At 41.8% G+C, this 70,308-nt stretch overlaps 7 protein-coding genes and 1 pseudogene across 26 annotated transcripts; all 8 read right to left on the reverse strand.

Moving 5' to 3' along the window:
- Window positions 1-22,001: 22,001 nt before the first annotated feature.
- LOC121970693 (putative disease resistance RPP13-like protein 1) lies at window positions 22,002-27,645 on the reverse strand. 5 transcript variants are annotated; one of them, XM_042521557.1, is made up of 2 exons: window positions 27,489-27,645; window positions 22,002-26,903 (listed from the first exon to the last, which is right to left on the reverse strand). In XM_042521557.1, exon 2 carries the CDS (start codon window positions 24,664-24,666, stop codon window positions 23,512-23,514), a length of 1,155 nt encoding a protein of 384 aa, XP_042377491.1. In that variant the 5' UTR covers window positions 24,667-26,903; window positions 27,489-27,645; the 3' UTR covers window positions 22,002-23,511. The 5 variants fall into 5 exon arrangements, with proteins under 5 accessions (XP_042377491.1, XP_042377492.1, XP_042377493.1 ...); XM_042521558.1 differs by having other exon boundaries at window positions 22,002-26,906; XM_042521559.1 differs by having other exon boundaries at window positions 22,002-27,356.
- Window positions 25,325-26,047, reverse strand: LOC121972663 (putative disease resistance protein RGA4). Its single transcript, XM_042524313.1, has one exon. The coding sequence runs from the start codon at window positions 26,045-26,047 to the stop codon at window positions 25,325-25,327; it is 723 nt and encodes a 240-aa protein (XP_042380247.1).
- A 4,842-nt stretch (window positions 27,646-32,487) lies between the features above and the next one.
- On the reverse strand, window positions 32,488-35,470 carry LOC121970694 (EEF1A lysine methyltransferase 4-like). The gene is made up of 7 exons (XM_042521562.1): window positions 35,326-35,470; window positions 35,151-35,247; window positions 34,924-35,062; window positions 34,728-34,810; window positions 33,206-33,340; window positions 33,004-33,114; window positions 32,488-32,854 (listed from the first exon to the last, which is right to left on the reverse strand). Exons 1-7 carry the CDS (start codon window positions 35,412-35,414, stop codon window positions 32,720-32,722), a joined length of 789 nt encoding a protein of 262 aa, XP_042377496.1. The 5' UTR covers window positions 35,415-35,470; the 3' UTR covers window positions 32,488-32,719.
- A 725-nt stretch (window positions 35,471-36,195) lies between these two features.
- On the reverse strand, window positions 36,196-39,000 carry LOC121972664 (growth-regulating factor 6-like). The gene is made up of 4 exons (XM_042524314.1): window positions 38,607-39,000; window positions 38,257-38,520; window positions 37,633-37,966; window positions 36,196-37,157 (listed from the first exon to the last, which is right to left on the reverse strand). The coding sequence occupies exons 1-4, from the start codon at window positions 38,998-39,000 to the stop codon at window positions 36,440-36,442; spliced, it is 1,710 nt and encodes a 569-aa protein (XP_042380248.1). The 3' UTR covers window positions 36,196-36,439.
- Window positions 38,863-44,348, reverse strand: LOC121970695 (pentatricopeptide repeat-containing protein At3g49710-like). 16 transcript variants are annotated; one of them, XM_042521578.1, is made up of 4 exons: window positions 42,000-44,348; window positions 41,844-41,902; window positions 41,618-41,676; window positions 38,863-39,541 (listed from the first exon to the last, which is right to left on the reverse strand). In XM_042521578.1, the coding sequence occupies exon 1, from the start codon at window positions 44,256-44,258 to the stop codon at window positions 42,090-42,092; it is 2,169 nt and encodes a 722-aa protein (XP_042377512.1). In that variant the 5' UTR covers window positions 44,259-44,348; the 3' UTR covers window positions 38,863-39,541; window positions 41,618-41,676; window positions 41,844-41,902; window positions 42,000-42,089. The 16 variants fall into 16 exon arrangements, with proteins under 16 accessions (XP_042377512.1, XP_042377507.1, XP_042377503.1 ...); XM_042521573.1 differs by having other exon boundaries at window positions 38,863-39,580; window positions 40,335-41,676; XM_042521569.1 differs by having other exon boundaries at window positions 38,863-39,580; window positions 40,335-41,676; window positions 41,844-41,911.
- Window positions 44,349-48,544: 4,196 nt separating this feature from the next.
- LOC121970697 (tubulin beta-1 chain) lies at window positions 48,545-50,425 on the reverse strand. The gene is made up of 3 exons (XM_042521580.1): window positions 49,989-50,425; window positions 49,473-49,742; window positions 48,545-49,389 (listed from the first exon to the last, which is right to left on the reverse strand). The coding sequence occupies exons 1-3, from the start codon at window positions 50,380-50,382 to the stop codon at window positions 48,710-48,712; spliced, it is 1,344 nt and encodes a 447-aa protein (XP_042377514.1). The 5' UTR covers window positions 50,383-50,425; the 3' UTR covers window positions 48,545-48,709.
- A 1,112-nt stretch (window positions 50,426-51,537) lies between these two features.
- LOC121970699 (probable protein S-acyltransferase 23) lies at window positions 51,538-66,347 on the reverse strand. Its single transcript, XM_042521581.1, has 13 exons — window positions 65,981-66,347; window positions 65,754-65,894; window positions 58,773-58,885; window positions 57,002-57,081; window positions 55,573-55,736; window positions 54,777-54,906; window positions 54,583-54,682; window positions 53,694-53,748; window positions 53,071-53,145; window positions 52,844-52,942; window positions 52,631-52,709; window positions 52,409-52,557; window positions 51,538-52,156 (listed from the first exon to the last, which is right to left on the reverse strand). Exons 1-13 carry the CDS (start codon window positions 66,233-66,235, stop codon window positions 51,953-51,955), a joined length of 1,644 nt encoding a protein of 547 aa, XP_042377515.1. The 5' UTR covers window positions 66,236-66,347; the 3' UTR covers window positions 51,538-51,952.
- Window positions 66,348-69,428: 3,081 nt separating this feature from the next.
- LOC121972666 overlaps window positions 69,429-70,308 on the reverse strand; it is a 2,470-nt pseudogene continuing 1,590 nt past the window's right edge.

The raw sequence follows: 70,308 nt of genomic DNA on the forward strand, positions 1-70,308 counted from the left end.
GAGTCCACCAAGGCTCCGAACTAAGTAAAACGGTTCTTGTTAGCATTGTGTTTTCATCTTTCCGCTGGGTACTTGCTTAAACGTTTTCGATCGATATTCACCCCCCTCTATCGATTTTCATAATCCAACAAGTGTTATCATAGTAGGTACCGCTCTGATTTGGTGCAACTACCAATCAAACAAGGGTGATTATTTTTTTAATTTTCTTTTTTATTTTAAATTTTACGTTATAAATCCAAACTGGTATCGTTACCTTTTTGGAAATCTTTTTCGTAGTAATTAAGCTGAATTGGTGCAACACCAATTCAGTTTTAGATTCTTTCTAATTTTATACCGCACTACTAATCTAAGACCAAGTCTTAGGATTCTTTGTTTCTTTATTTATTTGTGTGCAGGATAAAATGTCTCAAGTCGAAAGCTTCAGCACAGTTCGTCCCTTCCCCCCTATTCAATAGGGACGACTTCCCCTACTGGAAGAAGTGAATAGAGGTTTACTTAAAGACCGACTTCGACCAGTGGTTCAACGTCACCAGAGGTTACAAGGTGCCGGTCGACAACTCCGGAAATCCACTAGACCCGGAACAGTGGACTCCAGACATGAGAAAGAAATCCACGACTGACTACAAAGCTCTCAACATGCTGTAATACGGGCTGACAAAGGAAGAGCTGAACCGAGTGGGACCGCACCAAAATGCAAAAGAATTATGAGACAAGCTGATCGAACTACACGAAGGAACGAGCGATGCTAAGGTAACAAAGTGTGACCTTCTGTTAAATAAATTATTTAATATCAAAATACAGGAAGAAGAAACAACGAGTCAACTTCATGCAAGGATCAAAGACATCCTCAATAGACTCCACGTGATAGGCCACCAAATGGAAAATCGTGATTTAATCAGGTACGCATTAAATGCTTTTCCGTGAAATTCATTGTGGGCATCTATCGTGGATGCCTACAAAATTTTGAAAAATTTATCTAAATTGAAACTAGATAGGCTATTCTGTAAACTTGAATTACACGAGCAGACTAACGTCGGAACCGAGAAAGGTATTGCTTTATTTGCATGTTCCTCCAAGGAAAGGACAAAGACCAAGCCTGAACCTGAAGTTGAGTCCGATCAGGATTCTGAAGACAAAGAGTACCTGGTGAACCTGGTAGGGAAGATGTTCACCAGGAGGAAGACGAGCTTCAGTAAAAAGGACCTGCAGAAGATCAACTCCCCAACTAAACCAAGGAATGTGACTTGCTTCGGGTACAATAAAAAAAGTCACTACAAGAACGAGTGTCCGAGATTGAAGAGCGACAAGTCGAAGACATCCAAGAAGAAGGCTCTCAAAGTGACTTGGGACGACTCATCCTTAAAAGAATCGGAGGCCGAAGATCAGAAGCACCAAAGTCACCTCGCGTTGATGGCCAGTGAAGCAGAATCGGAGGACGAATTGGAAGATGGGTCCAAACCTGAATCGTGTTAGGGTAGAAATGTAGCTAGAGGGGGGGGTGAATAGCTCGTCGCGCTCATCGTAGCTTGCTTCTTGATGATGATATGCAGTGGAATATACAAGAAACAAAAATACAACGCTAACACAAGGATTTACTTGGTATCCACCTCAAGAAAAGGTGACTAATCCAAGGATCCACACACATGCGCACTCTCTACTATGAAAACACTCCTTTCCGGTAACTACCGAAGGCGGAGAAGCCTTGTACAAACCCACACAACAAATACAACTCATGCAAGAGGAAAATACAAGAGATACAAATAAAAACTTCTTTTTCTTGCTTACTTGTTGCCTCTTAAACCTTGGAAGTGTTGCTACACTTGTCCCCAAGAGCTTTCAAGATCTGGCTGTGAGAGTGGAGAAAAACTCTGAAATCGTCGTTGTGCTCGCGTGGAGAAGAAAGCCGAAGAAGCGCCGAAGGAATCGCACGCCAACGACTAAAACATGCGTTAACAGTCGAATCCCAATCAATTGGATTGCTCCCAATCGATTGGGGAGGCTTTAGATCGATCGGTCGATCGATTCAGAGTGCCTCTGTGCTCTATAGAAATCGCCTGGATCGATTTCTAGATTGATCCAGGGCTTATCGCAAAAAATCCCAGCTCCCAATCGATCGGCTGATCGATTGGAGGCTCCCAATCGATCAGTCGATCGATCGGGAGTCATTCTGTGCGATCGCGAACCTTCCCCAATCAATCACCTGATCGATTGGGGAGGCTTTTTCGCGAAACTCACCCAATCGATCAACTGATCGATTGGGCATGAGCAAATCGATCGGTTGATCGATTCAGCCCACATTTACTTGCCCAAACAAGTCCAAAGTCTCCTAAAACCAACATCTAGTCAACCATGACCTGTTTGTACATCATGCCTAGCATCTGGTCACCCTCGACCCGCTAGGACTTCCTTACCAAGTGTTCGGTCAATCCCTTTGACCCACTTGGACTTTTCTCCTCTTGCCAAGTGTCCGGTCAACCTTGACCCACCTGGATTTACCGATACTAGGTGTCCGGTCAGCCTTGACCCACCTGGATTTTTCCATGCCTGGTTTCACTCACCAGGACTTTAACTTCTGCCTACCTTCACTTAGGGATGTAAACGAGCCAAATAGAGCCGAACAGTATTAGGCTCGAGCTCGGCTCGTTTAAGTTATATTCGGGCTTGACCTCGGCTCGAGCTCGGCTCGAGCTCGAATCGAGCTTTTATCACAAGGCTCGAGCTCGGCTCGTTTTAGAATTATCAAGCTCGCGAACAGTTCGAGCTCTGCTCGTTATAAGCTCGATTATCAAAGTTAACTAGCCTAACTCGTTAAGTGAGCTCAGGCTTGTTTTCGGGCTCGTTTAGAGCTCGTTTTTTGCCTCATTTTAAAGCTCATTTTAAGGCTCGTTTTAGAGATCATTTTTTTGGCTCGTTTTAGAGCTCATTTTTTGGCTCGGTTTAAGGCTCATTTTTTGGCTAGATTTAAGGCTCATTTTTTTGGCTCGCGAGCTCACGAGCCGAATATCCTTAAGCTCGAGCTCGGCTAGATAAAACTGTCGAGCTCGAAATCGAGCTCGAGCTCGGCTCGATAAGATAAACGAACGAACTCGAACGAGCTTTTTATCGAATCGAGCTCCGAATAGCTCGCGAACCTTTTGTTCATTTACATCCCTAGCTTCACTCATTAGGACTTCCCATCTGCCTGGCTTCACTCGCCAGGACTTTCACCTAGCTTCACTCACTAGGATTTTCCATCTGCCTGGCTTTACTCGCCAGGACTTTCCTCTGCCTGGTTTTACTCACCAGGACTTTAACTTCTGCCTAGCTTCACTCGCCAGGACTTTCACCAAGCTTCACTCACTAGGATTTTCTATCTGCCTGGCTTTACTCGCCAAGACTTTCCTCTGCCTAGCTTCACTCACTAGGTCTTCCCAGTCAAGTATCCAGTCAGTCTCGACCTACTTGACTCTTCTTCACATGTAACTGGTCAACCTTGACCAAAGGAAAATTGTACCAACAATCTCCCCAAATGAACGATTTCATCTGCTATCTTCATGTATTATCAGTCTCCATATATCGTCAAACATCGAAATCCAAACATCAAGACTCAAGCTTGAATTATTTCAAGTTCGAATCATTTCAAGTTCAGTCAACCAGGTCAACCTTGACCTAGGGAATATTGCACCAACAAATCAAGCCACGAGTCCGTATTCGTTTCTGAAGGTCCCGGAGAGGTATATTTTAATTTGAATAAGAAATTTTTTAAAATTATTGCTTGTTTAAATAAGAAATTAACTGCAACTGAAAATGATAATAAATTGCTCCTTGAGGAAAACCAAAACCTCAAGGAACAAATCTCAAATACTAATCCAACTCAAGACCTAACACTTGAGGAGGAAAATCTAATACTAAAAATAGAAAATAATAAATTAAGAAGTATTTTAGAAAAATTTACAACAAGATCTAAAAATTTAGATCTTATTTTAAATAGTCAAAAAGTAGTCTACAATAAAACCGGGCTTGGCTACAAATCAAGTTTAAATAAAGCGTTTAAATCACTAATAAGCCAACATAAATAACAAAATAAAGTTTGGGTTCCGAAAGCATGCTTAACCACGCAAGTAGGAATTAACCAATATTACATATCTAAAGATAAAACATACTATATAAAATCCAATAAACCAAATCAAAAATCAAAACACAAACATAGACCAACAAAATTAAAATTGAAAAATTTTATATCCCATCAAAAATCAGATTATTATCAAGTTAATATAATTATAAAAGTAACAGACATAAACCTAGAATTAAAACTTAAAAATATAGACCAATAATTCAGGGGGGGCTCTAGAATAGCTGGCACCTCCAAAAATAATCTACCCGATAGGATAATCAAAACTAATCTATCCAACAAGGTAATTAGGATTAGAGTAAAGAGGGACAAAATTTAACTTGACATACAGTACTGGTAAAGTTTTGGATGATAGTAGGTTAGGGAAGCTTAGTCTATACATGTCTAGGAAGATATGACTTCGACCTGGTGCATTTGACTAAGTGGAACTAACTGAAACTACCCCTTACAAATCCTAACTAGTTAGACCAAGATTTTGTACTAAGTTCAGTGGATAGGACTATTTGGAAAATCTCGAAGGCATGATTACTCTAATGATATCCAAGTGACTCACCATAGCCCAGAAGTTTATCCAAAGAATATCTATTTGTTGAGCCCCAAGTTAAACCTGTAGGACCGTTGGGCCGGCTAGGAGAGGGTTGTTGGATAGTCCTATAAACACAAAAAGCAAACAACAACCTTCCTCGAACTCTTTACGCTAACACTTGTATATATAAAGTAAGCTGATAAATTAAAAGTATAAAGAAAAAGCGAGACACGAGGATTTACTTGGTTACAATCGATGTGGTTGTTAATCCAAGGAAGATTAAGCTCACTAAAAACTCCTTCAGGCGGAGAAGCCTCGTACAACGTTGAAGCGCAGAAACAGAAGCTTAACTACAACTAAAGCGTACAAGTGTTTGGAAATGAAATGCTCGTGATTGTTGAAAAGCTTCTGGACCAAGGCTATATTTATAGCCTTGGTCGGGGTGCCCCGAAGGATTTCGGGAGCCCTGGGGGGATAAACTTTATCCCCTAACGATCAGATCGAGTCAAAACTCGATCCTGGTCAAAGACTGGTCCGGGCGCCCCGGACCCCGAAAGTCAACTCTGGTTGACTTTTTCATCCGGGACCTCTGCTCTATTTCAGTCTCGCCTCGGTCCGCGTCTTCCACTCCAGATCCGCTTGCTTGGGTGATCTCTGTCATCCGGAATAGGGCTCACCCGAACCCAACTTCCGGTCTTCTCGAGCAGGCTTCCGCTCCGACTCCTCATCCCTCGGAGTCGTCGCATGATTCCTTCTCGTCCACCAACGTACTCATCCGTAGTCTTCGTCCCTCAGTCGCACCGAGCCTGTTGGCTCTCTCCCGTGCCGACCTTCTCGCTAGCTGCGTCTCTTGCTCCCCGATCAATCTTCCGCTCCGGCTTCTTGTCCCTCGGAACCAGCGCACGGTTCCTTCTCGTCCACCGGGGTACTCTTCCATGGCACCTCGTCCCTCGACGCACCGAGCCCGTCGGCTCTCTCCCCGCGTCGTCCTTCTCGTTAGTCGCGTCTTCCGCTCGAGTACTTGTGCTCCTAAGCTCCTGCACACTTAGACACAAGGTTAAAACAACACATGACCTAACTTAACTTGTTGATCACACCAAAACAACCTTGGGGTTCCAACAAAACCTAAATCTAACACAAAGTTAAACCAAACCCTAAAATTGAACGTAATTTCAACTCACAAAAATTATAGATTTCCCTGATTGAAAATATAGATCGGGTGAGATGACTAAGGACTTTAAATCGAATTGAATCGAACCAAATCGAATTAAAATCAAATTAAATTAAAAATTAAATTAAATTAAGTTAAATTAAAATTAAATTAAATTAAAAATTAAATTAAATTAAAATTAAATTGAATTGAATTAAAATTAAATTAAATTAAATTAAATTAAATTAAAATAAAATAAAAATAAAAATTAAGTTAAATTAAAATTAAATTAAAAGACAGCCACACCAAGATTGGTGTCGGGTAGCCTCACACGGTTGTGTTTAAAGACACGGCCACATCCTTGTTCCGCACGGCTGACTTCACACGGCCTTGACAATAGGCACGACCTAAGCTTGTTCTGCTCGGCCTAGGTCACATAGTCGTGTCAAATGACACGACCAGGGTGTGTGAGTATATTTTATTGAAACTTTACCTCTAATGCGCTTAGATTATATATGTTATTTTGCACTATTTAACGCACATCTACTTCTATTTCATATTTATGATCTATATGTTTTGCACCCTTTTCTATCATATTTCAGCATAATTACTACTTTGTGTCAAGAGATCTGCTCGATGTTCGTTTTCATTTTTAGGAGCAATTTGGAGCAGAAAAGGATTCAAAACACGCAAAAGAAAATCATTTGAAGAAAGACTAAGACCTAGCCACGCCCAAAGACATGGCCATGTCTCCCTCATAGATGTACTTTGGGATGAAAAGGATGCCTTTCGGAGCAAAATCAAATAAAGAATACACTTTGGAGCAACTCCGGAAGAGAAAACAAGCAATCATGTCCAGCGACGTTGTCGTGTTCCTTAGAGCATATTAGGGTCTAAACAAAATTAAAATGTGCTCAAATTTCACCCACATGATCATGACTTGATGAGGAACGCAACCATGGGGAGTGATCCTGTCTGAAATCTACGAAGATGAGCACGGGTTCTGATGAGAGATGATGGCCTCCAATGAAGATGAACTCCGATGATTTGAAGAAACTCCTCCACACTCCTGCACACAATGAGACGAGTCAACACAGCGTTAGTGACCTAAGACTGGAGTGGGGGTCCCTGGGTAGGCCCTCTGACGCTCAAGTCAGTTCTTCTCATAGATGGAAGAAGAAGAAGAAGAAGAAGAGGAGCAGTAACTGAAATGAAGAACAAAGTTTAGATGTCAGAACTTACGTACTTTGCCAATGGAGAAGATCTCCCTTTTTATACCGCCTCACATGACCTCCGTAGTCGTGAGGTGGTCCTCGGTTCGTTAAGGTTTGTTTGGAGATGAAGTCATCTTCTATACTTTGTGCAATAATCTTTTAAGGAATCTTTTCTGTACCCATTTTGTCGTTTATGATTTGTATTTATAATGGGGGCACATCACCATAATTGGAGAATTTCTAGAAGATATTTTTCGTCAAATATTCTATTAAGCATGTCTTGACCGGTTGTCTAAGCCAGTCATATATGCTGTTGAGAATGCTTTCTATTAAATATGTCTCAGTCGGTCGTTCAAGCCAGTCAATAATATGCTTAGCATTGTATATAAGGCTAAATGTCTTTATGCTCAGGCGGGCTTTGCCCGACCAAGCATATATGGGCGCGTGGGCATTCGCTCGGCCTGCGGTCGACCGGTAATATGTTAAGAGTTTCATATAAGGCTAAATGTCTTTATGCTTGGGCGGGCTTTATCCGACCGAGCATATATGAGCACGTGGACGCTTAGGGGTGTAATCGAGCCGAGCCGAGCCGAACTCTTGGATGTTTGAGTTTGGCTCGTTTATAATCGAGCCGAGCTCGAGCTTTATTTAGCGAATATATTCATGGCTCACGAGCTTATTCAAGCTTTTATCAAGCCTAAACGAGCTTAATAAATGTAAATTATAAATTTAAATATTCATTAAAAACTAAATTATATATTTTAAAAAAATTATAATATTTTTATTAAAATTTATAATTTTATTCTAATAAATAAATTTAATATATTTGTCTATGTTTTTCATAAGTAGAGTGTAAAATCTATAAATTCAATATCAAAACTATTATTTTTTTATTTAAAAATTGATTCATGAGCTTAACGAACATGTTCACGAGCTAACCAGCCGAATATTGTGAAGCTTGAGCTTGGTTTGTTTATCTTAACGAGCCTAATTAAATGAGCTCAAACGAGCTTTTATCGAATCGAGCTTCGAATAACTCACGAGCGGCTTGGCTCATTTACACCCCTATGGACTCTCGCTCGGCCTGCAATCGGTTAGTAATATGCTGAGAGTTTTATATAAGGCTAAATGCCTTTATGCTCGGGCGGGCTTTGCCCGGCCGAGCATATATGAGCGTGTGGGTACTTACTCGGCCTGCAATCGACCGGTAATATGCTGAGAGTTTTATATAAGGCTAATGCCTTTATGTTCGGGCGGGTTTTGCCTGGTCGAGCATATATGAGTGCGTGGGCACTTGCTCGGCCTGCGGTCAACCAGTAATATGCTGAGAATATTATATAAGGCTAAATGCCTCTATGCTCGAGCGGGCTTTGCCCGGCCGAGCATATATGAGCACGTGGGCACTCACTTGGCCTATGGTCGGCCGATAATATGTTGAGAATATTATATAAAACTTAATGCATCTATGCTTGGGTGGGCTTTGCCCAGCCGAGCATATACGATCGCGTGGGCACTCACTCGGCCTACGACCTCCGGTAATATGCTGAGAATATTATATAAGGCTGAATGCCTCTATGCTCGGGCGGACTTTGTCTGGCCGAGCATATATGAGCGCATGGGCACTCGCTCGGCCTACGGTCGACCGGTAATATATTGAGAATATTATATAATCGATCAGATTGTTTAAAGGGGTATTCTATACCCATAAAGTGTCATATTGTTGTTGATGTCAACTAAAGTTATACTTGTGTATTATATACAAATCGCATGTAACCCAAGTGGGAGATTGTTAGATAGTATCTCTTTTAGGTGGACTTATTTATAATTTGTACATGCGAATATATGTCATAGAATATCTATGTCAAACCTATTAAGTGATATAACTTATGCTTATTGAGGGTTTTGGTTATCAGATGTGGGAGTTGATTTGTAAAACCTTTTAGCATGGATCCATTATTATTGATGGGTTAATAACGGATACGGGTCCATAATATATATGAGTTTGGTCCATGTTGGATTAGGATAATTTGACCATTCTCTTTGCTCTCCATTGGTGAAGAGATTTCAGAATCGTCGCCCTAATTCCACCAGAAGACCAGTCTCCTTCATCTTCATCTTCATCTTCTTCCACAAGATTTTAGAATCAAGAGCATTACATGAAAAACAAGGGCAAATCTACTGCATTCATATTCTTTGTAATTTCATTTTTTATATTTATTTTATGCCATGACTATCCATAATAGAACTAGATTCTTGTTCTTGTTTTTTTTTTTTCCTATATGTGAGTTCTTGAATGCTTTTAGAATTCATGCGACTTAGAATTTACCAGATATAGCAATTCCATCATAGTCTATTGCCAGTTCCACCTCATAGTCACAAGCCAAACCATCCCTGTAGGAACGAAAATTCAGGACAAAAACTTTTATCATCCCAACTCAGTGCTTACGATTCCATATTATTCATTAACTTAAACCCCCTGAAGAATACATGCCCATTTGAACCCCTTTCCACTATTTATATTAGACTTAAATTTCTTATGGAATGAGATACAAGTAGGTTTGATTAGCTTCTGCATGTCGCTTTCAGCTAAGCACACTAGCATCAAAGCAAGAGTTTTACAACCTTCGCAAGGAGTGTGAAGAGATGTGATGATTAAGGAATTAACTTCTTCTACCAATGCGATTAAGGCTGCTGACTCTAAGGTGAATGTTGCCCTTTCATAGAGCTAGGCAAGTTATAGCGAAGTTACTTCTTTCTTGCAATAGAGAATAACGGAATTAGAAGAAATCATACGAAGGAAAAATGTGGTCAATCTCCAATTGAAAAAGGATATGGCTTTCTGGAGAAGCAGGTCCATGACGTTCATTCCCTTCGAAATTTACAAGCATTATACTTCCTCTTGACTTAGCTAATGAGATAACAAAAAACTGATGTAGGTTGTTGAACTTACGATGCTCCAAAGACGTTCTTCCACTACTTTGGATTCTGATTCCTCTAGTGCTTCATACTATGAAAGTTCACGACTTTCAGTCATGGCAACTAATATTTGTTTTGACATGAGTAGCACCTGCCCATCATCCTCTACCCTCTCCTATGGCCAGCAAAGGATACCCTTTGCGATTTCCAATTGGCAAGGAATAAGGATGAGTCCCAAACAGCATTGCAGTAGAACAGTAGACAGTATAGAACAACCTTTATCAGAGCATTCTATTTCCTTAACAGATAACCCTCGGTCGCAACGATCTATTAGTCCTCTTAAAGAGAACCGGAGGCTTCAGAGATCTGAACTAGCTATCGCATTTAAACAGAAGAAACTTGCAAAATCTAGTGAAGATTCAAAGAGCAACAGAAGTGCTGCTTGCCAGAAAGGAAATCTCATAGCTGCAAGGAGGAGGTGGAGTTGAATCATGCTGTCATTTTGGTTTCATACTTCCTTTCTGGCTTTGCTTAATTACTGAAGCATGGCTTTTCAATCTGCAATCTCTTGATGCCTTGATCAGCAATGTAATCTACTGATCTGCAACTTCAGACTATGACTTAAACTTCATTGAAGCAATTGTTTTTTTTAAGCCAAATTAATTTTAGTTTAGTTTGGCTGATGGTTAGGTGTAGCATGTATCTGTTCTTTACATTTAGTTAATAAGCATTTCCAGAATTGATGGATACTTAACTAGAGAATAAATTCTGTGCTTTGATTGAAAAGAAATTCTCAATTTATTTTCCTTCTTGCAGGAAAGGAAAAGTGTTCAGAAAAAGCATTTAAGGATACATTAATCTAAAATCTCTGTTTTAGAGGTGAAATGAAATGAATTTAAAAACTATAAGCCACAACTGATATTTCTGTTGAGTGGTTTGTGTCCTTGATATGTTGCTTTGATTCACTTTTTAATTTGTTCCATCATATTTGTGAGAATAAAATGGAAGAACTTTACCACTACTACTACTGAAGCTTCGCTGATTATATTCAACAATTGTGTAGATACGAGACACAAACAAAGAAGTAAATGGGAAAAATTCTATAGAAATTGTCACAGCAATTGAACAGCTTATGAATGCGAGTAAAGTACAAGTAATCAAGAAAAAAACATATAAATGTATCATCTCAATGAGCATCACAAGATGAATGTTAAACCACACAAACGTTGAACAAAATATAAAAACTTGTGAGATCAAATATATTTTGGAAATTCTTCTAGATTTGCTCGAATTATTACTGAGACAAACCAATTATCAACAAAAGGAGGGGGGAGAGCTTGAGAAAGCTGTAGATGCACTTTAGACATATAAACTTCACCAGAAGCTGCAATGCTTGTAGGTTCAGCGACAAGAGTGAAAGAAAAGTTTAATCGTCACCTAATTTTAATATCTGCTCAGTGTTGAATGTGGATCTGAAAGACACTCAAGAAGATCAACAAATTGAATGTTTTCGCTTAATCAACATTGATCCGGCGGTAAAAATCCGGAACCCCATAAGGAGTCAACGCTGAGGGGAGGTCAAAGGATCCAGTGGCTCGCCGGAGAAGGGCGAGCCGACCGGACTCAGAAGAAAGATAAATCTGATAGTAAAAGGCACCCTGGTAGGGACCAGGGGTCCGACGCTCAAATAAAGCAGTGCGTAATGACCGAGCGGAAGGAGGTGCCGCCCGGACGGCGCAAAGAATCAAGGCCGTCCGGACGACGTTCATCGCCCGCCCGGCGGGCCGGGCACCCCAGTCAGACGGTGGGTAAAAGACGGGGACATCTTCTGACAGCCGTCAAATCGTATGGCTGTGCCATACTTCTAGTCTGACAACGGGTGGTCCTGCCGTCCCATCAAAGAACATGCTCGGACTGTGGCAGCATGGTGTCAGGTAAGCTCTCTGACAAGTGCATACCGTGGTATGGGTTGCTGACACGTACGCACCTCGGTGGGCGTGCATCAGTTCCTTCTCCGTCCTATATAAAGAGGCTATTACTTCGCCAAAGGTACGCAAGATACAAATTTGGCAGCCACTTTCTCCACCACTTACCTGACTTGAGCGTCGGAGGACCGTCGCCGGGACACCCCTCCCGGCTCGGTTTTGTTGCAGGTTCGCCGGAGCACTCGAGGATCCAGCAGAGAGCGCCACGTGCCCAGCGTCCGCTGACTCTTGGTTCGGACAGGATCAAATTGGCGCCGTCTGTGGGAACGCTCCTGCATTCGAACAAGAACAATGGACGAGGCTGGACGACAACACACGGTGGCGCTTTCAACAGAAGAACTCGACGCTCTGGTCGAGATGAGGGCCGCCAAACTCATGGAGCAAAAACAAAAAGCATCCGCCGAGCGGGCGGAGCAACAAGCAACATCTGCGTCTGGTGGCCGAGCGGAAGCACCTCCAGCCACCGTCGCATTCCATCGGGCCTTATTTCGCACCCCTGAAGCCATACCAGCCCGAAGAGATAGAGGATCTTCCTCAGATGAAATGCCAAGGCGGGATGACAGGAAGGGGAAAGCTCCCCGAGCGGACTCCTCCCCCGAGCGGATCAATCGCCAATTTTCGGAGGCTATCCTACGAGACCCTCTGCCCAAGCACTACGTGCCTCCGACGATCGGCGAATACAATGGAACAACAGACCCGGATGATCATCTGGGTAAGTTCGATAATACAGCCACGCTCCATCAGTACACAGATGGAGTAAAGTGTAGAGTCTTCCTTACCACCCTCTCGGGATCGGCTCAACGGTGGTTTCGGAGGTTGCCGGACGGATCCATCACGAGCTTCAAGGAATTCCGAACGGCCTTCCTCCACCACTTCGCCAGTAGTCGGCGTTATCAAAAGACAAGTGTCAGCTTATTCGCCATCAAGCAAGAGCCGAGAGAATCGCTTCGAGGTTATATTCAGCGATTCAACCAAGTGGCGATGGATATCCCCACGGCCACATCGGAGACGATGATGAATGCCTTCACGCAAGGCCTTGTGGATGGGGACTTCTTCCGCTCATCCGAAAGCCGCCCCGAGATTATGATCACATGCTACATCGGGCCAACGAATATATAAATGTGGAAGAAGCGCAAGCCGCTCGGAAAAAGGAAACTCCAGCCGAGCGCGCACCTGTTCATGCCGAGCGGAAACAGCACGCCGCTCAGCAGCCACCCAGAGGACCGAGGGCCGAAGCAATTCGATCCCCTCACGCCAGATCGCACGTACAAGAAGTGGCTGCCGCTCGGCCCAAGCCAAAGAAGAGGTGGACCCCTATGTTCTGCACCTTCCACCAGACGGATACGCACAACACGAGGGATTGCCGAAGCCTTCCCTTTGTGTCCAATCCTGTTCCCAGGAAAGCCGAACGACGGTCGCCTCCCATCGACAGGAGACGTAGGACTCATGAAGCTGACCGGACCCGCACCGAGGGGCGACATCAGCAGACACCCGATCGGCACCGATCTCCGAGGCAGGAGAATCGCCGGGCGTCCAGAGAACGGTCACGACCGTCCGCTCGGGAGGAGGAAAATAGGAGCAATACTTCCCGGGGCGAGATCAACGTTATTGCTGGTGGGCCGACCGGAGGAGACTCCAACCGAGCCAGAAAGGCGGGCGTCCGGCAGCTGCAGATCCACGCGGTCGGCTGCAGCCAAGAGCGGGCAAGTGGACCGGAAATCACTTTCGGACCCGGGGACTTAGAAGGAGTAGAAGTGCCCCACGACGACGCGCTGCTCATTAAAGCGGTAATAGCAAATTACACCATTCACCGCATATTTGTTGACACAGGGAGCTCGGTCAACATCATATTCAAGAAGGCGTTCGATCAGCTGCAAATTGATCGAGCCGAGCTGCTGCCCATGACGACCCCGCTCTACGGGTTTACGGGCAACGAAGTTCAGCCGGTAGGACAAATCCGGGTGGCCACCTCGCTGGGAGAAGAGCCGCTCAGGAGGACCAGGACAATAAACTTCGTGGTGGTCGACTCTCCCTCATCCTACAACGTCATTTTGGGACGACCGGCGCTCGGCGAATTCCGAGCGGTTGTCTCAACCTTCCACCTGAAGATAAAGTTCCCCGTGGAGGACAAAGTAGGAGAAGTGCGGGGAGATCAGCTAGCAGCTCGGCGGTGCTATATAGAGATGATCCGAGCAGAAGCTTGTTCCGCTCGGAAGGCGCCCCGAATTGAGGTACACGCCATAACCGAGAAACCTCCTGCTTTAATTTATGATGAAAAGGAGGAAGTCCAGATCCATCCGACCCGATCGGAGGCCACGACTTTTATCGCCTCTGATCTGGGGAAAGAACAGAAGGAGAAGCTGATTCAATGCCTCCAACGAAATCATGATGTCTTCGTCTGGTCGACACATGAGTTACCTGGAATTTCGCCGAGCCTAGCGCAGCATGAATTGCATGTCCGACCGGACGCTCGGCCAGTGAAGCAGAGAAAAAGGGACTTCAGCGCCGAGCAGAATGCCATTATCCGGGCGGAGGTGGAAAAACTTCTGAAGGCCGGCCACATACGCGAGGTGCAGTTCCCGAGCTGGCTGGCCAACGTAGTCTTGGTCTCCAAGCCGGGCGGCAAGTGGAGGGTCTGCATCGACTTTCGAGATTTTTATCCTCTGCCCCGGATAGATCAGCTGGTGGACTCTACGGCCGGCTGCGAATTAATTTGCATGCTTGACGCCTACCAAGGATATCATCAAGTGCCGCTCGCCCGGGAAGATCAAGAAAAAGTAAGCTTCGTAACGGCCGACGGCACATATTGTTACAATGTGATGCCGTTCGGATTGAAGAATGTCGGGGCCACCTATCAACGCTTGATGAACAAGGTGTTCAAGGAGCAGATCGGGCGGAATCTGGAAGTTTATGTGGACGACATTCTTATCAAATCCGTCCGAGCGGCCGATCTTTTCAAGGATATGGAAGAAACCTTCCAAACGCTGCGCAAATATGGAGTCAAGCTAAATCCCCAAAAGTGCCTGTTCGGAGCCAAAGGAGGACGTTTCTTGGGGTACATAGTGACCGAGCGGGGAATCGAAGCAAATCCCAGCAAGGTTAAAGCACTGCAAGACATGCCGCCCCCAAGAAATACAAGAGAAGTGCAAAGGTTAACCGGTCGGATAACTGCTTTATCCAGATTCATCTCCAGAACCGCCGATCGGAGCTTGCCATTCTTCAAGATCCTGCGCAAGGCCACTAAGTTCCAGTGGGATGAAGAATGTGACCGAGCATTTGAAGAGTTGAAGACATATCTTAATTCTCTGCCAGTGTTAGCCAAGCCGGTCGGGGGTGAGTCACTTTATATGTATCTGTCGTCAACTGAGCATGCTGTAGGCTCAGCACTTGTGAGGGCGAACGGCGAAGAACAGCCGGTGTATTTTCTAAGCCACATTTTAAAAGATGCTGAATCTCGTTACACTGGGCTCGAGAAGTTGGCCTTTGCTTTGGTTCTAGCCGCTCGGCGCCTACGACCGTATTTCTTGGCTCACACCATTATTGTCCGGACGAACAGTCCACTCGGAAGAGTGCTGTTGAATCCAGAAGCGTCCGAACGGCTTATCAAGTGGACGACAGAATTAAGTGAATTTGACATCCAATAACAGCCCCGCTCGGCGATTAAAGCCCAATCCTTGGCTGATTTTGTGACCGAAGTGCAAAGGCCAGAGCCGGAAGCTATGTGGAGAATATATGTGGATGGATCCTCCACTCGGCTCGGAAGTGGGATCGGAATATTACTACTCTCACCTCAGGAAGAAAAGATGCATCTATCCGTCCGGCTAGATTACAAAGCTACTAACAATGAAGCAGAGTATGAGGCCCTCATAGCCGGATTGCAGGCAGCACGGCATGTGGGAGCAGGTCGGGTGACACTCTATTCTGATTCACAGTTGGTCGCTCAGCAACTTTCCGGCACCTTTGAAATCAACTGTGTTCGGCTCAAACTCTACGCTGAGGCCTTTGAAAAACTCAAAGCTACTTTCCGAGAGGTGCTTATTCAGAAGATCCCACGAACGGAGAACCAGGCGGCCGATGAGTTAGCCAAACTCGCGAGCTCAATAACGCCGGTCGCCATTCAGCAACCAATTGAAAAAACGCTGCTGGTGGCACATGTCGACCGGATGCAAGGCCTCGCGTTTCCAAGTGACTGGAGGACACCTATTATAGAATTCCTCCATTCGAGCACCACACCCTCCGATGAATATGCAGCCCGGCTCCTCAGAAGAAGAGCCGGTCGGTTTACACTCATCGGAGATCAGCTTTACAAGAAAGCTTTCTCGCGTCCTTTGCTGAAATGTGTAAGCTCGGAGGACTCAGCTTACATCCTCCAGGAAGTACATCAAGGATCATGCGGGGGTCATCCGGGCGGACGCTCATTGGCCAAGAAGATCCTCTTGGCCGGATATTTTTGGCCAACTTTACAAACAGATGCCGCTCGGACAGTATCTACATGCCTTTCATGCCAGAAGTATCACAACTTCTCCCACCGACCGGCAGAGGAAATGAAGGCATCAACCATCTCATGTCCGTTCGATCAATGGGGAATGGATATTGTGGGTCCATTTCCGATGGCGACCGGGCAGAGGAAATTTTTACTAGTGGCGGTAGACTATTTCTCCAAGTGGGTGGAGGTCGAGCCGCTGGCAAAGATCACTGAACAAATGGTTAAAAAATTCATCTGGCAACACATCATTTGTCGGTTCGGCATCCCTCGCCGACTCCGACAACGGACGGCAGTTCACAGGGAAGATGTTAGAGGATTGGTGCAAAAGCTACGGCATTGAGCAACATTTCACGTCCGTGGCCTATCCTCAGAGCAACGGTCAAGCTGAAGTCGCCAACCGGGAAATTCTTCGTATTCTGCGCGCTCGGCTCGACCATTTGGGAGGGAGTTGGCCGGATGAAGTGCCGAGCGTCTTGTGGGCCATCCGAACGACGCCAAAAGAAGGGACGGGAGTCACACCGTTCCATTTGGTATATGGCGGTGAGGCTGTCATACCGGTCGAAGTCGGCGTTGAGTCAGCCCGGATCCAGAGCTATGATGATGACAACGCCGAACGAAGAAACATGGAGCTGGACTTGGTAGAAGAGGAGAGGGCAAAGGCGTCCGTTCGGCTGATGGCATACCGTCAGCGGATGAAGCAAAACTACAACCGGCGCGTAATTCCCAGATCGTTCCAAGTCGGCGATCTTGTCTGGAAGAAAGTCAAGCCGGTCGGCGACGTCGGCAAGCTTGAAGCTCCATGGGCAGGCCCTTTCAAAATCATCGAAAAGCTCCGCTCGGGCGCGTATTATCTAGAGGACGAGGACGGACGGCAGCTAGATAGGCCGTGGAGCGCGAACCACCTCCAGCCTTACCGGGCGGGGTGAAAGGTGTATCACTGTAAATCACCCTGTGTATTTCATTTTTCGACTAAATACTTGAAATGCAGAGATGAAAAGCCAAAAGAGCGAATATAAGGCATTATCATCGAAGGCCCCCGAGCCGATCGGCCGGGAGGTTTATATCCGAGCCAGGAGCTCGAGCCCGAAGACCCCAGGCCGTTCGGCCGGGCTGCGTATAGAATATAAGCAGCGTTCGAAATCGAAGACCCCGAGCTGTTCGGCCGGGCTGCATACTAGTGTGGCAGGAAGGAAACCAAAGCCCTGCGCTGTTCAGGATGATAGAGGGAGGTTATTGCCTGAAGCGAAGGCCTGAGCCGGTCGGCCGGGTGTATGGTTTTCCGAGCCAAGTGCTCGACAACGAAGGCCCCGAGCCGCTCGGCCGGAGGTATACGGATCAAATTGGCGCCAAGCGCTCTAAAAACGGAAGCCCCGTACCATTCGGAAGGGGGTATATTATCCGAAGCCAAGATACTCGACGAAGTGGACCCTGAGCCGTTCGGCCAGGGGGTAATTATCCAAGCTAGACTTGAAAGGAAGGCCAAGGTCGGTCGACCGTAGAGCCGCGCCGATCGGCTATAAATATCCGCGCCGTCTAGCCCAGACGTTAAACCGTAGAGCCGCGCCGACCGGCTATAAAAACCGAGCGGAAAACCGACGAGCCCCGTCGTTAAAAATCGAGAGCCGCGCCGATCGGCTATAAATATCCGCGCCGACGAGCCCCGTCGTTAAAAATCGAGAGCCGCGCCGATCGGCTATAAATATCCGCGCCGTCGAGCTCCGACGATAAATATCGAGAGACGAGCCGGCGTCTATAAATAATCCGAGCGGACGAACCGACGAGCCCCGTCGTTAAAAATCGAGAGCCGCGCCGACCGGCTATAAATATCCGCGCCGTCGAGCTCCGACGATAAATATCGAGAGACGAGCCGACGTCTATAAATAATCCGAGCGGACGAACCGACGAGCCCCGTCGTTAAAAATCGAGAGCCGCACCGACCGGCTATAAATATCCGCGCCGTCGAGCTCCGACGATAAATATCGAGAGACACTTAAAGTTGGGACGAGGGAAAATTTCTTGCTAAAATAGAAAGGAGCAGAAGATTATCTAATATGCAAGCCAAAAAAGTCATTACATAGATAAGCGGGGCCGAACGGCGGGAATTCAAAAAAAGTTTACAGAAACGCTCCTCACACATCGAAATCAAAAAGAGCGTCAGGGATGGCGTCCATCACGCTCGCCAGATCCTCGGGGGGGATAGTCAGCTCGGCAGACAGGTGACCTTTGGTCTTCAGATAGCCCACCGCCGCCTTGATGGCCTCCTCGAACGTGAGGGATATCTTGTCGGTAAACTTCTCTCCGAAGCCTTCCGAGCGGAGGAACGCCTTCCTCACTTCGTCCGAGCGGGCCGACTCCCCCTCTTGATACTCCTTGAGCGCGGCATGGGCAGCGTCGCTAGCAGCTTGGAGATCCTTCAAGTCTCCATCGAATCTTTGGAGATCAGCCGAGCGGCTCTCTTTTTCGGTGGCCAGCAGAGCATCCAGGTCCTTGATGCGTTGCTCCAGCCCCCGGATCTCCACCTTCATGTGGTCCATATCGTTGATGGCCTGTTGCTTCCGAGTGATCGCCGTCTGGATCTCCTTGTCTCGCTGCTTAATCATTGTTTCAAGCCGAACGACCTTGCTCGCCATATCAGAGGCTCGTTTCCGTTCGGCTTCTAGCGATTTCTTGGCCTTCTCCAGAGCGGTCGTCGACTGCCTGGCGTCCCCCGCTGTTTTTTGCTTCTTCAGTTCCTCCTCCAGCTCGGCCAACCGATCGCTAATGGCGATCTGCTCCACCCAGTTCTGCTAGCAAACACAAACAGGGTAAAAACTTCAAATAAGAGAGAGAAGAGGGGGAAGGGCTATACCCCGGTGGCTGATTGAAGGTTGCTGTCGCCGAGCTGCCCGGGAGTCAACTTAGCTATCCGACTCCGAGCATCTATCCAAGCTTGTGCGAGAGGGCCCGTCAAGGTGATCATCTGCTCAGGAAACACCGGCCGATCGGCGGCGGCCATGTACGCCTCTGAAGGGAGGCGCAGAACGGTTTTAAGTAAGTTCTAGCCGCTCGGCCCGCTCTGAGATGGCCCGCCAGCAGAAGAGGTGGGTAGCTTGCCTAAACGCTTGAGACGCCGTCGAGTCCTCGAAGGGCTGGACGGCGGCACTTCCAAGCTGGCCCTCGGAGAATCCTGAGGGGTCGGGGTACTCTCGAGAGAGACTGTTCCGGACAGCACCGGCGCATCTGCACCCCGCTCAGGTTGTGGCTCATCAAGTGTAGAGGCAGGGGCGGATTCCGGTCGCCGGCGTTTCCGAGCGCGCAGCGGCACATCATCGGCCGAACGGCCCTCCACTTCAGCTTCACTCGCAGGTTCTATATTGCCCGTGGCCTCATCAGGAGGGGCAGGGGCGTCCGGGGCTTCTGGGACCGTTGGCGTCCCCTCACCTTCTTCGCCGGCCGGATCAGCCGGAGCAATGCCCCGTTCGGCGGCCTCCTGGCTCGTCACCGCCTCAATCCGAGCGGCCTTCAGTTTGAGCTTCTCGGTAGCTCTGGCCCGCCACATGACCTCAGCTGCAGAAGCAGAGAATAAATCAGTTAGAACAAAATAAAGGGGAAGATAGGGAAGCTTACTCATGCTACAAGGCAGATCGGCTGGTGTAGAAGACAAGCCGAATATATACATTACTCCTGGGAGAAGCATCTTGTCAATGTGGTAGCGCTGACCGACTAGCTGTTTGGCTGCATGGAGATAGTCTGCGTCACCTCTAAACTTGCCGAGCTCCGGTTGCGCAGGCATAGCCGTCTGCCACTTGGTACGAAAAGTGGGCCGCTCGGGAAAGCGTATATAGAAAAAATGCTCCTTCCAGTGTTTGTTGGAGCTCGGCATATTATCGAAAAGGACGAAGCCTATCCTAGATTGGAAAACAAAGGTGCCCCACTCGGCTTGCTTGGGATAGTAGAAGTAGTGGAAGATTTTTGGGGTTAAGGGAATGCCGTTCAATTTGAACAAAACTACCACTCCGCTCAGCAACCTAATAGAATTAGGAACTACTTGGCCGAGCGGAATGCGGAAATAGTTGCAAACTTCTAAGAAAAACTTGTGAGGAGGAAAACGTAGTCCGGCCAGGAATTGATCCCGGAAGAAGACAACAGTGCCGGGCGGAGGATCGTTAGGCCGATCGGAAGGCTTGGCTAACACTATTTCGTGGTCGGTCGGTAGGTCATATGCTCTAGTGAGGCGCATGGCGTCTTCCTTGTCGAACCGACTTTCCATGTTCGAGTACCAAAGACCCGGAGCACCGCCGGTTGACTGCGAGGTACTGGTCATGATCGAAAGGCCAGAATGCGGGATAGAAGAGGATGGTTCAAGCAAAGGAAGAAAACCGGCTGAAAAGGATGATTAACAGAAAGAAGAATGCGTCTGAAGCGAGAAAAAGGCTCTTACAGGCGAGGAAGATGACCGGAAGAAGCCGTGTGATCGTCGGAAAGTCTGAGAACAAAGTCGCCGGCGAGAGGGGGAATGACAGGAGTTTGGAAACGAAGAAGACGAAATGCGGCGGAAACGAAGTCAAGGGTCTTATATCGCCGCCCGGAAATGATCTCCACCGTCCGATCCAGGTCGTCGATATCGAGGTTGTCATCGGATCGTCCGTTTCAAACGGCGGCTGTCCCATCGGAAGTGACGCAACCGCCATACTCTGACAAATGCACGGTCGCCACGTGTCAGCCGGTTACTAGCCGCATTTAATGAGCTCCCCTTACCGTGCGAAGAGCACGTGATGGGTAGTGTGGGGGAACAACGGACATCGATTCCCAGAAAATACAAGGCATGGACAAAGTATCGCCGGACAGACAGATATTGCTGCACGGATGAGCATCTTTATGCCTGGCCGAGCGGCCTAAGGCAATGATCATTGTTCGACAGATCGGCAGTCCAGTCAGTCGGACTTTGCCTCCTTCGACTAGACTCGAGAGGAAGGCAAGTGATCCGGCGGTAAAAATCCGGAACCCCATAAGGAGTCAACGCTGAGGGGAGGTCAAAGGATCCAGTGGCTCGCCGGAAAAGGGCGAGCCGACCGGACTCAGAAGAAAGAGAAATCTGATAGTAAAAGGCACCCTGGTAGGGACCAGGGGTCCGACGCTCAAATAAAGCAGTGCGTAATGACCGAGCGGAAGGAGGTGCCGCCCGGACGGCGCAAAGAATCAAGGCCGTCCGGACGACGTTCATCGCCCGCCGGGCACCCCAGTCAGACGGTGGGTAAAAGACGGGGACATCTTCTGACAGCCGTCAAATCGTATGGCTGTGCCATACTTCTAGTCTGACAACGGGTGGTCCTGCCGTCCCATCAAAGAACATGCTCGGACTGTGGCAGCATGGTGTCAGGTAAGCTCTCTGACAAGTGCATACCGTGGTATGGGTTGCTGACACGTACGCACCTCGGTGGGCGTGCATCAGTTCCTTCTCCGTCCTATATAAAGAGGCTATTACTTCGCCAAAGGTACGCATGATACAAATTTGGCAGCCACTTTCTCCACCACTTACCTGACTTGAGCGTCGGAGGACCGTCGCCGGGGCACCCCTCCCGACTCGGTTTTGTTGCAGGTTCGCCGGAGCACTCGAGGATCCAGCAAAGAGCGCCACGTGCCCAGCGTCCGCTGACTCTTGATTCGGACAGAATCAAACATAAAAAGATGTATATTACCACTGGAATTGATAGTGCGTGTGTTCTTTTTAAAATGTATGGAAATGGAAACTTAAAGCACTGGCCAGGTCATGTGATTGGTAACTTGACCTTTTGATGAATGGCCAGGTCATGTGATTGGTAACTTGACCTTTTGATGAATGACTAAGTCCTGTGCTTGGTATTATATATATGTGATCATGTGGAACTCTAAAGCTTGTTGCTGACACATTTGCAATTGACTTAGCCTGAGGTGATACGTATAGAACACAGAAAAAGAAACATGAAGATTATTAAATAGCTCATAGAATAAAATGGACACAAGCAATTTGAGAAAACTTAGTCGATGGCATGTTAAGTGACAATGAGGTAATTCAATAAGAAAACACAAGATGCAGTATGAACAAAGTGATGATTAGGGTGCAGCGGTTAGGCGCTTCAGCGATTAGGCCTCCCAACGAATAACCAGATAGCTCAGATTTGAGTCTCAGCTGTGACGTATGTAAGGAATTTTTCCTCAAGTGAGAAGCGGACCTAAGAACGTTGGTTGTCTGGATGAGCCTCCGTGAGCTCTTCTTGATTTAACTTGGTAGTTGGTGAGACACTTTCATAGGGTCAGGCCAATTACCCGAGGATTAATTGGTTCTAGGAGCTAGATATCTAGTGCTAACTATAAAAAAAAAGTGATGATTCCTTATTAGCATTAACACACCTCGGCCTTGTCCTCTTCATCTGTTGTAATATCAATATAAGGGATGTGCTTGATGTTAGGCCAGTCCGAACCGATGTTCTTTTGGCAATGTTGCATAAGCTTTGCACTGCATCCAGAAATCATCAATTCCTCCAGTGAGGCAGGCATCCTGGGTAGTGACTTAAGTTCTGGAGCAAAATCTATTCCAAGAGACCTGAGTGATGAAAAGCTCTCCAAACTTGTTGGTAAAGATTGCAGATGAGGCATCTGTCCCAATTGTAAATATTCCAAAGACTCCCAACATTGCAACAACCACTCCTCTATCTCGGAAGGGAAACAAGTGAACTCGAGAAGCACTAAGGGATTGTCTATGTTAGTTTTGATAGAAAGGGTGTTTAGCCTTTCTGGAATAGGCAAAATGGGTAGATAGAAGATGTTGTCGATATCAATCTTTTCAAGTGAAGGTAATGTTCCCTTCTTTTTCTTTGTGGCACTTTGTTCTGTTGTTGTTGCAGGATGTTGAAGAATAGAAAATGTTGTCGCGAGTAATTTGGGGCAGCAATTAATAATCAATTTTCTGAGGGAGACAAGTGCCGTCAAGGACTCCAATTCACATAATTTGTCACAATCAGAAATCCACAATGTATGCAACGCTGTCAGATTATGCAAATACTCTATGTTCGGAAGAGACACCAAATGATGGCAATCTGATACTATCAACTCTTCGAGGGAGGTAAGGCCTTCAAGGCATAGACCCAATGACTCTTGCGAAATGTCAAGAGTTTATAAATTTTAGGTCTTCAAGGGAGGAGGGAAGGATGGTAGCAGCTTTATTACTTGCAGAGTGATCAAAAACTGAGGAAGACAATACCGCATGCTTCCTTATCTTGTCTTCTAAAAATTCCTGTGACTCAACCTCAGTAGAGAGGAATTTTGGGCAATCATAAATGTACAGAGATGTAAGAGACTTTATAATATATAAGCCTCCAGGTGAAGTCAAGGCTTCACCATTGAAAATACGCAAGCTTCGAAGTGCAATAAGATGTTCTAGCTCATTTGCTAAAGGAAGTGATTCCATGTTCGGTGAACAATATAAATACAATTCAGTGAGCAAAATGAGACCTCGTAGACAACTTGCCAAATATTTGTGTTCTTCAAGAATTCCAAGTTCTTTCAGTGATGACGGAAGGATATTATCATCCCCTTCACCAATTGATCCAATCTGTGCAATCCCTGGGCAGCCATCAATTCGAAGGCACTCGAGGGACATTAGCTGCTGAAATCCTCCAAATGTCCTAGAACCATTAGAACACTTGTAGGACAATGGAAGAGCTTCTAACCCCAAATCTCCCATCCAAAGATTCTCTATAGACAACGGAAGGCCAGGAATTTTCTGTAGTTTCGGACAGTTTTGAATTTGAAGACATTTGAGATGAGGGAACCATATATAGTCATCCGCACCATTCCATTCCTCCCAAAGGGGAAGGTCACGAAAATCAAGATTCTCTAAAACTGGAAATTGTATGTCAATACAATCGGAGAAGTGACAACCCAAACTTCTTATAGCTTTCATGTGACTCAACTTTAGAAACTTAAGGCAGGGCAACTTCCATAGAGGGGGCAGTTCTTCCCAACTTGTACAAGAATCTAGTTGAAGAAGCTCAAGCCGAGAAAGAGATGGAGTATCCATCCATGGTGCAAGCCTAGCACCTTCATACCATGTAATGATGAGTTCTCTAATTGTGGGAGGGGGTTGTAGAGCTGTCAAAACCTCCTGATGATCAATGTCAGGATTACTTACTCCATTCCAGAAGAGTTTCAATCTTGTGAGATGACGTTTCTTGACCAAGTTGACCATATTGGCCTCTTCAAGACTCCGCACATTGGAAAGTTGTTTAATAGATAATTGACGAAGATTATCCATGTTCATCAACTCATCAATTCTATATCCGGGTTTTGTGCCCACAGTGAAGCATAATTCCTAGAGGGATGTTAACTTTCCTATTTTAGCCACTGAGAGAAATGCATCAATATCCACTTTGTATACATGTCTTAAGTTGATCAACTTGTATGCATCTTTTGCCAGACTGGGATGGTATCCATCACCAATTAGTGTTTGTAAGAAGTAGAACTTACATTTTGATAGTGATGGTAGTAGCAAAAAGCCTGATATTTGTAGAAATCTTAGTTTTACGAAGTCACTGATGCTTTTGCTTTCCAAACACTGATCAGAACCTACTTTGGAATAATTAGAATGCATAATCAATACTCGAATTCTTCTTGATGATTTACACGCATCTCGAATAAAATTATCAAATTGTTGATGATCGCCATCATACTCTATCCAAAGGGTTCGCAAGTGCTGGAATTTGCACAACATTTTAGCTAATTCATGGAGTTGAGCGGGGTGGTTACTGGTAAAAGATATATGGCGGATGGCATTGTAATCCAACATGCAAGTTGGAGCGCCCATGTATAATTCTACAACATTCATAGCGTGAGACATAACAAGCAAGACCGTTCAGCATATCATGCATGGTGTAATAGTCTTGTCCTAAACCATAAGGTGCATTGCAAGTTTGACCAATCTAAATTGATCTCCAAATGTAGGTATGAATATCAAAGAAAGATTTATTGCACAACATATCAAAGCAGCAGTTAGCTATGTCCTCATCTGAGCCCTCCTCTAATCCATCCGAGTAAATTAGGCCTGCGGCCACCCACATGCACACTAGCTTTTGCTTATTGAATTTGTAATCTTGAGGAAATATGCCGCAGTAGGAAAAGCACCGCTTCAAACGTGGTGGAAGCATCATGTAACTGAGTGTTAGAGATGGAATGAAATCGTACTTTGAATCTTGTGGCATTTTCCATAATTCACTTCTTGAAATGCTCGTCCAGTGATCTACTTCTAGTCTACTGTTCAACACTCCTCCAATTGACTTTGCTAGAAGTGGTACACCTTTCAATTTCTCTACTATTTCTTCTCCAATTTCTTTAAGGAGTGGGAATCTATTTGGGTCTTGACCAACAAATGCATGCTCATAGAGGAGTGAACGACATTCATCATTTGATAAGCCCTGCAACATCATTGGCTCCATTGTGACTCCTCTCATTACTTTTGAGACCATCTTCGCAACTGATATCAATCTAGTTGTTAATATTATCCAACTACCCTTTTGGCCATATAGCAATGGAGCACATAGTTTCTCCCACTCTATCTGGTTATTGTCATCCCAAGCATCATCTAAGACAAGTAAAAATCTTTTGGAATGTAACTTCTCCTTGAGCTTCACTGGTAGTTGTTCCATTGGTCCAAATTCAGATCGGCTAGTTGAATACTCTAGAATTTTCTTCATAAGACTTGATGCATCAAAATCAGTTGAGATGCATACCCAGATTTTGATGTCGAAGTGTTCCTTCTTCACGTTTTCAAAATGATCAAAGACTTGTTGAGCGAGTGCAGTCTTCCCATACCACCCATGGCTACCAAAGGAAGGAAATGCACATTCTCACTGATTTGAATTTCAGATTCTTCCACTGATTCCCCCAACAAATACTGGATGATTGTCCCTTTTTCTTCCTCACGTCCTTTAAATGATAATACAGGTAAAGAAGAGGTGATCCTACTTTGGATAGAAGACAACGGTAGAATCTCCTGCTGCATTTGTCCAGTGCTGTTGCCATCCTTTTGCATCACCAGTGTCAGAAAATTCTGGACATCTGAAGCAGAGGTGTTCAAGTTCTTCACGCATGTCCTTAATCTCCCAAGAACATCATCAAATTTCAATAATCTTTTTGCAGCTTTAACAGAAGCATCAACCATTCTAGAAAGCCTATTTTTGTCACTGTTAGCTTTCTTCTTCCGTTCAAGATATTCCAGCTCATCCAGTACTTCCTCAGCCTCATCGATCCCATCCCTGAACTGCCAAAGCCACTCCATTAATGCTGGATTAGAAGACTCATACATAGTTAATCTACCTTCGGCAAAACCAACAACTGCTTGGATATGAGGAAGTGAGCGTTTGAGGTTTTGCAATTCTTCTTGCAAGTCGGTTTTCCAGTAGTACTGATCTCGCACATAAGTAGTGGCTGCATCAATTAGTTTATTGATGGCATAACTTGCACTTGCCTTCTCCAGTATTGGCGAGACTACGTCCATAGTTGCTGCTATTGATCAATAATTTTAGATAAATGATATACTGTTCATAATCATCTTTGGTTTATTAAAAGAAACACATAGTAGCTGGGATCTCAGAAACAAATCTGCAATAGAAACAATAAAGGGACAAAAGGGGAACATCTACTTGTTAACCGAAATTAAACGTGTTCAGACAACTTGCTCTGGTCACCAGGAACAAAAGGTAAATGAACAAACAAAGCTTCAGCTATCCATCAATGATTTAAGATAAACTAGATGCTATTCATGATCTTCAACTTCCTAAAAAACACATATAATAGACGAGATCTTAGGAAAAAAAGAAAATTAGTTACACAAACAGAAAAAGGATCAAATAGGAATATATCAGATCTACTTGTTGTTTACAATTAAACTTGTTCAAATAATAATATGTGTTCAGACAATAATAAATAGACTTGTTCAGACAACTTTCCTCTAATCTGTATGGAAAAAAGGTAAATTGATATCAATCATTAGACAACCGAGATAAAGAGAAAGATGCAGCAGAGAAACTAAAGAAAAATTTGACCAAAAAAAGAAAAGGTGGAGAAGAAGAAAGTTAGCATGATTACCTGCAGGTTGAACTTGTACAGAGCTCGATTGCTATCTTGTTAGATATGCAGAAGAACCAAGAAGACGACTGGACTTTCTGCGAACTTTCTTGTTAATTAATTGGATCTGCATTGCAATATTTTCTGCTTTATGATAGGAGTTGAATAGAGCTCAATGGTATCCAGCTAGATCCGCACAGAAACCATTAAGATATATGTAAATTATTACACTTTTAATTACTATTTAATAGAAATTAACCTAACTCTAGGTATTATTTATCATATCATACCTACATATTTACTATCAAACAGTTATTTAATTTATAACAAAATTTAATTTAATCTTAATTTATTTGTCATAATTATATAGTAATTAATTAATCTAACTTGTGCATTTCTTTGAGAGTCTGACATAGAATTTCATTAGTTGACAAGGGAAATGAGTGTTACCTAAAAAAAACTATTACTTTGAAATAGTACACTAAAGATGAAACTAACTAAATAGATTGTCGACTTAGTTCATTTTCAGCGGGGAATTGAAAACAAAAAAGAGGATTCATATGCTGAAATTATGAGGAGGACAAAGATTGATCAATTTTGATCATGGAAATATATACAATGTTAGAGAAAGATTAATTTTATCTCCCGAACTACGGTGCAGCGGAAGGGCGCCAGGTTATCACCTAAGTTAGTTCGATCCCCACCTATGGTGCATTTGTAAGAATTTTTTCTCCAAATGGAGCACGCAATCACGGGATGTTGGCGGCTCGCTGTGAGTGCTTCCCGATTTATCCTAGCGGACGATGGGAAACTTCCATGGGACCAAGCCGGTCACCCCAGGTTCAGTGTTACCTGGTTTATCATTTTTTTTATTTTGAGAAAGATCAATTTATGGTAATTTACCTCCCTTCATATAATCTAGGGAAGGGATGTGAGGAGCGTCTCAGGTGAGAGTAATCACTTTTTGTTACAATTACAATGAGAAAGATTAATTTATAACCCCCACGGGTTGGCATAGTTGTTACTTACATGTGTGGTTGCTCCAATAAGTCTTGGGATCAATTTTCAGCAGGTCAAAAATGTCTTGTTCGATGTCGGACCTCTCCTATGCAAAGGGCTACTGTGCTAGGGCAAAATGCTCCTGTGATTTACTTGTCTGTATCTAGCTAGGGGGTCAAAGATACTGGGTCTCTTGGGGTAAGCATTATCACCTTTTTGCTCCAAGAGAAGGATCAATTTATTATCCCCACCTTGTGCCGGTTGGTATCTACATGGATGTTTGCTTTAATACATCTTGAGGTTAATTTCCGACGGATGCAAAATATCTTGTTGGGTGTCTGATCTTCCCTATACAAAGGGATGCTATACTAGGGCAAAATGCCTTTCGTGATTTACCTATCTATATCTTACCGTGTGGTGGGTGATACTGGGTCGTTTAGGATAAACGATATCACCTTTTACTCCAAGAGAAAGGTGAATTTATACCCCCCCCCCCCCGGCCTATTTGAGTTGGTACCCAAGTGGTAGACTTGTATCAATAAGTAAGGGTTCGAGTCGTGACTGTGACAAATAACCACTCATTTAGGGAGTCACTTAATACTTGATTTACCTCCCTTCATCTCACCATGGAGCCAACGATGAGGGGGTACTTGGTGTGAACATTATCATATTTTGTATCAAACAAAAGGATTAATTTATATGCCCCCAGGGTAATGGTGCAATAGTAGGGTGCTTTCTCAGTTTTCTAGACATCTAAGGATTAAGTCATAGTCTCGACAAATTAACAGCTCTAGAGGAATTTCCCTTAATGGGTATTTGACCTAAAGCATTGGGTTGATAGGCTGGCCACTGCAAGCACTTCACGATTTGCACTACTAGCCGGTGGAAAACTTTCGTGGGGTCGGGTTGATCATCCCAGGATTAATCGACGTAAGCTAGATACCTAATGCCAATTAAAAATAAAATAAAATGATCAATTTATATTTCCTAGACATACAAGGATCAAGTCTTTGTTGGATCGTGGAAGTCGCTAGAGGATGGGTGAATAGCGATCAAAATTTGTAATCGAATTAGAGTAAGCAACGGAAAAATAAAAGCACAAAACACAATGCTAACAAGAACCAATTTTACTTGGTTCGGAGCCTTCATCGACTCCTACTCTAATATCCGCACTCATCGAGTACTTTCATTGGGCAATTCACTAGCAGTTCGAAACTATTTACAAATGAAAGTACAAGAACTCGTTTAAAAAGAAAATATACCGACAACAATTAAAAATAACTTGAGCCGCAAGTTGTCGGAGAAGCGTCATCGCGTCGCAGGAGCAGAGCGCAATAAAGCAGTCATAGGAAGCAATTGTTGTATTTCAGCTCTGGAGATAGGCTCCTTATATAGGAGTGCTCTAGGCGCCCGGATCTCTTCCGGGCGCCCGGACCGTGACGTAGGTCTAGCCAATCAACGCGCTCCATATCTGCGACAGGATAGAGTTTGCCTTCCGGGCGCTCAGATCCCTTCCGAGCGCCCAGACCACCATTTTCCAGAAGACTCATTTTCCTACAAGAAAATGTTAGTCCAAGGCAAAAAAAAAATTATACTACCCTGCAAAACAAAAATGTTAGTTTAATTACAGTCAAGAGTAGTTAGAGTAATTAAATTTTGTCTCCTCGAGACCAGAATCTAGTCATGATCTCAACTTAGACTTCAGAAATGGATCTAAGTTGGATCGACGCCTAAGTTCCCTAATCGGGAGCATGTCATCATCAAGTCACTCCCCTCCAGTGACTTGCCTTAACTTACCTGCCAAACATCCGTCAGCCGGTCAACCTGTCTGGACTTCGTGCCAGCTATCCGGTCGACCTAGCTGGGCTTCGTGCCAGATATCCGGTCAGCCCGTCGACCTGTCTGGGCTTCGTGCCAGCTATCCGGTTGGCCTGTCAACCTAGCTGGCCTTCGTGCCAGCTATCTAGTCAGCCTGTCAACCTAGCTAGACTTCGTGCTAGCTATCAGATCAGCCCGTCAACCTATCTGGACTTCATGCCAGCTATCCAGTCAGCCTGTTGACCTATCTGGACTTCATGCCAAACATCCGGTCAGCTCGTCGACCTGTGTGGACTTCTCCTGCACACTTAGTCAAAGTGTTAGATCACAACGAAACTAACTTAACCTACTTTGTCATTTATCAAAATCTGAGTTAAACCGTTAGTGCTAACCACACCAACAATCTTAGCTTCTACAAACTAATGGATGAATTTTTCTTAATTGACGGTTGACCTAAGAACCCCGAGCTGATGGGTCGCCCGCTGCGTGGACTTCTCGATTTAGCCTGTGGTCAATGGGAAACTTTTATGGGGTCAAGCCAGTCACCCTAGGATTAGTCAACATAAGATGGATACCGGGTGTCAACTAAAAAATAAAAAATAAAGAAAGAGAAGGACCAATTTATTGCCCCGAAGCAATGGTTCAGCAACATGACACCTTCTCAATTTCCCAGACATCTAAGGATCGAGTCCCAGCTTCGACAGATTAACGGATGAATTTTCCTTAATAAGTGGTTGACCTACAAACACAAGGTTGATTAGTTGCCCATTACGAACACTTCCAGATTTACCTAGTAGCTGGCAGAAAACTTTCGTAGGGTCAGGTTGACCACCTCTAGGATTACTTGGTATAGGCTGGATACCTAGCGCAAGCTGAATACCTAGCGACAACTAACAAAAGAGAAGGATCAATGCATTTGTTAAATTTTTTGTTTAATGGGCGGTTGACCTAAGAAGGGTTGATAAGTTGCCTGCTACGAGCATTTTCCGATATACCTTGATGACCGGTGAGAAATTTCCATGGGATCGAGCCAGGATTAGTCAACGTAAGTTATATACATGGTACCAACTAAAAAAAAATTACAATTCAGAGTGTGTGAGGTCGTCCTGGAGGGATTGAGAAAAATCACAGAGGGATCCGAATTCAGCCCTAGGGCTATGGTCCAATGAATTAGGCACTCCAAGTAGGTAATCAGACATCTAAAGTTTGAATCTTAGCTATGTCGCACTACATAAACTTTTCTCTCATGGGACGACAAATCTAAGAATGTTGGCCAATTAGATGGACATCGACGAGCGCTTTACAATTTATCTTGATGACCGATGGAAAATTTCTATGGAGTTCGAAAATCTTGACAATTAGATTACCAAAAAAAATCAAAATTCAAAAATCTATAGTAAATTTTTCCGAGCAATATAGTTAAATTTTTTTTCGTGGGATGAATAAATATTACAGAACAGTAATGTCAAGACTCAGCAAAGCAATATCATGAATCGTTATCGCCGATCTACCGAGTAATTGTGTTAAGATTTCGAGAATAATCTCATAAGAGTAACTGAAGTATTTATAAACATCATATATTAAATTACACTAGTAAATCATGATATATTTTTTTCAAAGTATTAAAAAATACACATATATTTGTATACCTTAGTACATACAATAAGCAACATAGACCTCCCACTAAATAAGCATTTCATCTAAAAGAAGAACCTCATATGATCCAGATACTTATGAAACACCTTAAATGTAAATCCTTGGTAAATAAATATGTCAATATGGAATCTGTCAATATAAAATGCTAACATGCTCAATCGATTTCACCATTTAAACTAGTTATTTTTAACCATAAAAACTATTTATTTAATCATCAAAAACTTGATAGTGATGTATTTAGACTTCGACAAGTTACTAATGTTTGTGAATATAACTCAGTGGCTTAATTATCAAAATCCTTGGGTTTAATATAATATTACCCATTTTCAATTCATAATTTATGTCCACTAAACTAATGGGATTTCCTTTTCATCTTCCTTCTTCTCTTTTTAAGTAATACTCCAGTGGTTAATGTATCACTGCACTAATCGACGACTGTTCAAGTAATAAGAAACCAAAATAGATCACTAATTAGGCATTATAATTTCAAATTGCATTCTATTGACCGAAACAAGTTACAACAAGAAATAGAATAGATATTCTTGCAAAAGCATGAAGGGAAAATCATACGGCAATATCTTAGAAGTGACAAATTTGCCTAATCATGACATCACAAGGACACAACCTCAATAGATAAGTTTATCGTTATGCCCTACAAAATTTGGGATTGCGATCAACATCGTCCGTTGCAATTATAAACCGATACGATTTTCCATTTCACAGCTTAGGGATGCAAGTTAGCAATCATTTAGAATAAACAAGTGATCAGAATTTGCTTTTTAGTTCTCAAGCTCATCACATAAGGTGGTCCGGAACATGTAATCCTCATCCTCCAGCTCTTCGTGTAATAAATTGATAGATGGAACATCCGACCTTTCATTTTTGCAATCATCACTTTTCAATATCCTCCTCCCCTGACAAATGCCAATGCATATGAGAAATTCATTTTGATTACTCACAACAAACACTAAGAATAAATGTCCTTTTGGTTAAAAAATAATATATGAAGAAAACTTCTAAGACAATCGTCAAATAAGGAACATCTGAAGAAGAAGAAAAAAACCTTCTTTAGGATGTAGAAGAAATAATGGAAACCTTCCCCAAAGGTCTTCCACTCTACTGACTGCAAGTTAAAGTGGCCAGCTCTTTCAAATAGTGGCTGCCGGAAATGTGGCTGCAAGTTAAAGTAGCAAAGTGAGAACTGAGAAATGGTAAAATAGAGAGTAGTAGTAGACTAAGTTAATGAATCGTATTCAGCTGATTACCTGTCCAAAAGAAATTGAAATAAAGACGCCTTCTGATTTTAGAACACTATGAACATCTTCAAGCATTTTCATCACCTTATTTATTGTTTCGGGATGGGGATTCCATGGATCACCGCTGTTCACAAACAATACATCCTTTAAAAAGGATGTTTAATGACAGAGAATTAAAAAATTTATTAAAGGACTAATGTCAACTCACAAAAACTAACTAATAAGATTAATGATACAAACTCATGAACATTCCTAGCAGTGATAAAAACAAAAGCTTGAATTATGAACCAAGATATAAGATTTAAAAAGTTTCAATGAGGAAGATAAAATATGCGGTCTGTCCATATCATCATAGTGAAAAATAAATAATTTTTGTTGTGACAATTAAAAGCAGATAATCCTTCCACCCAGTCCAATTCTAGAATACTTTAGTACAATTTCATATTTGATATAAAAAAAATTCAGTCCTTAAAGTTCACATATATCAAGACTAAATCTAAGTTCTTGGAGACATTAAAAACTAGGTAAGTACCTCAGTAACTTTTGAAAAAAAAAAAATCTATGGATGCAATTACATGGGCATCTTTTGCACATTCTTTCCATAAGTCAACCAAATCTAGTCCAGTGTAAAAGTATTTGAATAAAAATACTACTACAATATTTCCATAAAGTAAATTAAGAGAAGGAGAGGATAGACAGAAAAATCAGCATAAAGGAATTGATATGGGATGAGTAAATTTAGTTTGATTTGAAAACTATTTATCTGGAAAGATTAAAGTGTGGAAAAAACCAGATCTAGACTTACACATTTTAACATTCCCCCTCACTTGTAGCTGGGCGGACTAGAGTAGATTACACTTGCTGAATTCAAAGGTGGAACAACTCAACTTACCAGAGACATTTTTCAAAATATTGATAAAAAACATACAGAGCCAAGCCCTTTTGCTGGGATACAATCATGATTGATTGGTGACCACCTGCCCCAAAAGTATGTTGCTAGCAAAGAACCTAATCAAGACTTATATGTTAGTAATAGCTATATAGAAAAAGATATCCAGTGGATATTAAGTGGTTCATTGCTCTCCTTAACATGAGCTATCCAAGCAAAAGAATGCAAATCTCATCCCTCATTTCTCTTTCAACCACTTCCGCCAAAGAAGCATTGCCCATCATTCCTTATGAAGAACCAATAACAAGTGCATGTGTTTGGAATTTTTTGTGAAGGGTAAAAAAGAATACTTGGGTTAATTGAGGCTCATAGTCATTCAAACTAGCATTATTCGGTTAATTTAACAACTTGAATAAAATAAAATTTACTACATGCTAGGACATCTAACAAATACTGCAGACGCTAAAGAACAAGCATAAACTAATAGAAATAGTTCTTCAGTCGATTTCATGGACAGTAAGCATGTTAATATAATGAGGCATGAATATCAACAATCAAGCAGGGTGGTAGAAAAAGGAAAATGCAGTTACGATACTGATTGCAAAAGTGAATTATACGTCCAAAGAGCATTTCAGCCTTTACCATGGTGCCTTTCTCGATCACAATATCGAAGGACTCGCTGCCAAAGGGTAGGTCTAGCATGTCGGCCTGAACCACCTTGATGCCTAGCGGTGCAAGGGAAAAAAAAAAAAAAAAAAAAACCTTCATGTCAGACCGTCAAAGTTGGCATTTCGACAAGCAACGCAAGAGCAGCGGAAATCCTACTCAGACTCATCACCTTCAAGTCCCTTGTCTCGAAAGCGGCTCCGCATCCTTTCAACAGCGACAGGAGAGATGTCGACGCAGGTCATGTCGGCAACGCCATCCTTGCGAAGCTCCTCGCAGAGCCGCGAGTTGCCGCAACCGATCTCCAACACCTGGCAATACCAAAGAATACAAATTAAATGCTATAACTATGCACGCCTGCCGGACGCGTCAGTGAGAAAGCGAAGACGGTGAAGTTACCGAGTGGGATGGATTGAGGAAGGGGCGGAGGAGGTGTTGGAAGTGGGAGTAGTCTTTGAGCCATTCATAGTGCTCCTCGGCGGCGAACCTCTCGTCCCTATGTAGCCAGAACAGAGATTGAGGCAGGAAGCGAAGCGAGGGAAAAGAGAGGGAGAAGAGTAGCGAGCTGCCATACCAATAGTGGGGATCGAGATAGGAGGAAGCGTTGAGCGGGGCGACGTCCACGGGGCTACTGCCGCGACCATGATCGCGGGAATCGCCCATCGGTTGCGGTGAGCCCTTAGCAGGGAGTCGAGCTTCTGCTCCGTCGATTAGGCTCACGAGTCGGATTTGAAGAGGTAACGAGCCCAATTAAAAAGCAGCATGAATTATTGGGCCCTACTAGGCCACATCTAGTTGGTTCCATTGCTCAAGCAAGGTAGTTTATTAATGGGTGCAATTTCGAAAAAAAAAAGTAAAAAAATCCGTATTTTCACGCCGTTGCCGGGGATCGAACCCCGGTCACCCGCGTGACAGGCGGCAATACTCACCACTATACTACAACGACATTGGTCTATAATCAGTTGGATACTTATTCAAGTTTAATTAATACAATTTCGAAAAAGTGGAAGGGGGAAAAAAATAAGATAAATCCAAAAAACGCCGTTGCCGGGAATCGAACCCCGGTCACCCGCGTGACAGGCGGGAATACTCACCACTATACTACAACGACATTGGTGTTTTAGTTAACTCATAAAATTATTACATTTATTATTTTACGTTGTAGGCCAGCAACGACCTTCACCTCCGCCGCCACCCGCCGGGCACCGAATCTGCCCAACAGCGGGCGACAGGATTTCGATGCATGGTTCCTTTGGCTCTTGCTGATTAATTTAGTCGTGAACTATAAAAACATCCGTTTCTTCATATCTAGATGCAACCATTTTACCCAAAACAAGTTCGTCAGCTCTTCATAGTATCTTACTTGCTGATTTTGTTTGCACGGAGTTTCCATGAACATGATCATGTTTGGATATATTCTTCCCTGTTCAGCAATAATTTGAAGTTGAGGATTCACAAAGCAACACTTATCAAATTGAAGGTTCATACAATATAGATTTGATTCAAATCAAATTCAAGGTGCTCTCCGGTTTTGTAAAAAGCAAATTTTGGAGTCACCCATGAAGATCACAATGGAAAAACTGAATAGAGCAGGGAAAGCAAAACATGTAGACATGCAACCATATAGAGAAGGGAGTTCTCGAGCATTATCTATCTCAATGATGAATCCATGTTAATAGTTGCATATGCTAGTTAGTCTTCTTATTCTCGGTCCTCGGGCTACTCCCTGTGCTGCTGGTCAGCGAGCCAAATGAAGGTTTCTGCAGGATGCCGGTCGGAGAGGATTCCAACCGAGGGCTTGAGTCCCAGCCGCCAGTCAAGACGTTCATTGATGATAATGAACAGGTCTTGCTTTTAAGGGCCTCGCCGAGAGGTCCACCCATGGAGGCCCCCCAAGAGATTGGAATCCAACTTGCTTGTCTTTGGTTGGCTTCGCTCATCCTGCACAACTGTGAATCCAACCGAGCAAAATCATATTCACGTGACAGCTTAAGGGGTGAGAGTGTATTGTTGTTATGGTTAGGAGTAGTGGAGGATGAGAAGTCAGAGGAAGCCATCGATATCGACATGGAAAGTTGAGTTCTTTCGGATTGCATGTCTTCAATCTCACGCCAGGTAACAGTTGAATGATGGGGTCGGGTTTGGGGCCAGTTGTCAATGAAATGATGAAGAGGATTGGATTGTGGCTGTAGAACATCAAGCTTCGATGACGGTAAATGGTTGATATCCAATGAAGAACTACTTTCTGGATTGAAATGAGAACCAGCAGAAACAAGTTGAAACTCTCCACTTTGTTTGCTCGAGACGGGCATCGATGTCATGGCTTTCGAGCTCATAGAAGCTGATATAGAGAGATTCATGGCTTCATGTCCATCTTCTTTCACGTCTTCTTTGCTCAATGACTTCCTGCACTCAGCGATTAAAAGTCAAGTATATAAAAGGACTCTCTAGTATCTATCACAAGGAAAAGGAAATCAGTTCATCGCTAGAGAAATCTCAAGATCACTTGCAAAAGTGTAATGCACACAACTAAGTCTTGCCGCACTTTGATCGAATACTATATACATATGGCTAATTATCCATGGTAGTTCTAGACAACCTATTAACAATGGAAGAACTGATCCTACAACTAGAAAGCTCGAAGCATGCAAGTGAAAACTCGATGTCAGCCTACCAGCCCCACTTGTGATCGGTAAAAACTGTTAGGAAGAACAAGATATGTACATTCAGCAAGTTAGAAATTGCAAAACAACAGTATCATTGCTCTAAGACAACAAAAACTGAAGCAAAAATCAGATAAGATGCTGATGATTATGGCCAGGAACTAAAAAAAATGCAACCAATCGAAACAGGAATGAACGATGATTATCAGAAGTTATACGTCTTGAATGGCACAGGGGAAGGTTCACTTGTGGCCAAGTTGGTAGTAGTCTGTGATTGTGGAACTCTGAGGCCACTGGATGATTCACCACAAGAAACTGTTGAGGTTGACCGTGAAGGAGGCACAATAGGCATCACTTTCGCGGCGTGGCTAGATTGGCCTTCCACATGCTTTCTTGAACGATGGCGGCCCCGATTTATATGACGCTCACAGTACTTTTGATCGGCGACTGCATCCCTCGAGCACCGCCATTTCTTCCCATCAGTTCGACGGCATCTACCAGGCTCCGGATCACTATTTCCAGAATACCCCAGATAGAATGATCCCCAACCAACTACCAAAACACATGAATAAGTTAGATTGATCATATACTTTACCACTGCCATAGCCTAAGCTACCAAGACACATCAAATGGAAAACTAAAGCTTCATTAGTAGTTTATTTTGGGTAATCGATATAAACATGAAGAACATGAGTTCTCCAATTCACTCAAGATGAGCAGAGAGAACAGTCAATGAATGAGACACCAAAGTAGTGTTGCATTGCAGTTTAAGGCTAATCTTCTAACAAAGCTAAATAAAGAATGGATCTTTCTAATCATATCTAAAGAGATAAAAGCCTTACATGCATTTGAGCCAGAGGATCCAACTGAGAAGTGAGGGAGCCCTGAAATGCCAAGGCTTCTCTTGATAGGGTTGAGAAGATTGTGTGGTATTGGTACCTTTGCAGCAATGTATCTGTAAACCAAGGCCTGTTGCTCTAGTTCCAGCCACTGAGATGGAGTAAATGGCCCCTTCACCTCTGCCAAAACACCATTGCAACTCACATCATGACACCCAGAATACAACCCTGTAACAGAAGAAGAAGAAGAAGAAGAAGAAGAAGAAGAGGCAAATCAGATAGTGAAGAACAGCAACAGTAGAATATGAGGAGAAGAAGAATAGATCTGACTAAGAGGTGATGGCCCAAGTTACCCGGATTCCAAATATAGGGTTTTGGGGAAGGAGGGGAACGGTAGTAAGAAGGCAGTGCCCCATCACAGTTGAGCGCAAAGCTATCTTGATTGGAAGTTGCAGAGAAGCTCAGCATTTGCTCCCCATCAGAGAAGAGAGAGTCAAAGGTAGGTACCATTGCCTCAGAAGCCCTCTGAAAGGCACAACCAAGGAGCCCCTTTGGCTTGCAGCAGGGCTCAGTGGTACCACTGGAGGTGGTCAGAGAACGAGACAGAAGGCTGCCACCTTCTGAAGAACCAGTACCGCTAGCTACTGCTAGCCCATCCACCATGCTCACCGCACCTCCGAGCTCCATGCAAGGCTCATGAGATGCAAGGGAGAGGGAGGGAAGAAAAGCAGCAAGGGGAGCATTCATTCTTATGGAGCAAGAAAGGAAAAGCATAGAGCTCAGAAAACCAGGGTGGTTTTCTTTTCAAGGAGGGGCGTTGGTGGCTACAGTAAGTTATTGGATTTGGACATGCAGACAAAAGATTTGGTGGTCTGATAACAATATTTTGGATGCATGCACATCTTCCTCAACCATCAACCTGGTTTAGAAGCTGATGATCTGTGTGAGTAATGACCTCCATTGATGGAAGTGGCCAAGAAAAGTGTTCCTCTCGCTCAGTGAGATTGCCACCAAACAGTTGACATTAAAACGGCGCAGCAATTTGCCTTTTTGCCTGCACAACAAGCTTTCCAAGAAGCTAGACTCAGCTCAGCAGCAGCAGCTCAAAGAGAACAAAATTCAAGTCCAACTTTATGTTTCTGGTAGTAATTAATTCTTAAGGTTAAAAATTGCTTAACTGAACACAGATCTCCATGCAGCTTTGTGATGCTCAAGGAATCTGACCATAAATTATTAGTTCTTTTGCAGCCATTGCAATGCAACTTTGAATGAGAAGCCAAAGGCAGAGCTGATTTAAAACACCAAGTTGATGAAAAGAGCTCAGTTCCTGGTCAAATTAATCACGCGAGACTTTTTAATAAAATAAATTTTATAATAGAAAAAGCTTAGGTTGTCGAAGCACGTGGCCATGTATTTTTATGTAGTTTAATGAAAAGAAGTAGATGCCAAACCTTTGCATCCAATGATTCAATCCATGCATGTGGAAGCCATGGGCTACACCTTTTGAACAGATATATAAATAACAGTACTTATAGTTGTAAGGCAGCAATTCATTAACACTAACTATTGTATATATTAATATATTGAATAAGGTCAGTAGTAGTACTGGTGGTTGGCTTGTGGTTCATGATTAAAGAAACTTACATGCATACATAAGAAGGTGAGCCAAGAGGAATAAAATGGAAGATAACATAGCTCTCTCTATGTTATATATTCAATTAGTGTTGTCTCTTTGACTACTGTCCTATATATATATTATATATATATATATATATATATAGCTTAGCCAAGCTCTACTTCCATCATCCTCACCATTGCCTTTGCCCTTAAAAGGTTTCTCCTTTCGACGACATAAATGATAAAGTTGGCACTTGGAATGCAACAAAAGAGAAGTCTTGTGTGATTAGGTGGAACCCAATTAGATCTCACAAACCCCAATGAGTTTTATTATTATTAATGCATAAAACAACTTAAATGAATTGTCCTAGAGACCATTCCTCACATGCTAATGCACCTTATTCATTGTTAAATGATTAAGAAATAGCTGATTATTAAAAGACAGATAAGTTTTTTATTCTCACCTCTAGGATTGGTTTCAGTAACGTTCCCTCCCTCACAAGGCTGTTGCTGCTGCTTTCATTCAATTGCTGCCCAAAATTAAAAGACTTTCTTGCTCTTTACAATTTGTCTCTTGTAAGCTGTAACTGGAATTGCTTTTCTCTGAAACCAGTGTCTCAAGGACTTAAATAAGTATGCAATTAGGCAATGTTAGCATTGATATTAAAAAAATGCCTGAATTCCTTCTGCCCTTGTTGTTTAACTACTGAAATCTTCAGAACAATGCATGCCATTGTAGCATTGCTTTGTGCTCGCTATCACGTGTGATGAATGTTTATCACACAGGTGCAGGTGCAGGTGCAGGTAACAGAGTCTCCTTAGTCTGCACGATAACATCACTATCCAACACATTTTCTTACAATACTATATTATATGTATATCAAGCACATTCATTGGTTGTCCTCACTATATCTAAGGTAGAGGCTCGTACTGTGCAAAGAGCTACCTCCTCAGTCCTCTTGGTAGTTAGCACAGATTAAGCCATGGCGAAAGGCAGGACTTTCTCAATATCCTACTTCATGGATGTTGCCGAGTCAAGCTAACATTCACATGTTGGTATAACTGGTTGCCCTCAATGAAGGTTTTGAGAACCTTAAAAAAGCAAGGGAAGACAAAGCTACAAGCAGTCCTCAGAACACAGTGGAAGAGCTCAGCTTGGTTGTGTTATGGTAGTCAACTCCTTACTCGCCTAGCTTTTTTTCCTAGCCTTGTTACGTGCACTTAGTTGTGTTGATACTTGTGAATAGCACATCACTGCAACTGTGCCTAATGTTTCTTTGATAGTTAATCATCTAAAACCACAATAGATTTTGCGTTTTGGAAAATTAAACACCTAAAAGCCCACAAGTAAAGGCTATTTAAAACTGTAGATAGATTTGAACACAAAAAATTTAGAAAAGTGAATTGCAAGAGAATCCTATGTTGGACCTTCCAACACTATATAATCTCATAAACCATTGTTTGACTAATCAAGTTCTAAGAACAAGTATAGAAGAAAAACAGTGCATGACTAAAACTCCAAAAATATACCATGCATGTAATTTCAGTTAGCCTGCAATCAGTTGGTATTTACATGTTGACATGACTATTTGTTCAGCCTGTAAAGGGTATCTGATACAACAATTTCCATTTGCAATTGCAGAAAGTTAATTTATATATGGCAAACCACATAATTCGAGGTAAAAGAAACATGTGAATTGCAAATCAACATATATATGCTCAAACCAGTAGAAATTGTAATGCTTACCTTTGCTTGCACCCAATAGCAGGTCTCAATGAGGAGGATTTGCTCATGGAAAATGAATCCTAAAATGAACAGATCAGTATAACAATTATTCATTCACTTCTAATGCAACTAAATAAAACCACGATCCAGTTTACAAATATCAGGAGGATCAAGAATAAATATAATTCATTCTTTTTCTTAACTTTCTAGCCAGTAAATGAAGTCGAGATCTATGATCAAGATTCACCTCTTCTCTTGGCTGGTATACATATGTGATAAGCACGTTAACTGCTGACCATTTAACACCTGATGACCCTTAGTTGCAAAATTTAGAAGATCAAGGATTTCAATTTCCCTGCTAAGTGCAAATGTCATGCATTCTCCAGAAAAACAAGTTCCGAACCTGCTGACAGCAATTTCTTTAGATGATTGGATCAGTGTTGCGATAACTGAGTTCCAAGCGAAAAGTACACTAGTCAGCTTGAAGGTTATATCACCAGAAATCTCCACAGGAGCAACTTCCAGCGGTGAAACAATGAAACCTGTGTGCATCCCTCACAGTGATCTCCCTTCCAGTCATTGCAGAAACAACTTTGATTGTGTTATGGCAATCTCCACATATCCTAAGATTCTTCACCACCAGTAGAGGCACACCCTCTCCAGTACTGATCAACCCAAAGGCAACAGCGAGTTTCTCACTGTGATATCCGAGCCTCGTGTCACGTTCAGCAATGTTGTCCCTTATAGGCACCAATGACATATCTGGGACATACCCAGCCTGTTCCATTTTTTTCGAAATCTCCTCCAAGAACAAGTAAATTTCCTTAATCCTTGGATGTGATACATCCTCAGCAACAAATACATGGATTTGCTTCCCCAGTTCGATCCAACTGCATCCAGGTTTCTTCCTCACTCCCCTGCCTCTCATCAGTTTTCGTACTTTCGCAAACTCATCCCATCTACCCGTGCTGGCATAAATATTTGAGAGCATCACATAAGCAGCTGCATTAGAAGAATCCAGCTGGAGAAGCTTCTCTGCTGCCATTGCTCCAACCTCCAAGTTTCCGTGGGTCCTGCAAGCACTGAGCAAAGTAGCCCATCCTATCAAGCCTGGATCAAAGGGCATCGATTCAATTAGCTTCTTGGCATCCTCAAACTTCCCGGTGCGAGCCAGGAGATCAATCATGCATGAATAATGTTCTTCTCCGGGTTCAATATTATACTTTTGCCTCATAGAATCAAAATACTCCCATCCTTCATCGACCCTCCTAGTGTGAGCACACGCAGACAACACCGAGATGAATGTGATGCTTGTGGGCTCATTATCTGAATCAAGCATCACTTTGAACAGCTCCAATGCTTCCAAACCAAGTCCATGCTGAGCATAAGCCGCTATCATAGTATTGAATGAGACCGTGTTGCGTTGGTGCATCCTCTCAAAAAGCATACTCGCATCCTTGAGATTTCCACACTTCGCATACATGGAAACTAGTGCATTGTTAACAGAGATTTGGTTGCTTGGCAATTCAGTCTTAATGGTTAGTCCATGCATTTGCTTCCCCTGCGATGGGGATGACAAATTTGAGCACGCACTGATCGCACACACAAAGCTGCAATCATCCGGCTTAAAACCAGCCCGCTGCATACGGCGGAAGCATTCAAGGCCTTCCTCTGAGAACTCATCATTGAGCGAGTACCCTGAGATCATTGTGTTCCATACGACCAAATCAGGATTATGAACCTCCTCGAAGACCTTCCTCGCATCGACTATCCAGCCAACCTTCGAGTACAGGTCAATCAAGCCACTGCCCACATGAGAGTTTATTGCAAAACCGGACTTGATCATCTGCGCATGGAACTGTGCACCGCCAGCTGAATCCTTCACGGCAGTGAATGCTGTGAGCACGCTGGCGAGCGTGAACATGTCAACCTCGAAGCCTTTCCTCACCATTGTCTGAAACAAGTTGAGGGCTTTTAGTCCCTGACGGTGCTGCCCGAACGCAACGATCATGCAATTCCAAGAAACCGCATCCCTTTCGCAGAAAATCTCATCGAAAACCCGCTCGGCTTCGAACAAAAAGCCGCCTTTGCTGTAGCTGCTGATGAGGGCGTTGTTCACGGAGATATAGGAGCCTAGACCTGAGGCGATGGCGACGGAGTGGAACTGCTCGACTGCACCGACGACAGAGGAGATGACAGAGGAGAGGGTGAAGCCGTCGGCGTCGGAGCCAAGGTAGCGCATGCGAGAAAAGAGGCGGATGGCATCGCCGGCGTAGGCGCCACCGTTGGCGGCGGCGTAGGCGGAGAGGAGAGTGTTGTAGGAGACGAGGTCGGGGGAGGGGATGCGGAGGAAGAGGCGGCGGACAGCGTCAGGGTGGCAGAGGCGGGCGTAGGCCGCGAGCAGGGCGTTGTGGGAGAAAACGTTCGGTTGGGGTATTTCGTCGAACGACTGCTGGGCGAGAGGGAGGTGGCCGCAGTGCGAATAGAGGAGGATGAAATGGTTGGCAAGGTAGGTGGATGGAGGCACATGGGACTTGAGGAAGAGGGCGTGGAGAGCACGGCCGGCGACGAGGTCGCGGCGGGCGACACAGAGCTTTAGGAGGTCGCGGAAGCGGAGATCGGCAGCTCGGAGTTGGGATAGCTGGGCCAAGAGACGGTTCATTCCAAGCTTGCGCTTGATCGACAGATCGTTTTTGGACACGTAATCTCACTAACCCATCGGTATTAGTCAAATCATAGATATTGTTAACCAAAAACACCTGGCGGTCCATAGAGAGTAATTGAGTAAATCAAAACTAACTATTATATGAGAAGGTCCTTGATCTTTGCCGGAATATCCTTATTTAATTCGATAAATCTGTTATATGATAACTGACTATGTCCTGGAGCTTAAATCATAGATATTGTAAAAGATATTTTTCCAAATATTTAGATGGGATATTTCTTCGTATATCCTCCGGGATATTGATTTAAAACCACCGGCATATGATAATAAATTAAAAACATGAATTAAATTGAGAGCAGTCTCGAATTCAAATGTGACATATATTGAGAAGGATTTTGAAATTATTTAGAGTTTTCAAAAGAAAAATACCCTTAACTCCTCTCTATCTTTTATCAAGTAACATTTTGTCTCCTTATATTTTAAATATATCATTTAACTCTTTTTTTTTTTTACCAAAGTAAAATGTCAAATAAAATTATAAAAGATAATTTGATAATATATTGAATATATTGATAATTTACGTCCACTTATATTTCTTTATTAATATCATAACTAATTTTAGATAATTCAAGCTCATATTTTTTAATATTTATATTACTATTAATTTACTAATTAAAATCAATAAATTGTATAGAACCTCCAACAATATATAAAAATTAATACTTAATTATACAAATACAACTTTTTACTGCAACACGTACATAAGTTTGCAAAATACTCATTTCACGTAGAGAAGTTTCAAAATGATCCAATCACGTACTTATTTTTTATTTTACCCTTATCAGTTGACTGGTGTTATGGAGCAGTCAAATCGATTTGGTTCTGCATTGAAACGCTAAATTTTTAATCAAATCAATCGAACTGATTTGTTTTTTTATTTTTTAAATCAAAATCAATTTTAGATTAAATCAGTTAATAGACCAAATGATCTCGAATTGATATAAAACTAGTTTCTATATATTTGTCTATCTCTCTTGATTATATTCATACCCTCAAATATCAATTTGACGTTTTGTACATCAGCCGGTTTTAGGTCGAATTGATATGAAATCAGTTTTTATGTGTTTGTCTATCTCTCTTGATTATATTCATACCCTCAAATATAAATTTGACGTTTGGTACATCAGCCGATTTTGTCTAAAATCGACTGATTTACCAAATAATCTCATATTTATATGAAATTAGTTCCTATATGTCCTCTACCACTCCTGATTATATTCATGTCCTCAAATGTCAATTTGACTCAGTATATTGAGAGTAATGATATGTTGAAGGGAAATATGTTTAAAAATTTTAATTCAAGTTTAAAAAATTATTGCTCTCAATATATTATGTCAAATTGATATTTGAGGACATGAATATAATTAGGAGAGATAGACAAACATATAAAAACTTGTTTTATGTCAATCCAAGATCATTTGGTCTATCAACTGTTTTGTCCAAAATCGACTGATGAATCAAATGACCTCGGATTTATATGAAACAAGTTTTTATATATTCATCTACCTCTCCTAATTATATATATGCCCTCAAACTTCAATTTGACCTAATATATTGAGAGCAAGTTATTGAACACGAATATGTTTAAAAAATTTAATTCGTATTCAAAAAATCATTGTTCTCAATATATTGGGTCAAATAGAAATTTGAGAGCATGGATATAATCCAGAGAACTGACCAAATATATAGGATCTAGTTTCATGTCAATCCGTAGTCGTTTGATCCATCATCCGATTTTGAACACGAATTAAATTTTTTAAGTATTTTTTATTTCAAAAAATCACTGCTCTCAATATATTGTGTTAAATTGATATTTGAGGCATGCATATAATAAGGAGAACTAGTCAAACACATAGAATTTAGTTTCATGTCAATCCGAGGTTATTTGATCCATCAGCCGATTTTGCTCAAAATCGACTGATGGACAAAATGGCCTCGAATTGATATAAAATACGTTTTTATATGTTCGTCTACCTCTCCTATTTATATTCATACCCTTAAACTTCAATTTGACTCAATATATTGAGAGCAATAATTTTTCCAACACAAATATATTTGAAAAATTCAATTTGTATTCAAAAAATATTGTTCTTAATATATTGGGTCAAATTAAAATTTGAGGGCAAAATTGGCTAATGGACCAAATGACATTAGATTTACATGAAATAAGTTTTTATATATTCGTCTATCTCTCTTGATTATATTTATGTTCTCAACCATTAATTTGACTTAATATATTGAGAGCAATGATTTTTTGAATATGAATTAAATTTTTCAAATATATTCATGTCTAACAAATTATTGTTCTTAATATATTAAGTCAAATTGAAATTTGAGAGCATAAATATAATCAAGAGAGGTAAACGAACATATAAAAACGTGTTTCATGCCAATCCGAGATCATTTGATACATCAGTCGATTTTGGATAAAATCGGCTAATGTACCAAACGTCGAATTGACATTTGAGAGCATAGATATAATCAAGAGAGATGGACGAACACATAGGAACTAGCTTCATATTAATCCAAAGTCGTTTGATCTATTCATCGATTTAATCTTAAATCGATTTTGATTTAAAAATAATAATAAATCAGTTCGACTAATTTCAAAACTCATTTAACTAATTTGATTAAAAATTTGGCGTTTCAATACAAAAATCAAAACGATTCGACTGCTCCATAACCAGGGACGGAGCTAGGGAATTTCATATCAAGGGGGTGAAATGTATGTGTTTATGTTGAGGGGAGGCGACCATGTCGTAGCCTCTCATTCGCCTCTCTTTCACCCTCTATTCATATCTCTCATGCATTTCTTATACTTAAAAATTAAGGGGAGACGACTGCCGCCATCGCCCCCCCCCCCCCCCCCTTTTTGACTTCATCCCTGTCCATAACATCAGTCGACTGATAAGGATAAAATCAGAAATATGTACGTGATTTGGTCATTTTGAAACTTCTCTAAGTGAAATGAGTATTTTGCAAACTTATGTACGTGGCCAATAAAAAGCTGAAATAAAATTAAGTAGTTTAAAATGTATATTTTCATCCCTCGCCAGTCTTTGAATACAATGTATAATAATTATTTTCTTTATTTCCCTCTAAATTTAAAATTTTAGATCCATCGTTGTCCATGATTATATAAGGTTCCGTGAAAATAGATGAAGATATAATTTTCTTTTCTTACATGAAGGCAAATTTTCTTCGTATTCTTCGAACTCTTTTGCTTTTTCATGCATACACGCGAGTCTTACAACTTAGTTTATCACTAATTTGATCGTCAAAGAGTGTAACATCGAAAATATCAACCCTCGGTTGACAAGCTTTACTTTGCAAGACATCGATAGCGAATGCACCGACAAACTGACATCAACCACAGATATGAACGAGTGACAAAGGGCACACAATCACTAGATGCTTCTATATTTTTTTATCCTTTTATATATATTTTTCTCCTTGTGTATACTATTAATAATTAAAAAGTTGACCCGAAGACATATGTAATTATTTTCCACATCAATTACATATATTTTTTTTCCTCCTTGTATTATCAAAAACAGACATAGTTATTTTTTATAATTTTTTCACATTTAATTTCGGTGAAAGAAAGATTAATATTATTTTTTAAATGTAAGGGATAAAATACTACTGGATGGAAAATAGAAAAAAAAATGTTAAAGATATTTTTCTCTTTTCTAAATTTATCAATTAGTTTCTATAGATTGATTTATACCATTCTAAATTTTATAAGTTTGATATTTTTGTAAATAAAAAGTTTTAATTGTAATAAAAAAACGTAATTATATTTTTATGTCTGTCCTAGTCCATCCCACTTGTATAACCGATTGTTTAAGGGTGGAAAGGATTTTTTTCATTATTCTACATCTTATATTAAATTTTATCAAATTTTTAAAAATTCATTTTTGTTAATTTACATTATTAAATTTAAATTCAATAATGACAAATATATTAAGAAGATTTTTAAATATAAATTAAATGTGATTTGATATGATTTGAAATTCTTTTAAATCAATTTCAAATAAACTGACTGAAGTGATATTTCAAAAATATACTATATGATTTAAACATTATAAAAATTATATATGTGATTTGAATAATACTGAAAGCAGTTTAGCAAAGTGTCTAATTTTTTACAAACATATTCACTTTTTATCATTTTTTCCCCTTTTGAAAAAATACAGATTTAATTCTATATTTGAGGATCATTGTGGGAAACTCAAGAACAATTATATATTTAGAAGGAACATACCAAAGCATCCACTTCCATTTTCCTTGCTAGCACAGTGAGAAAAGAGAAAAGAGAGACCGGTAACTGTATGAATGCAAAATTCACACAAATTGACGACAAACCAATAGAAGAGAATTCGATATCAGTCCTCTTGATACTCGCCTTCCTCTTCTTCGTCTTCGTATTCAACATCATCTGCAGTTGCATCCTGGTATTGCTGGTACTCCGAGACCAGATCATTCATGTTGCTTTCCGCCTCAGTGAACTCCATTTCGTCCATCCCTTCGCCTGTGTACCAATGCAAGAAAGCCTTTCTTCGGAACATGGCCGTGAACTGCTCGCTGACGCGCCGGAACATCTCTTGGATGGATGTCGAGTTGCCAATGAACGTAGATGCCATCTTCAATCCAGTCGGAGGGATATCACAGACTGTAGACTTCACGTTGTTCGGAATCCATTCGACGAAGTAAGAGGAGTTCTTGTTCTGCACATTCAGCATCTGCTCATCCACCTCCTTTGTGCTCATTTTGCCACGGAACATGGCTGAAGCTGTGAGGTAGCGGCCGTGACGGGGATCGGCAGCACACATCATGTTCTTGGCGTCCCACATTTGTTGGGTGAGCTCGGGGACGGTGAGAGCACGGTATTGTTGCGACCCGCGGGAGGTGAGAGGAGCGAAGCCGACCATAAAGAAGTGAAGACGAGGAAAAGGAATGAGATTGACGGCGAGCTTTCGGAGGTCAGAGTTGAGCTGTCCGGGGAATCGGAGACAGCAAGTGACCCCACTCATGGTGGCCGAAATCAGATGGTTCAGATCGCCGACTGTAGTTTGCATATATGATGATTAACTATTGATAGGCCCAACGGAAAACAGTCTTAGGGTGAACAGGGGAAGGGATACTTACAACTGGGAGTGGTGAGCTTAAGAGTTCTGAAGCAAATGTCATACAGAGCTTCATTGTCCAACACCATGCACTCATCGGCATTCTCGACGAGCTGGTGGACCGAAAGAGTCGCGTTATAGGGCTCGACTACCGTGTCAGATACCTTTGGTGAAGGGAAGACCGAGAACGTTAGCATCATACGATCTGGATACTCTTCTCTTATTTTGGAGATGAGGAGCGTCCCCATGCCAGAACCAGTCCCACCTCCAAGTGAATGGCAAACCTGGAAACCTGCTCCATGTTCAATCAATCAATCAATCAAACAACCATTGAAGTTGAAATTGGAAGTTCTGACGATAAAAAAAAAATGCTCAAATCTGCTTGTAATAACGACAAAATTAGAAAAAACGAATCGTAAGAGATGAAAAACAAATGACAAAAGCTATGATTCACCACCGCTGAATAAATAATATAAATCGTTTAATTTCTTAGATTGATCAAAATAAACGTATAAAACAGGAGGAAAGGAAACCTCACCCTGCAAGCAATCGCAGTTCTCAGCTTCCTTCCTGACGACATCGAGCACCGAATCAATGAGTTCGGCGCCCTCAGTGTAATGCCCCTTGGCCCAGTTGTTACCGGCCCCGGACTGGCCGAAGACGAAGTTGTCGGGGCGGAAGATCTGCCCGTAGGGGCCGGATCGGACGCTGTCCATGGTGCCGGGCTCTAGGTCCATGAGCACCGCCCTGGGGACGAAGCGGCCACAGCTAGCTTGGTTGTAGTACACGTTCACCCTCTCGAGCTGGAGCTCATTGTCGCCGGCGTAGCGACCAGTGGGGTCGATCCCGTGCTCCGCGCACACCACCTCCCAGAACTTGGCCCCTATCTGATTGCCGCACTGGCCGCCCTGGACGTGGAGGATCTCACGCATCTTGATTCCGCTAGGGTTGCGGCAGAGAGCGAGGAAGTAGAAACGTGATTGGGAACGGAACGAGAAGGGGGTTTTATAACCGGGAACGTGGCGGAGCCAGACGGACGTTTGGAGCGGAGTGAGAGTTGAAACGTGGACACCTTCTTAGTAACGGCGTTCGATTAGCGGCGTACGACTAACGGCGATCGTTTAGTTTAGGCGGGAATTTTGAAATTTGAAATGGAGTAGTCAAACGTGATGCGTAACGGCCATTTTTACCGTTCTAAACTTTTAATTTCAGAGACAATCTTCTATCTGTGAATATTATTTCTTTTTTTTAAGGGCCAAAAATAATCTAAATTCTTGGGGAAATTTTCAGATTAATCCAAATTTTTAACTATTTTATAAATTAACACCTAAATTTTTGTATTAAAAAAAATCAAAAAGAAATAATTCAACACAAAATAGATCAAAATAGTTGAAATGAATGATCCTCAATGGCCATAATGAACACAACTGCCTGGTTTCTTGCCTTCCTCTTCACGAAGATTGCAACTGGATCATAAATGTAGTGGCTACTTGATGGCCATGATAGAGCTTTCAGGCTGTGTTTTCTTTGAGAGAAATAAAACATCAATAGCAAATGTTTTCAATGATGGCTACTTGAATTTTTCTTCCCCCTTTAATGTCCTCTGATCCTTCTCATCGCTGAGATTACTACTTTGTCATCCAACACCCACCTAGTAAATCTGATAAAACTTACCTCCATCATCTTTTCTTTCTTTCCTGCAGGAATCCAAGAACCAATCAGAATAACATCATCAAATAATAAAATTCATTGCGATAAAAATTTGCTTTTTTACCTCGCATTGCTTGTAGGCATTCTGCAGATCCAGCATTGTCTCGAGGAAAGGGATCTGCTCAATTCTGCAAGTAGCCGAGTGAACTGGAGTTCCTTAAGAAGTGTTCTTACAGGTATGAAACACACAACACATGAAACATAAAAGACATTCTCGACTTTGAGAACAAGATATAATCTTTTTCTTAGAGGTATGAAACACACAACACATGAAACATACACATGAAATATAAAAGACATTCTCGACGTTTATAACAAGTTATCTTTTTCTTTACAGGTATGAAACACAACACCTGAAATGCATGAAAACATACGCATTTTAACTGCAACTTTAGATTGTTTATTATTCACCACTTGATACTATTCCGAATCAGTCTCCTTGCACACCATACAACTGATCACTTTTGCTATACGGAATATTCAACGTGACGTGCTGTGATCTTATATTTTCTTGATTTACAACCAATATTAATTATCGCATCATAAAAATACAAGTTAGCTATAAATACTGGAGCTGCTCCAGAATTCACTTCCCCCTCTTATCGTAGAACCTGGTGTGAAAGTAGTCCCTGAAACATCCACCAGAGCAGCAGCAGCTTATACACTCAACCCAGTCTTTCAAGTATTAAGTTTAGAAGATAGAGATACTCGATGGCACCTACTGATGTGCCAAGGGAGTTGTGGAAGACGAGAATGAAGGGTAAGAAGATGTGGCTGTGTGATAATTGAATCTCATATTTTTGCATGCTTATGCGGTACAGCTTGTTGGAGCGACGGCCAAGCTATTTCATCATCAATGTACCCTCGAATAAGGAAATCTGAGCAGTTCTTATGGCATCCGTGATTATAAGGATTGCGGAACTGGCCATCCGCACCCCGAAGATAAGAATACCGAGCAGAATTTGCTAACTCGTTGGTTGTGATATTTCGAGCTACCTGCAGAGAGATTGGATCAGAACTCATGATTAATTCATGTAAATCATGTGACGATGTATAGATCTGCAATTGCAGAGACACACTTGGCCGTCCATTTAGCAAAACTTTATATATGATTCCTTTCCATGAAATATTTGAGTTCTCCATTATACTTTAATATTATAAATTAAGTTCCTTTATTTATAAATGCAATTTCTCCCCATCACATATGGATCCAAACTTGTGCTGGAAACAAATGCAAACAGTGGTTACCTGGTATGCCTGTGTCACCGTCAAAGTCAGAGTTCCAGATAGCAAAATAACATCCATCACCATGAATGAAACAGCACCAGGATGTTCAAGTATGACAAGATGCATCCATGTCTCAGATGAGGGAATCTGCGGTGACCATGTCCATAACCCTATTATAGTGCATGCAGGTTAAAGCTTTGTTTAGTCAGGCCAACTTAAAGGATATACTTATAAAACACTTACTGTGCATAGCAACGGCAGCACCAATGGACGATGTCAATGCTCCCATAAAGACAAAAACAAAAAAGTCCCATCTGTTATTCTGAAAAGGCAAATAAAAAGGGCAATGTTGAAGCCAAGCAAAAAAGGTCTTTCATCTCAAATCCACAGATTAAGAACTCTGCCAAAATCTATTGATATATTTTTTTGTATAGCTTGGTTTATTCTACTACTAACCTTACCAACACAATTGGATATCCAAGGACAGTGATGATCGAACTGCTCCACACAGTGCTTACATTGAGGACAGTGCTTCGACCGAACAGGTCGGATTATCTGATAAGAGATGAGAGTTCTCTTGAAGTCAAAAATAGGTCCCACAAAAGAAGGAATAGAGATCAAAACACCCAATAGATGCTGCCTGTGAATTTGGGCAAAGTAATGCACAGAATTAGAGTCACTACCTTACATGTAGGGCAGAGTTGAGACCAACTTCCTGTCCAAGTAGAGTTGTTGAAGTCAATGTCCAACAGAGGATCCTATCAAATATCAAATTATTCAATTGTAAAAAAATAATTTAAAAAATAAAAATAAGCAACAAAAAGGTGCAAATGCATAGTGGGTGGGCTCAACTAGGTCAACAATATACCTCAAATGTGAATTCTGTAACAAAAAATAAGCAAAACAACATCCTCTACTAATACTAATAATTCATAAAGTTATATTGATATTCTTTTAATTGTGACCTTCTGACCAAGGAATCAGTAAAACAACAAGCAACACTAATTATGGCAGAGAAAAAAATTTATGAATGACAATATAGTGAAGTAACTATCTATAAGAAATCTTGTACATAACTTTGGTAGCTGATACTTCTTGCACCATCAAATGTTAAGGATTATTGGTTATGCATTTAGTTCATTTTTTTTTCAAATTTAAGATTGACAAATAAAAGAGAGACATATTTCCCAAAGGCTTTAATTATTCTTTTATTAACTGATGTTTTGCTCCAGAACCTTTACAAGAATTTCAACAAAACAACTAGCCATTTGAATTTGTATCAAAGGCATGGGATATTGTCGCTTACACTTTCACGAGTTTCAGATTTTCCTGAGTTAGGTTTGATATAACCTGGATCCTTGCTGCATGAAATCAACTAAATCAATTCATCGAAGACATAAATAAGACAATAAAGTGTTGCATCATGTCATCAAAATATTATTTGGAAAGTAAATAAACGAGGAAGGATTCATTTGCACTGTCAAAATACGCTAACAAAATAACATTTTGAGGCTCCACTGGATAAGGCATGGGCTCTGGCCTCTGAAGTGACTGATTAACACCGATACAATAGAAGTAAAGTCAGTCCACAAGAAGGATTGTTATTTTAAAGAATGGTCAAACAATATGTTTTCAGTATGGTCTAGGTGGATGAGAAAGTATTATGTCGCCAAAACAGAAAAAGCAACAGCCTAGCCACTGGAACAGATGTGATAGCTGCTGGACAGACACATGTGAATAAACCAGAACAATAAATGTTTTAGATGTATGCTAGTGCATAAGAGAAGCCAAAACTTGAAATAAAATATATCTATTATCCATGTGCTAATACATAAAAATATAATGAATCTGCAACTGCATTTAAGCATATTATATGTTCAATCAGAAGAACAAATTGCAGATGCACTGCAAATGGAGGGAAAAAACACGCATTCACCAGCTTGAGTGCTGGGTTATTTTTACTCTCACTAATTGATAGAATGATGATATTTTTAGATTATTATATAGCCATATATTAATTTCCTTTCTTATTACCTCCTTTTCTTTCCAGTTAGTTAAGAGAGGATACTTTTCCATTTTTTGCATTCATGAATATATATGGCTGTAAATTCATACATAGTACTAGAAATAAGAACATTCAAATTTGTTCAGCAGATATGAAGAGAAAAGAGACACTGCGCTAAAGGAGTAGTCACCTGCTGCATCTATAAAACATTATTAGAGAACTAAGTGCCAAAGATACACCAATCCATCCCCAAAGCAAAACAACTGTAGTAGCCTCAGGAAAACCAGGTCCTAGAAACAAAGAATCCAGTTGGATTTTTTTTTCCCCCGCAAATATGAATCCACTGACTGCCAAAAACTAGGTCTAGACAAAAATCATACCAACCTAACATAATGGAATTTATGAAGAGAATGACTAAAATGATTATCAAAAGCAGAAGGATAGGAGCATATCCAACTGTTCCAGCAAACATCCTGCCTTTACAAAAATTGCCTCTTGTTTTTCCTGCATTACTCTATAAAAACAAAGCACTATGCATCAGCGGTATTAATGACATTCACAAAATAAAAATGTATAATGAAGAGAAACAATACATTTTGCTAAGTAGACAATGAAAATTAGAACAAATATTTATAAATCCCTCTCATACACAATATTTTCAAATGTCATATTAGATACCTAACTTGTTGCCATCTATCTTCATCCACACGTAATTAATGTTGATTGTAATATTGGATCTTAATGCTGATATCTCTTCCAAATTTCAGCAAATATTAGCTGTGTGTTATGTAAACAAATGAGGAATCAAAATAGTTTTAGAAAGTACGTACAGGACTCAGAACAGCCTTATTTACCTTTAAAGTTACTTTATTTCTCATTTAAATTCAGATTAATCCAAATTACCATATTGAAGCTAACTCAATATTCTGAACTAAGACTAAACTATTATCGAGAACTTTGAATCGTTAAATATTTTTAGTTTCAACCAAGGTGAATTCAAAATGCAAATGCCGCTGTGATCAAAGCAGATTTTATTGTATGGGTGGAAGTTTTGGTGTATGCCAGCAAAAGAGGCCCAATCATCTGAAGACTATTCATTAATCAACTCTATTCTCACAATAAATTAATCTTTCAATTGGAAAAAATAAATTAAAACATTAGCCCCTGAACAACCACATACAAGAATGTATGCGACATGCCGATAACCCCTGTTGGCAGCAAGGTTGGCAGGAGTGAAGCCATTTCTATCCTTCACCACTAATTCTCTCTTATTGCCTGCATGCACAAGCACAGTACATCCCTCCAGATTGCCACTCAATGCAGCCCAATGCAAAGGCGTACAGCCTGCAGTAATCATATGAATGCAATGGTCATTCTAATTACAAATTTAGATGATATTGTCATTCCGAAATATATTAATTAGAAAATTACAAATTAAAAATGACAAAATGATATGCACTAAAATTAACCAAGAGTAACAATATTCCAATTAATTCTCAAAGGCCACATGAAAAGAAAAAAAAAAGTTGCATATGTATTATTTAAGGCAAGTGGAAGCCAAAGAATTCGTTTGACATACTAGAAATCCAAAAAGACAGAGGAATTGCATAAACAAGCAATTAACCCAATAAAATCATGAAAACATGAACAAAAACACTTCCTGATGTTGCAACTGAAGCATTAGAAGAGCAAATACCAAAATATTAGAAGGCTTTACTTCTCTGGCAGACATGTGCACAAGGAAACTAACAAGGTGTGAGAAAACTAACTGTTCACAGTGCTATGAACTCCAGCCTTTTTGGTAGTCAAGAAAACATGGAAGAAGGAATTATTTCTCTCTATCAAAAAATTAAAAATCTAAAAACTAGTAAAAATAATCAAAACCTTGTAACAAAAAAAAGGGTCATGCCAATTACAGATATAGCTTCACCACATATCTAAAATAGGACCACTTAATCCACTCCATCTTAGATCCTCTTTAATTGCTAGTGCTAGAGTTACTTTTGTTGCCCTCTATTGGAAAGACCACCTCATCTAGTGGCCGATTCAACTTAACCAACTTCAAAATTTATTAATGTAAAACCATTTGTATTAGGCCCAAGGGGAAAAAAAAATAAATTGAGAGTTGCATGATTTGGCATCATAAATATCACAAGAAACAGTTAATAATGACTACATTATTTACTAATACAAATAATAAAATGAAAAATGATTGGAAATAGCTTACAACAAAATAAAAGAAATATGCTAAAATTAATAATATAAAAACTTAAAAAACAGTAAACAAAACATTATTTAATATTCGAAGTAGATTATTAGAAAGGGAGCCTTGGCGCAACGGTAAAATTGTTGCCATGTGACCAAAAGGTCACGGGTTCAAATCTTGCATTCGAAGTAGATTATGGCAGAGTGGTTGAACAGCAAGTAGTTTACTATGCACCAAATTAGCAATAAATATCTATCATTAATTTCTTGAAAATATAGACATGTATTAGTCTAAAGAAGGATTATCAAATATTAACCATTGCGCCTCTTCAACTCTTAGGAATTTGAATATAGAAAAAAATGATGTTCAAAAAAGAACTAAAGTAAGAAGCCATGAGAAGTACCATTTCCATCTTGCTTCCCTTGGTATGCATTTCTGAAAAGAAGTAGCCTGATAACATCTGTATATCCCTTATAAGCAGCCCTGAGAAGTATAATAAAGTAACGGCTATAATAAGAAATAATTATGCATCAATATAGATTTGCTACAAATTAACAGTCCTTCGACGAAAGAAAATAATTATGCAAGTGAAATAATGCTCAGATATTATCAGTAGTTTGCAAGAGTTTCATTGCTGAACTTAAGATAATACACAGATGCAACAAATCCTCCTTTCTTGTGTGACCCTGGCCCACCAACAAATTTAAGGTCCTTGTTAATGCCGCCTTGTTTCCTAAATACATCTTCTTTTTTGCTATATTTAAATATCCTTGGTGGTGGCTTAGAAGCTTTGTTAGAACACAGGCAATTAGGATGGCAAGTACTTCAAGGATTACAATAGCACCATACAGTGCAAGTAACCTTCTATAACTGAACATACAACCAGATACCCTGGTAATCAAATTATAAGCCATTAGAAATCTGTTGATTAACCATGTTAGGTAGTAAATGAAGGGACTTAAGTCACAAAAGAAGTATAACCTTGAGAGTATAACAGGAAATTAGGAAACTAGTTTGATCTCAAGTCTCATGAATTCCAACTAGCTAATGACAAAGTGAGGAAGAGCAGTAGGTTGCCGGTAATGGCAAGATATGAAGAAATGCTAAAGAAATCAAAGTTTTCATATGAGCAATAATAATGATATAATATAATGTTAAAAATCACAAGACTAAAGTGAAAATAGAATGAAAAAAAAAATACAAAGCAACATAACAATCAGATAGGGAACTGGATTAGCTTAAGCAATATGCAAGGAACTGCTAAAGATGGATTTCACACTTGAGTCTGATGTCCGTAATAGACAATACAACACATTGAACAAAACCCGTAATAGACAATACAACACATTGAACAAAACCTGAAAGTTATGTAGCACGGATACTCTGATTTTTTTGTTTTTGAAGTATCGGGCATGGATACGACACGGATATGGATACGATACGCAAATACATGTATCGGATACGGCCAAAAACATGTCATTGACTTTTTAGAGGTTTGACCATAATGATACGTTTTGGTCACGGCTAGGATATGTTTTTCCGGATACGTTTGGACATAATTGCAAATATTTAAAATTTTTAGGGGTTAATTGAAAAAACTTGAACATTTCTAGAATTAATTGGAAAATAATTAATAAAAATGAATTGGGTTGTGGGTTTTTAAACCCTAAATGCCCTACTTGCCTCTCATTGACACCTCTCACCGACATCGACGCCGACGCTGCAGTGTAAACTCTAAATTATTGTTTCTGATTTATGCTCTACTCCTCCAAAGTGCTTAAACCCTAATCATTTTGTTAAAAAGATTTGATTTAGAAATTTGAATATAACTTTTTCCATCTCTATAATTTTTAATTTTCAATACTATATATAATGATTGTCGTATCCTAGCCATATCGTATCTTATATTTTGAAAATTTGTCATATCGCCGTATCCGTATCGTATTCGATACGATACCCGTACCCATATCCATGCAACATAGCCTGAAAGCAAGGTATGAGTTTGATTTATCGCCCCATTTAAATGCAAACCTTGTATAAACAGCCTAATCAGACCAACAAGTCTAAATTCACAACCATAGCATACTGATCTACTTAAGAGATTTTCCTTCAGTTCAAAAAACATCAATTTAACAATAAAAACAAGCATATAATTAGGTCAAGACACCACATACCAATGAAGTGGACTTCTCCCATCATTATCTGTGGCATCATGGTCGGCACCATACTTGGCAATAATGCGATTCAAGAATGATGTTTGTCCATACTGTGCTGCAACATGAACTGCCTGATTGGAAAAGTAAACAAAACAGTGTGTGATCAACATAATGCCAAAGTAAAAGGGAATAGCTAGTTGTATAGTGTGACTTAGTCTTAAGAGAATAAATGCCATTCTATAAGGAAACTATATCAGTTACTCAACAGCTACAATGGAGTTAAAAAAAGTTGGTCCCAAAAAGCCTGTTAATAGTACAAAAAGGCAGTGAAAGAACTGCACACATTTCAGCAACAATTGGAGATACATGTGTAGAATGCAGAAACCAATCTCAGTAGTCTAAAGGCTTATGATGCAATGATATGGAAAGGAAGACATGTGGGCAAGAGTGACAGTTTTGGCAGTTTACTGTAGTCCTTTCATTTAGGGCACTGTTCATCGAAGAGAAGGAGAGAGGTCTTCATGAGTTTTTTCCACCGCCATCGCCCAAGCACAGTCGGCCCCCCTTCCCCAGTTCGGCGCCACCTCGCCATAAACTTCGTAGCCGACTCCCCTCTCATCGATCTCCTCCCTCATGATCTCTCACACCGGCAGCCTCCCACACCGGTCGCCCCTCCTTCAGCGAACCAAGCGCCACCCCCCTTGTCATCGCCTGCCAACAGCCGCCCCACACCAGTCGCCTCTCTTTCGTCGCTGGCCAACAGCCGCCCCATGCCACGCCTCTCCTTTAGCCAAGCCCCCCCCTCAAGCGTCTCGCAGCCTACGCGCCACCCCAAACACGCCGTCGAGAACCCACAGCGCCATAACCACCTCTCACAGCACAACGTCGCAGCGTCCGCGTTGTCTCCGCCGCTTCTGTTGACTCTCTTTCAGCGGCTAAGCGTTGCTCCCTCGACGGCGGCGGCCAGCAACGGCCACTCATGCAGGTTGCCTCTCCTTCAGTGGCCAAGCCCCCCCCCCCCTCCCCCCCAACCGACCCACATCTAATAGCCCACACGACGCCTCCGGTAGACCTCCCACGCCGTCAACAACCCACAGCACCGCAACCACATCTCACAACACAACGCCGCAGCGCCCGTGTGACCTCCGGCGCTATTGTCACCTCCTCACAGGCATGCCGGAAGCTCGTGTGTCGCCCTCGGCACCCTCCTTTCCGGTATCCACAGCCGTTGTCGCCATTTGGTCGTTGTCGCCATCTGGCCCTTGCCGCCAACCCAACCATATGACCTATTGTGTTCCGGCCCTCAAGCTGATATTGTGTTCGAGCCTTTGAGCAATTATTGTGTTATTGTCGTCGAGTCGAGGTTGTGTTCCGACCTTCAAGCCGTTGTATTTCAGCCTCCATGACACAGTCATATTCCGGCCTACGTGTCGTCGTCCTATTCTGGCCTGCGTGTCACCGTCCTATTTTGGCCTACGTGCTATTATGGCCAAGCTTACAAGTCACTGTTATGCTCCAACCCTTGGCTCCTCAGAACTAGCTCCTCATTCAGCTCACATTCAACTACTCTTCTAAGTCATGATGATCGATCAGCATTTCCACCAACGTTTCCATGCTTATTCTTCACGTATTTCATTATTCTACTATTTAGCCTACTTCTTATATACTTTTGGGATTTGTCTCGAGCATCCAGGTACCAAGGACCGAGGGAACCCAGTCACTGTGTACATATAGCATTGACCAAAGGTGTTTTGATGACTTAATCAACATAGAAGACAACTCATCATAACCTCCCCCCTCTAGGTCATGGCAACTCAATCAACATTTCACCCACATCATTCCTTGTTCCGTCTTCTCAGCTTCCGGACAAGATTAAATTTGGTACCGTCTGTGGGAATTTTGCCTGATCTAGAATGTGAAGATGGACGACACCGGAAAATTCTCTGCGATCACCATAATCCCAGAGTATTTTGAAGAACACATCGGCGTCGCAGTGTAGAAGTAAAATGGAATTTCTTATGCATCATTCTCAGTCGATCGAGGCGCTAGAAGCTTACGAATCTTCGTCTTGACAAGTGCACACTGGTGTTGGATTCTTATTATATTATATTCTTCCCCTCATTCCACCGGTATTCGGGAGTCGAGGAACCGAGTCAGATTCTCAGTCGATCAGCAGGTTAGTTTTTCAATTATATTTCCTCTTCCGATCACAGGATTTACTATAATTCCCCGATCAGAGACTACGGACATAGTTCCCTGATCAGAGACTAGCAGCACAGTTCCTCGATCAAAGGCTGGGGTACAGTTACCCAGTTAGATACTAGGGGCACAGCTCCCCGATTAAAGACTAGAGGTATAGCTCCCGGAACAGGATCTAGGGGCCTAGCTCTCCAATCACAGACTAGGGACTAAGCTCCTCGATCAGGCATGCTACGGGCTCTGCTCCCTCATATTGCTACGGGCTCTACTTCCACTGACATCAAGGCTTCACCTCATCGCAGCCGGTCTCGAACCAGAATATCTCCAAGACATTTTGGTCATACACCGCACCTCAAGACTCCGAAGCAGTTCAATCGATTTATAAGCGAGTTTGCACTCGCGCTTGTATTCCAAGCTCCTGAGCCGTTCGGCTGATTTATAAACGAGCTTGTCATCGTGCTTATATTCCAGACTTCCGAACCGTTCAGCCAAGTTATAAGCGACCTTACTCTCGCGCTTATATTCCAGACTCCCGGGCCGTTCGGTCGGGTTACGGGTTATAAGCGAACTTGCCCTCACGCTTATATTCTAGACTCTCGTGTCATTCGACTAGGTTATAAGCGAACTTGCTCTCGCACTTATATTCTAAACTCCCAATCAATTCGGTCAGGTTATAAGCGAGCTTGCTCTCGCGCTTATATTCCAGACTCTCGAGCCGTTCGGTCGGGTTATAAGCGAGCTTGCCCTCGCGCTTATATTCGAGGCTCCCGAGCCATTCGGTCGGGTTATAAGCAAGCTTGCCCTCATGCTTATATTCCAGACTCCCGAGCTGTTCGACCGGGTTATAAATGAGCTTGCCCTCACGTTTATATTCCAGCCGCCCGAGTCGTTCGGCCGGGTTATAAGCGAGTTTGCTCGCGCTTATATTCCAGACTCCCGAGTCGTTCGGTCGGGTTATAAGCGAGCTTATATTCCAAACTCCCGAGTTGTTCGATTGGGTTATAGGCGAACTTGCCTTCGCACTTATATTCCATGACTCCCAAGCCGTTTGATCGGATTATAAGCAACCTTGCTCTCATGCATATATTTCAGCCTCCCAAGCCGTTCGATCGGATTATAAGCAAACTTGCCCTTGCACTTATATTCTAAACTCCCGAGCTGTTCGGTCGAGTTATAAGCGAGCTTATACTCGTGCTTATATTCCAGACTCCCGAGCTGTTCGGCCGAGTTATAAGCGATCTTGCACTCGTGCTTATATTCCAAACTCCCGAGCCGTTCGGCCAAGTTATAAGCGAGCTTACTCTCGCGCTTATATTCCAAACTCCTAAGTCATTCGGCCGGGTTATAAACGAACTTGCTCTCGCACTTATATTCCAAACTCCCGAGCCATTCAGCCGGGTTATAAGTGAGCTTGCACTCGTGCTTATATTCTAGATTCCCGAGACATTCGACCGAGTTATAAACAAGCTTACTCTCGGACCAGCCTATCACCACTAGGGGTGTAAATGAACCAAGACGCTCGCGAACTATTCGAAGCTCGATTTGATAAAAGCTCGTTTAAGCTTAAGCTTCGCAATATTCAGCTCGTTAGCTTGTGAACACGTTCGTTAAGCTCATTAAGCAACTTTTAAATAAAAAAAATAATAGTTTTGATAGTGAATTTATAGATTTTACACTCTACTTATAAAAAATATAGACAAATATATTAAATTTATTTATTAGAATAAAATTATAAATTTTAATAATATTATTATAATTTTCTCTAAATATATAATTTAGTTTTTAATGAATATTTAAATTTATGATTTATATTTATTAAGCTCGTTTAGGCTCGATAAAAACTCGAATAAGCTCGTGAGCCATGAATATATTCGTTAAATAAAGCTCGAGCTCGACTCGATTATAAATGAGTCAAACTCAAACATTCAAGAGTTCAGCTCGATTACACCCCTAATCACCACTAGCCTCGGACCTGAGTATCTCTATCAATATGTCCTCTTTAGGGCTCAACCTCCCCCATTTGGGGTCATCTCCATTAGACTGAGCTCTACACCCTTCGATCTCTCGAGTTCCACGCCCGCTCGGCTCACATGTTTTGCTCCCGTTCGCCTTCGATTTCACAAGCTATGCTCCCGCTCAGTTCTTGAGTTCTAAGCCTGCTCGGCCGATAGTTTTTGCTCCCATTTGCCTTCGATTTCACGAACTATGCTCCCGCTCAGTTCTCAGGCTCCGTACCCGCTCGACTCATGGGTTTCGCTTCCATTTGCCTTCGATTTCATGGGTTACGCTCCCGCTCAGTTCTCGGGCTCCGCACCCACTCGGCTCACGGGTTTCACTTTTGTTCGCCTTCGATTTCACAGGCTATACTCCCGCTCAGTTCTCGAGTTCCACGCTCGCTCGGCTCACGAGTTTTGCTCCCGTTCGCCTTCGATTTCACGGGCTACGCTACTGCTCAGTTCTCGAGCTCTACACCTGCTTAGCTCATGGATTTCGCTCCCATTCACTTTCGATTTCACGAGCTATGCTCCTGCTCAGTTCTCAAGTTCCACATTTGCCCGGCTCACGAGTTTCACTACCATTCGCCTTCGATTTCACAAGCTTCGTGCCCTTCGATCTCTCAAGCTCTGCTTCCGTTCATGTTCGACTCCCGGTACCTTGTTCGCCGCTCAGCTCGACATTATATTCACCTCACTTCCCATTTGGGACTTATCTTAATTGTCACTCGCCACTCGGTCAACACTTGTCTCACTCGGCGCTCACCTCACTTGTCGCCCTGCCCAACATTCATCGCTCGATCGGCACCCATTTTACTTCTTGCTCGGCACCACGATCACCAGCTCTACATTCGCCCGATTGCTCTACTCGGCATCTGCTACGCCTCTGCTAGGTCGTCTGCTCGATATTCGCTCAATCGCCGGCTCGGCATTCGCCTGATGGCCCGCTCGGCATTCGCCCAATTGCCTTCTCGGTTATCAACTCGGTATTATTTTTCGTTGTTCGCTCGACACCGCTTCCGCCATTTGCTCGGCATTGCCACAACTACAGCCAAGATGTTATATGACGAGCCCAGAGTCAAATCGCTGTACTCTGGAGCGATTCAACCTTTGCGATGGATTGTCTAAATAGTCGGACTCACGCCTCCTTCGATTAGACTTGAAGGAGAAGCTTGTGATGTGGTGATATGGAAAGGAAGACATGTGGGCAAAAGGGTTAGTTTTGTCATTTTATTATAGCCCCTTTAATTTTGGGCACTATTCATCAAAGAGAAAGAGAGAGGTCTTCGTGGGTTTTTTCCGCTAGCGTCGCCCAAGCCCAGTCGGCCCCCCGCCTCCCCGGTTCGGCGCCACATCGCCGGAGGGCTCGCCGCCGCCTCACCAGAAGCCTCGCAGCCGACTCCCCTCTCGTTGATCTCCTCCCTCGTGATCTCCCACACTGTCAACCTCCCACGCTAGTCGCCCCTCATTCAACGATCAAGCACCGCCCCCCTTGTCATCGCCGGCCAGCAGTCGGCCCACGCCGGTCCCCTCTCCTTCAACGGCCAAGCACTGCCCCCCCCTTTTCATGCGTCCGACAGACGACGCGCCACCTCCGGCAGACCCCCCACGTCGTCGACAACCCACAGCATCGCAAGCACATCTCACCGCATAACGCCGCAGCATCATTGTAGCCTCCGACGCTGCTATCACCTCCTCACAGGCAACATCCACAGTCGTCGTCGCCATCTGGCCCTTACCGCCGCCCTGACCATCTGACCTATTGTGTTCCAACCCTCAACCTGATGCTGTATTCCAGCCTTCGAGCCGATATTGTGTTCTGGCCTTCGAGCCAAGGCTGTGTTCCGGCCTTCAAGCCGTTGTATTTCAACCACCGTCACACGTCATATTCCGGCCTGCGTGTCGCCGTCTTATTTTGTCTTGCATGTTGTCATCCTATTCCGACCTGCGTGTTATTATGGTTTGGCCTATGAGTCACCGTTATGCTCCGACCCTCAGCTCCTCAAATCTAGCTCCTCATCCAGCTCACATTCAACTACTCTTTCAGGTAATGACGGCTCGATCAGCGTTTCGACTTGTTCACTGATTACCAAAGCGCACTCCCCCGGGCCACGGTACATTTTCCATACTTATTCTTCACGCATTTCATTATTCTACTATTTAGCCAGCTTCTTATATATTTTTGGGACCTGCCTCGAGCATCAGGTACTAGGACCAGAACAACCCGATTGTTGTCTACAGATAGTGTTTACTAGAGGTCTTTTGACGACTTGGTCAACATAGAAGACAGCTCACAATATCCTCCTCCTTCGGGTCATAGCAACTCGGTTAACATTTTAGCCAAATCATTCCAGTCGTTCCGCCTTCTCAACTTCCATACGGGATTGACTTACAACCATCAAATGCACTTAAAGGAAGTGCAAAGATAGCATGCACCAAGTGATCAACACAAATAAGTGTAAATATAGATGTATTTGTAGAAACACGTCGTGCGTTTCAAAAGATTTATCATATCTATGAGCATGGACATGGCATTTTCATGGTTGTGTCCTTGACCATGGAATAAGGACTTATCCCTGCAATCCTTGTAAACATAATTTGTCCTAAACATACGTGAGCAAAAAATAGAATAAAAATCGAAAATGAGGAGAAGAACCACAAACAGTGATTTTTAGATCCTAACCATCTAGTCGTCGAACATTATTGGGTAATATAGAAGTTCTACCATCATTCCATGTTATAGCAGTCACCTAGCAAGAGGAACATGAACAAAATATATCTCATCTGCGTCTACAGGAGATCTTACCCGGTAACCACTAATGTCAACCGCCTCAACCTGAGCTCCATTCTGCAACAATACATCTGCCACGGGAATAGACCCATTTACTGCGGCCCAATGCAGAGCCGTTTGCTTCCTGTGGTCACTAGCGTTTACATCTCCTCCATGCTTCCAATCAAAGAAGCCAAGACAGATTTCTCAGTCCATACCGAAACGAGGGGAAACCAACAAAAATTGTTCACAAAACCAATTACCTCGATTACATACAGAACCACGTTAGGAAAATTGTTGAGGGCAGCCCACTGGATGGCGTAGTACCCATTCCGATCAGGGGTAGACACGGACTGCCCGTCTCTCTCCACGAAGCCCCGGAGCTTCTCGAGGTCGCCGTAGGCGCACGCGGAGCAGACGTCGACGACGAGCTCGGTGTTCGGAGAGGCCGAACTAGCGTGAGGATCACGGACGCCGTGCTCGGATTTGGAGTCGACGATCACATCGATCTCCGCCATGTAACGACGTCGAACAAAGGATCAAATCGGGGGATTGAGGGATCTCCCAAGAGGAGCGAATCGGGAGGGGGAGACAACACAGTGGCGAAGAGTGGTGGGGAATCAGGGTCGTATGTTAACAAGTCCCTCCGTTTCGCGATCGGGTTCCTTAGGGCCCGGCCCAATGAAGGAGAATTGGGCAGTCAGAAAACCGCACCAAGTCTAAGAATGCGGGCTGTCCGTTGACTTCCTCTGTACGCCTCCTCTAAGATCATCTCCAACCCCCATCATTAAATTTGATGGAATTTTTACATTAAAATGATACAAATTCAACATCAATACTATTTAAACTCCAACTAATCATCACCATATCATACTAAAAAGGAATATTTCTTAGAATATTTTATTATTCTTATTAATTTTTTTATATGATAATTATTATATTTAAAATTAATACTTCTTAATATTTGATATTTTAAATTTTTTAAAATTCAGTATCCAACTAATAAATAAATCAATATATATATATATATATATATATATTTATTTATTTATTGTATTATGTTTATGAAATTAATGATAATTTATAAATATAATTATAATTAAAATATATTAAATAAAATTAAAATAATAATTTTAATAAATTAAATATTTACAAATATACATAATAAAATTTAAATATGCTATTAAATACACTTAATTTAAATTTATAATAAATAATGATTACATTTAATTATATTATAAATAAAGATAAAGAAAATAATAATTATTAATTAATTACATTTGATTTTATAATAATATAATAAAATCAAAAAAAAATCTCTCCATCATCAAATATGGTGATGTGAATAGTGCATTTGGTGCTGCACTATTCACATCACCATATTTGGGGTAGGTTTTAGTGTATGGGTTAGAGTAATTTGGTGTTAAATTGATACCAAATTTGGTGTTTTGGTGATGGGTTGGAGATGCCCTAAAGCGTGGACGAGGAAGGATAATTTTTTTTTTTTGAATATTTGTTTATTTTAGTAAAGGAAGATGGATACATGTAATATAATTTTATAAATAAAAAAAAAGATACATGTGTCATTTTTTTTAGGTACATAGTGTAATTTTATGAGTTAAAAAAGATACATGTATCATTTTTTTAGTATATGGTGTAATTTTGTGAATGAAAAGAAGTATATGTGTCATTTTTTTTCTATCTGTTGCTTTTCGTCCGATTTTTTGATGATCGATTTTGACTCCAAAATCATTAGTTGATGGATTGTGTTTCTCTTCCATCTAAATATTTTAATGAACTAAATGACAAATTTTTAAAAAAAATTTTGATTTTCACTCTCCTAAGTAAATTGACCATGAAACATAATAGTAAGTATGGTGTTTTTTATTTTATATGTTTTTTTTATGATTGATATTTTTTATAATTTCTTCAATTATAAATTTTATAGGTACAATCCCAGATTTTGATGCAGTGATCAGACCAATTCAATTTTCAATTAAGATGCATTATAGGATATTTTACTATAGTTAAGATGATAAATTTAAGAATTTGGCGTGTTGGATGGACAATCTTAGGGGGTATTTGGTTTAGGGGAATAAGAATGAGAATCATTGATTGTCGTTGTTAATGTTTGGATTATAGGAATAGGAATACAAATAATGGAATAAATCCTTGAAATTGGGTAATAACTCATTCCCATGTACCTCCCCTTCAATGAGTCATTATCCTATTTTCATCAATCAAAATATTCCCTTATTCCAAAAATACCTTTGACCTAAAACTAAAATTTTCTCCCTTAATATCAAATATTGAAATATATTTATTTATTTTTTCTTTCATATCACTTCTCTCTCCTTGTTCTCTATCATCATATTTTCTCTCTCATCATTTTATCACACACTTTCTCTCTCCTTAATCTCTCCTATCACACTCTCTTTCCTCTTTTTTCTCATTACACTTTCTCTCTCCTCAATCTCTTCCATCACACTCTTCCTTTTTTTTTTCTCATCATACTTTTTCTCTCCTCAATCTATCTTATCACACTCCCTTCTTTTTTTCTCAACTCACTCTCTCTCGTCATAATTTCTCCCTCATCATACTTTCTCTCTCCTCAATTTCTCCCATCACACTCACTGTTCTTTTTTTTTCTCATCACACTTTCTCTCTCATCATACTTTCTCTCTCACCATACCTTCTCTCTCCTCAATCTCTCTCATCACACTCTCTCTCCTTATTTTTTTCTCATTACATTTTATCTCTTCATCCTCTCTCATCATACTTTCGCTCACATCATATTTTCTCTCTCATCTTCTCTCATCATGCTCTCTCCTATCACACTCTCTTTTCTCATTTTCTCTCATCACACATTCTCTCTCTTTATTCTTTCTCTTCACACTTTCTCTCTCATCATTCTCTTTCATCATATTTTTCTCTCACATTCATCTTTCTCTCACATCTAATTTTTTCTCTTATTTTCCTTTAAGGGTAAAAAAGAAAATTTTGATTGATTCCGATAGAAAATATGCAACTAACAAAACATTACTTTTAAGAGTGATATTCATGCTCATACCCATTCTCATTCCACAATACAATGATTCCTATTCTGATTCCTATTCCTAGGAAAGAACCAAACGCCCCCTTAAGCCCTTCCTATTTTATTTGATAGTCATTTCAATCCACTTGCTAGAACTGAATACCCGATTACAAATAAAACTACTCAATAAAATAAGAAACTAATTAAACACTTGCTAATCATAACAATTATTACAAAATAAATCACTCCGATGTTTCAATTCAAAAGGCGGATCTCGATCACCTCGAAACAAACCAAATGTACATGATGGAGCAAAACACTTGGAATAGCCTCCTCACTATAGGAAGTGAACATTCTAGTGCATCTAAGTTCTTATCAATGTAAGGTCCCAAGAAAAAATTTATTGGACGTAGCATATCTTATTTCGCAAGAAAATATTTTCGAGATTTGATCTCTAGATCACATAGTAATAATTTTACAGCTCTCCAGCAGAACATTCTACTAGTTGCAAAATTAGAACTTTTACTAATAGCAAAATTAGACCGCATCTAAATGCATAGTAAATCGAGAGAAGGATATGCACATGTAACGTGATTAGATGATTAAGCTTAAATAGTCTTTCATGCTTCTTGTGTCCCTTCTTTAATGTTTAAGCATCAGGATTCTCTCCTATTTGTTCAAACATTAGGATGATATGGCTTCTTTTGACCCATGCCAAACGAATTCAACTCCCTTGAGCTACTACTCGAGTCAGATGCATTGAGCTCATGTTCGATAGCGCCACCGTTGTATTCAGTATTCATTACTCTCGAATGCGACCCTCCTAAACTCCCTCATTTGCGATGAATGTGTGTTGCCCGAATCCAAGTCCGAGCTCGAGTTGTATAGCTTGCTGTTGCCCGACTTCACCCCCTCGCTCAAATCGTCGAGCGAAACGTCACCTTCCAGACCGCGAACGATCTTCATCGACACAATGAATAGAGTCAAGTTCGAAACATACTAATCCATGAATAAGGCGAAGAGAGGGAGGCCTACTTGGCTCATCTTGGGGCGTTTTCGTGCGGAATATTGAACGCAAGCAGCGGCACTCACTGCCATTCGTTTCATTTCCTCGACATTGTACTTGTTCTCGAGCCGCTTATCCACGAGCTCATCAAAGTTCTTGTCGACCGATGCTTGGGTTAGAATAGGCCTGGACTGTTGCAACAAAGCAAAAGTTTTTCAAAAGCATATATACTTAAAAAAACGTTGAGTTGTTTAGAATTGGCTATAAATTGGCATGCTCACCCAATCGACCAAACTATCCTCCATGTACCCTGAGGGATCGACGGGCCTCCTTCCTGTTATTAGCTCCAAAAGCATTACGCCGAACGAGAAAACATCCGACTTTTCGGTTAACTTGCCGGTCGATGCATACTCCGGAGCCAAGTACCTTCATGGAGTTCACCAACCATTCAAGAACAAACACTTTTTAAAGTGAATCCAATCGTGTTTTCTTACCCAAAAGTTCCCATGATTCTGGTAGAGACATGAGTGTTCGTATCGGAATTGAACTTG

This window comes from Zingiber officinale, chromosome 4A (genome assembly GCF_018446385.1).
Source record: "Zingiber officinale cultivar Zhangliang chromosome 4A, Zo_v1.1, whole genome shotgun sequence".
In the NCBI taxonomy this organism is placed as follows: domain Eukaryota; kingdom Viridiplantae; phylum Streptophyta; class Magnoliopsida; order Zingiberales; family Zingiberaceae; genus Zingiber; species Zingiber officinale.

Bases quoted from the DNA above. Each gene is read 5' to 3' on its own strand.
- LOC121970693 (XM_042521557.1), bottom strand. From the start codon at position 24,666: ATGAACATGGATAATCTTCGTCAATTATCTATTAAACAACTTTCCAAT.
- LOC121972663 (XM_042524313.1), bottom strand. From the start codon at position 26,047: ATGGAACAACTACCAGTGAAGCTCAAGGAGAAGTTACATTCCAAAAGA.
- LOC121970694 (XM_042521562.1), bottom strand. From the start codon at position 35,414: ATGGGCGATTCCCGCGATCATGGTCGCGGCAGTAGCCCCGTGGACGTC. The intron at 35,063-35,150 runs GTAACTTCACCG...TGGTATTGCCAG, and splicing joins TCCTCAATCCATCCCACTCG to GTGTTGGAGATCGGTTGCGG. The intron at 33,115-33,205 runs GTAATCAGCTGA...TTTAACTTGCAG, and splicing joins TTTCAATTTCTTTTGGACAG to CCACATTTCCGGCAGCCACT.
- LOC121972664 (XM_042524314.1), bottom strand. From the start codon at position 39,000: ATGAATGCTCCCCTTGCTGCTTTTCTTCCCTCCCTCTCCCTTGCATCT. The intron at 38,521-38,606 runs GTAACTTGGGCC...TCTGATTTGCCT, and splicing joins ACCCTATATTTGGAATCCGG to CTTCTTCTTCTTCTTCTTCT. The intron at 37,967-38,256 runs GTAAGGCTTTTA...GTGTTTTGGTAG, and splicing joins ATCCTCTGGCTCAAATGCAT to TTGGTTGGGGATCATTCTAT.
- LOC121970695 (XM_042521578.1), bottom strand. From the start codon at position 44,258: ATGAACCGTCTCTTGGCCCAGCTATCCCAACTCCGAGCTGCCGATCTC.
- LOC121970697 (XM_042521580.1), bottom strand. From the start codon at position 50,382: ATGCGTGAGATCCTCCACGTCCAGGGCGGCCAGTGCGGCAATCAGATA. The intron at 49,743-49,988 runs GTGAGGTTTCCT...AACATGGAGCAG, and splicing joins GAACTGCGATTGCTTGCAGG to GTTTCCAGGTTTGCCATTCA. The intron at 49,390-49,472 runs GTAAGTATCCCT...TGCAAACTACAG, and splicing joins TAAGCTCACCACTCCCAGTT to TCGGCGATCTGAACCATCTG.
- LOC121970699 (XM_042521581.1), bottom strand. From the start codon at position 66,235: ATGGCGGAGATCGATGTGATCGTCGACTCCAAATCCGAGCACGGCGTC. The intron at 52,943-53,070 runs GTAGTGACTCTA...ATCTCTTATCAG, and splicing joins AACTCTGCCCTACATGTAAG to ATAATCCGACCTGTTCGGTC. The intron at 52,710-52,843 runs GTTAGTAGTAGA...TTGCCTTTTCAG, and splicing joins TATCCAATTGTGTTGGTAAG to AATAACAGATGGGACTTTTT.